Raw genomic sequence first — 72089 nt, 5'->3', positions numbered from 1 at the left:
ATCCAACCTTCATCAATCAATATCAAAACAACATTCCATCTTCCAATATTCACCAAGGTTTCTTCTAAAATGTCTTTCTTCCTTAGCAATCTCTCAAAAATAGTTCATATTTCCAACTTAGTTTCTTTAATTTTTCTGTCCAACCTTCAGGGTAAGCAATAGTCCATCTTTTCACATCTTTAACATTTATATATACAACAAATAATATTACAAATATCCAAAGTGTCAATTGTAATAATTAAAATCTTCACTTTACCTTACTTATGTCAAATAACATTGTTAAAATTACACCTATATCATCCACAATATATCTATTATAACAATTACATTCTAATTAACATTACATCCATCTCTTAAATATAATATTTAATCCAAGTTCCTAAATTTTACTATCTATCCTCCAAAATTAAACAATATTCCATCTTCCTATTCCTTTATACCTTTAATATATCATATAGTACCCCTAAAATTACACATTTATATCCACAATAAGTCATTTACAAAAATTAACCATAATCATATTTAATAAAGTTAAACATTCTCCTCCTTCTTCTATCTTACACATTTTCAACCATCTATTCACCATTCAACTTAACATCTGTTAACAAAGAATTCCCAATCTTTAATACATTAGTATAAAAATCTCGTGCTTTACAAATTGTATTGAGAAAATACTTTTTCCTTTATAATTCAGTGTTAAACCTGCTGGAACCTCCCATCTAAAATATATCTGATGTTTCTTAAGCTCATCCACCAGAAAGGCAAATTCTTTTCTCTTTCTTAACATTTTAGGAGGAATTTCCTTCATCATTATTATATCTTGTCCTAATATTTGAAATTTATTTTTATAAAATGCTTGCAAAATTCCATACCTAATCCTCTTATTTGTAAAATAAATAACCACATCTCTCGGTAAACACTTCTGCCTTGCCCACCAGGAATTAACACGATAAATTTTTCAATATTAACTTCAAAATCTTCTGGTTCCATTCCCTCTATCTGGGCAAAGGCCTGAATAAAAATCTCTTTCAAATTTTCCTCTTTAAATTCTCTTAAACCCTTACCCTTAAAGCATATTCCATTAATTTATATTGTAATATAACCCTTTCTTCCTCTGCCTTATCAGCCTTAACCTGAATATCATCTATTTTATTTTCTAAATTCAAATTAATTTGAACTTCATCTATTTTCCTTTGCAAATCTAAATTAATTTGGTTAAATTCATTCAGTCTTTCTTCTGTCTGTGTACTAGATAACAATAATGGAGTAATTGATTCCTTTAATTTTTTCATCTCCTTACTCTGCTCTTCCACCAAATCTTTAAAATCCAGTATTTCTCTCTCCATTTCATTAAATTTTTGATCTATTTCTGAAAGATGAGCCTCCATAAGCTCCTGTAAAAATTCCTTAGACTGTCTTTAATATCTTCTTTCAATTTCCGTACCTGAAGTGAAGATATTTCCAATAATTTAGAAGTGGTTAAATCTCTTTGCTTAAAAGCCATTTTTAAACTAAGTAATATCAAGAAGAAGAAGAAAAAAAAAAAAAAAGGGGAAGGGAATAAAAAGAAAAAAAACACTTAAACACTGTAAAAAAAAGATAATAAAAAAAGAAATAGATTCCATTTAGAAAAAAAATCTTGTTATTTTCTTCTTAGAGGTTCCACACCAGCAATTGTAATCAGCATTTCCTTAGCTTTCACTTTCAAAAACAAAACGCCATCTTTCTTCATCTCCACTCTTCAAATAACTTCTCTGTCAGGAGTTAAAATCATCTTACAAGCAAATGCCAGCCTTCCTGCTTTCGATTCTTCCGTGTTAAAAATTTATCATAAATCCTCTTCAGTCACGGAGATGGACGCTGCGTTTTGCTCTGCTTTTGCAGAGGCGTTCTGGACTCTGGAGCTTTTTTGAACTATCGAAGGAGCGTTTCCCATCAAACCACCAGAAATCATTCTGGGGCTTTTCTTGGGGGCTCAAACTTCAGTTCAAATGCTCATCTCCCCCTCTTTGCCCGAGGCAGAGATTTACGAGCTGTTGACAGAAGATTAGCACTGTCTAAACAGCTCTCACAGAATCACAAAGAACGGGCGGACTAAAATTGCCGCCATTAACACAGCGGAGCCAAACCGGAAGTCTTCTGTAGTGGTTTTTAAAATTTGCTACATAGCCCTTTTTGTTTCTTCTCCAGAGGGATTTTTTTTTTTGATTGAAGCTTTTTTATTGATATGGGTAATTTGTTTTTTCTGGTTTTGGTGGTGGTTTGTGGTATGTAAAGATTAATGACTCTATTGACTTCAATTAGGAAAACTTTATTGGAACCCACACCTCATTTCGGACATTAATACAATTGAGCACATCCAGAAATATTTCACAAGAAGGGTCCTCCACTCCTCTGCTCGCAACAAAAACTTTATACCATCAGACTTGAAATCCTGGGTTTAGAAAATTTAGAACTCTGCCGCCTTCGGCATGACCTGAGTATAACTCATAAAATCATCTGCTACAGTGTCCTTCCTGTCGAAGACTACTTCAGCTTCAACCACAACAATACATGAGCACACAATAGATTTAAAGTTAAAATGAACCGCTCCAATCTTGATTGTAGAAAATATGACTTCAGTAACAGAGTTGTTAATGCCTGGAATGCACTACCTGACTCTGTGGTCTCTTCCCAAAATCCCCAAAGCTTTATTTATTTATTTATTTATATTTTATTTTATTTATTTATTTATTTATTTATTTTATTTATTTATTTATTTATTTTGTCACAACAATATATGTGGGAATCATACAAAAGATTATATAGTATATAAACATATATGGGTAAATATAAGGAGGTATAAGCATATATATAGAAAGAAGAAAAGAAAAACAATAGGACAGGAACGGTAGGCACGTTTGTGCGCTTATGCACGCCCCTTATGGTCCTCTTAGGAATAGGGTGAGGTCAATAGTAGAAAGTTTTTGGATAAAGCTTTTAGGATTATGGAAGAGACCACAGAGTCAGGTAAAGTGTTCCAAGCACTGATGATTCTGATACAGAAGTCATATTTTCTGCAATCTAGATTAAAGCGGTTGACATTAAGTTTAAATCTATTAGTTGCTCTAGTATTATTGCAATTAAAGCTGAAGTAGTCTTTAACCGGAAGGACATTACAATAGATGATTCTGTGAGTTAAGCTTAGGTCTTGTCGAAGGCGACGGAGTTCTAAGTTTTCTAAGCCTAGGATTTCAAGTCTGGTGGGATAAGGTATTCTATTGTTTTCAGAGGAATGGAGAACTCTTCTTGTAAAATATTTCTGGACACGTTCAATTGTATTGATGTCAAAGATGTGTTGAGGGTTCCAAACAGGCGAGCTGTATTCTAGAATTGGTCTAGCAAATGTTTTATATGCTCTGGTTAATAGTGTGGTGTTTTTGGAAAAGAAACTATGCAAGATTAGGTTTACAACTCTTAGAGCTTTTTTTGCTATGTAATTGCAGTGGGCTTTGGCACTTAGATCATTTGACATGAAAACTCCAAGGTCTTTAACGGGATGGGGGTCATCTGTAACCATCTTTAACCAAAGACTATCTACTGTTGACCTCACCCCATTCCTAAGAGGTCTGTAAGGGGCGTGCATAAGAGCACCAGCGTGCCTACCGTTCCTGTCCTAATGTTCCCTTTGGTTGTATCCAATTCGTATGGTTATTTCATGATTATACTTACATACATACATACATACATACATACATACATATATTTGTGTTTGACAAATAAATAAATAAATAAATAAAATAAATAGATTCGTTTTGTGAGTTTGGGAGATTTCTCAGCTGAGATGAACTAAAACAAGATTTTTTTTTCTATATCAACAACAAAAAGAGCAATAAAAAAGTTTATGATATTTTTTGAGAATATGCATCTTGTCCTGTTAATAGCATTAAAATGGGCAAAGGACATTTTTCATTCAAATTTGGTATAATTAGCTTCCAAATATCTAACACAAATTAAATAACTTCAAAATCAATGTTTTATCTTTTCATTATTTCCTATATTCCATACCTATATTCTATACTTAGGTTAAACCTAAACCTAAGTGAAGGAAAGTGTTAATATACAACATGTGGCATTACCATTAGAGATTGGACAACCATTTGTCTGAAATGGTATAGGGTTTCCTGCCTGAGTAGGGGGTTGGATTAGAAGAGCTCCAAAGTCCCTTCCAACTTCCAACTTCCTTTCCAACTTTAACAAAGTTGTTAAAGTTCTGTAATTAAAATTTTACACCAATATACTGTATATCTCATTAAACTTGATTCTCTAGATCTTGAAATGGCAAACTCCCTTCAACTCTAGATTTGGTATACTTTATTTCCAGTGGGATTCCAAGCATAAGAATGTACAGAGACCTCTACTGGATCAACCCAAAAATTCATCTAGATTGGTATCTTGCTTATTATAGTAATAAATAATAGACCTTTTAAAATATAAATGATCCACTGGTTCCAAACAATATGAATAACCAATAAACTCACTGACAAATTTTCCTTGAATCAAACTGAAGAAGCTTCTTGGTTCAGAAATGAACATTTTCAAAGAAATCCCCCCCCACAAAGTCCAGTTGCTTTTGGAAAAGCACCTTGGGAAAGTTGGTGTTTGTATAATCTGAATTCCCCATACTGAATTAAAACTACTAACTCAGATTTGCACTGCAGAATTTTGTCTATTTATTGAGGTACCATTTATTGCTAAGCCTTTTGTAAACTAAATAAACCATAATTATCTAGGTCAGAATAACATGCAAAAACCCATACATGGTTGACAAACCATGTTAACCGCATTAGCAAAACATACAGTGTAAAACAATCAATTCATGTTTTCAGGTAGCAATACGTATGAAGTAAAGATAAATATTTTACAAAAAATGAAGGCTAACATTTATCCTTTGCTTTACCCAAATTATTGCTTCACAATTAAAGATATATTGATAACCCAATGGGACACGAGAAGCATGAGTTTCATACTAGGAGAGAGGAAATGGTCTATTATATACTTTATATTATGTATGCTTTAACTTTGAAATTCTACACATTTTATTATGCAGTGCTCTTACCAACATATGGATAAAATTATATGCACGATTATACAGTACATGGAAAAGCATTAAGGAATTACCCATGAAAAATTTTCATATTGGAAATAATACCAAGTAATGCATGTGATTTTTCATGCAGGGTTCTTAAACAGGCTTTATACTAGAGCTGAAGAGTATTTTGGAATAGATTCCAAAAATATACTTCAGTGCTTAGAGAGAACGCTATTTACATGGCACTTTCATTTTATTTGTAGAAAACTTAGCTTTATTTGCCCTTAAACCAACAGTAGAAGAAGCTTGTATTGGCTAGGGAAAAGATGCACTTGAAATTTAAGCAGGCTATCAAAATTTAAGCATATACTGACAAGGTATTCTCCTGATAAAAACTATTATGGTTTTTGGGGGAAAGAATGAATTAATTTGAAAAATATTGTAGGAAAAAAAATCCATTTGTGACAGTATAATTGGCAGATCTTAAACTGAATTAATCTTACTGAGTGCAATATGTAATATAAATTTTAAATATAAACTTGTAATATGTATAAAATGTATTCTATCACTTGAGAACAAGATTATTTAAATACAACTTTAGCTTGAGTATTTGCATTTGAGTTTAAATCGCAAATGTCAAAATAAATTAGTACCTGAAAGGAAAACTCTACATAATTACACAATTATTGTACCTGAAGAAATTGTGGGTTTTGCTCTGTATGAAATCAATAATTTCAAAGATTTTATGCTTTCTGTGAAGTTATCCAATGATTCGTTATCTTGCCTGCTTGGTCAGTAAAGTAGAAGGTTAAAGACATAGGTTTGGTAGTAGCAGTAAAAATGAATTTTGCTAATATGGTAAACATTTACTTCAGTGGTGCTATTCAGCCGTTCTATCCAGTTTGGATGAAGCGGTAGGGCAGCTGTGGGAGGCTCCGCCTACTCTCCCAGATGTCATCACGTCCCATTTTTTATGCTCTGCGGATGCACAGAAGGTCCTGTGCCTGCGTGGAGGTGGCATGTGTGCTCCTATTTGCGAACTGGTAGCAAAGCTTAGGGCCTGGGTACTTACGGGACCGCCTGCTGTTACAACATGCCTCCCACCGACCCGTACGCTCTCACAGAGAGGGACTTCTCAGGGTGCCGTCCGCCAAGCAATGTCGGCTGGCGGCCCCCAGGGGAAGGTCCTTCTCTGTGGGGGCTCCCACCCTCTGGAACGAACTTCCCCCGGGTTTACGCCAAATACCTGACCTTCGGACATTCCGTTGCGAACTGAAGACACATCTTTTTATTCGCGCGGGGCTGGCTTAAATTGATTTTAACAAATTTTTAAATTCTTAGAAATTAATTTTAAATGGGTTTTTTTTAGCTTATTATATATTTTACTTCTCAGGCCAATTTTAAAATAAGTTTTTTAACTGCATTTTAAATTTGTATATTGTACCGTCTGTTTTATTCTTGCCTGTACACCGCCCTGAGTCCTTCGGGAGAAGGGCGGTATAGAAATCAAATAAATAAATAAATAAAATGAATAAAGGTAAGTGAATACCACTCCTATTTACTTATACTCTTTTTGGTGTGGCTTCATCTACTTTTCCTCAATTATATTCAGTTTTGAGTGCAGTCTTAAGAATGGTTAAAAAGTGAATGTGACCTTAGTACTTCACAGATTATATTTCTAACGTAAATCTTACAATGGTCCAGACAGGGAAGTATTGAATTTTGAAAATGGTAATTCATCAATATCTAAAAGGTTCCAAACTTTGATTCAAATTATTTTGCTGTCCTCAACTACCGTGTTTCTCCAAAAATAAAACCCACCCGGAAAATAATACTTAGCCTAACTTTTTTAGGTAGGCCTAATATAAGCCCTACCCCGAAAATAAGCCTGGGGGATGGGTGTGGCCAGCACAAGAGGTGAGTGCACAGGGGCTGATGGTATCTGGCAGCAGCTGCAGCCTGCCAGCCCCTTGGTGCTGGCAAGCTGCAGTCCAAACATGGAAGCAGAGGTGGGGGTGGGGACAGACTATCTGGATGTGTTGCATGGCTGTCTGGCTCATGGGAGGTTTGCAGAAGGCTTGTGTCTCCATAATTTCTCCATCTGGATGAAAAGTGTGTCTGCCCTGGGAAATCCTGTAAACCGTTGTGGCCGTGGGCAAGCAGATGGTGGGAGGGAGCAGGTGGGCAGGTGCAAAATAACAACCCCCTGAAAATAAGGGGTCTTTTAGTTCAAAAAATAAATTAAAATAAGACCTGGTTTTATTTTTGGGGAAACACTGTAATATATTGTAACCACTATATTTCAACTTTTTTGGGGGGGAGGGGAAGCGTGTGTATTTTTACCTCTGCCTCACATGTATTTAGTGCAAACATAGCTATGTTTCCACAAATTACAGCACATGAGCAGTCTGATGTAGCAATTATGAAATTCAGTCTGAACGTTTTATATATTTTATTCACATTATTTTACCAATAACATGAAATACATGCAAATCTTTTGTTTTAGATGTATTAGCCATTGTTCAAACTAAATCATCCTTAAAATAAACCTATCAAAATTAATTAATTTACATTAGGCAATATGTGATTTGAATGCAATTAATTTTTTTTATGTCTGTAGCTCTCTTGGAACTTTGAAGTAGAAAAACATGAAGACTCTGTCAATATTGGTTTATAAATGTAAGTTTAATATAGCACAATAGAAAACTGCAAATTTAATTACATGCTTTTAAAATCAAGCATCTGCAAATACCTGTTGGAGGTGACTCTTCAAGAAAGACTTCAAAATTTTTAGATGTTGCATGAACTTAAAGATTTTCATTCTAATTCCATCTCAGCATCCAACACTCTTTTTATTTAATTAGCTTTTTCGCTAACTTTAATTATCCGACTATGTGTATTCAAAGAAGAATCATTCCTTCACAGCCTGCCAGAATTCTGCTATTCAAAATGCACACAAATGAAATACTGTCTATAAATCAGGAAGGGCAAAAAACAAATTGGCAGTAACTAATATGATTATCTGTGTGATTATAGATAACTAATCAATTTGCAAAATTGAGGATATGTGGAACTGATACTGATAGTCCTCCCTTACTGACTGCAATTGGGACTAACTAAGCAATTTCCTGTGACTGTGCCAGACTTACGTTGGTTCTGCTACTTCTGTTAAGTGAATCACCATGGGTCATTAAATGTGGCATCATATGACAATAGCTTGCAACTTCCCGCCAGCTTCCCCATTGACTTTGCTTGTCAGAAGCTGGCTGTGAAGATTGCAAATGGCAATTATCTGGGATGCTGTGACCAGTGTAAATGTTCGAGGACCACCAGTAAACCTACAATAAAGGAGAATATTTGTAGGTTCAGGTTGAACTCAGGGCTCTTTGGTGCTCTCTGAGCTTGGTTGTTTTCTTCTAGATGTTTCATTACCCTAACCAGGTAACATCATCAGTGCTAGACTAGACTGATCATGTTACGTAGTTTGGGTAATGAAATGTCTGCAAGAAAACAACCAAACTCACAGTGCACAAAAGACCATTCAGCAAACCTACAGTTGCTGAACAAAGAGTATTCCCTATACTTAAGAAAGTATATGAAATATTTTTATATTTCAGCAAAATATATCCTTAGTTCTACTCTTATGAATGAATGCTACAAGCCAAATCATTTAAATACGGGATATAGCTATGAATTCAGTTTAATGTACAACACTGACATATAAATATGTCAGTTATTTTCTAAATATTATTATTGTGCTTTTATCACCTAAACACTGCCTTAATAAAAACAGATTAATTTAGACATGGTAGAAATATAGCACAATTTAAAAGTTGGTAATATTTTTTCTGTTAAAGATTGAAAATCATTCTACTAATGTTCTGGAACAAAGAAATCCATTTAAAAACTATTTCAGAAAATACTCACCAACTCTAAATGGGCAATCATTCATCATTTAGGAATTGTAAAAATCAGTATCCGAAAGTATAGTAGCTTATGTTTTTGTTTTGAGAAGTTTTAGATATTATGTTATGGCTACAAAATCATGGACTGCATGAGGTTATATTTTTATATAATTTTCAATTTCATTTGTACATTAAAGACTTGTTCCTTTCAGGAGCAATGCTATCCAAAAGCTTTTATCTTAATCAGAGATTTATGTTTTACCTTAAACATAAACTTAGAATATAATAGAAAGTTGAAGTAACCAGTGTTCAAAATGCATATTAATTGTTTGATTGCATTCCATTAAGTCATTCTTAACTTTACATATCTTTTCCAAGGCCTTCATGGTTGCTCTACCCAATGCTAAACAGAACCTACCCACCGCTATGTTATCTTCTATGTTATCTTGGATTGCCAATACTAAGACTGCTTATTCTACCTATTGTCATTATTTGTATTATTACATTATTGTCTTCTTTATATTTAATTTTAGTTCTTTTTTTCCCACTTCCAGTACTAGGGTTTACAGAGCCTTTGGATTTTCTGCTAATATAATAATATCATCAGCATAACATAGGTTATTGATGTCTCTTCCTCCAATTTTAAAACCATATTCATCTTCTTCGAATGCAGCATTACTTAATAAATGTTAAATATACACTATATATATGTTTCATAAAAATGGGGAGAGTACAAAGTGTGGTTGCACATCAAGAATCTTACAAATCTCACAAGTAGGACTTTAATATCTGGGCTCTGAGTGGATAACATTAGAATAAAAACTTATATACAACTATCTCCTTCTTATCATTTAATGATTATATGGATTTTTGTAGTTCAGTTATAGGTTATGTATGTATGTATGTATGTATGTATGTATGTATGTATGTATATATATAGAGAGAGATAGATAGAAAGAGAGAGAGATAAATAGATAACATAACATAACATAACATAACATAACATAACATAACATAACATAACATAACATAACATAACATAACATAACATAACATAACATAACATAACAACAGAGTTGGAAGGGACCTTGGAGGCCTTCTAGTCCAACCCCCTGCCCAGGCAGGAAACCCTACACCATCTCAGTCAGATGGTTATCCAACATTTTCTTAAAAATTTCCAGTGTTGGAGCATTCACAACTTCTGCAGGCAAGTCTTTCCACTTATTAATTGTTCTAACTGTCAGGAAATTTCTCCTTAGTTCTAAGTTGCTTCTTTCTTTGATCAGTTTCCACCCATTGCTTCTTGTTCTACCCTCAGGTGCTTTAGATAGATAGATAGAGATATATAGATATATAGAATATAGGTATAGATATATAGATACAGATACAGATATAGGTTTATCTATTTATCGTTTGTTAATTTTAATGTGCTTATGGTATATTTTGAAAGCTTATTTGAAGCTCAGGAGAAAAATATATTCAATAAAAACACCACATATGTACCTGAATGTATGGAAAACATTTGATCCAATCCTGCTTAAAATGTATGATAGCTTTGTTATCATTATTATTACTAAGGTTAAGTCTAATCTCTCCAAAGACCATTGTATTGACATGCCAGGCTAAATCACTAAAAAAAAAATCTTAATATTTCTGATACTTGATTTCTCCAATTAGCTTTGAGTAAGGAAAAAAAATTCCATGGTACATTTGAGCCTTCAGGAGAATCTAAGTTAAGCTGTAAACCTTCACCAGAGGGAGCTGACATCACTTCCACAGAATCTTCTGTGGAAGAAAGGATCGAAAAAGTATTCCTGGAAAATATAGTTTTCAAGTTTATTTAAATCAGGGGTGTCAAACTTGCGGCCTGTGGGCCGGATGCTTTAAACGCTGGCCACTCCCACCCCCCAGTTTAGCAAAGAGGAAAAAAGTCTTGATACGTCACATGTCAACGTGACATTGCGAGTTTGACACCCCTGATTTAAATTTCTTTGGTAACAGTCATCAAAGTTACATGCTGAACCAAAGTTACATGCTATAGCTTGTGAATTTAAATCAAATGTGTAGTTTAAATTAACCAGAGGTTTCCTTTATTTTAAGAGTGAAGGATACCACATAGCAGCATTAGAATGGTGGTATTAAATATTTAAACTTAACTTTAGCGAAATATCTGTTAAGACGTTTTTTTTCCTGTTGCCTTCAATGGATGGAAAGAAAAATATCCTGACCTTTTTTACTAACTCTTTGGGAGAAAATTAATTTGTGACCTGTCTTCTGCAGGTGTAATTGAACAATCACCAGTCTGAATTGTATGTTTCCTAATTGTAATTAATTATTCTATCACTGAGTGCGGATATGCTTCTTAGTTCTTCAAGTGTCCTTGCCGGGCTGGGATCTTTAATTTCCCTCTCACCAACAAGTTTCAGTGAACTAGAACTGGCACTCAGGAAAAAAATAAGCATACACAAACACCCGCACTGGAACTCTGAAAAACCTTTGAGAAACCTTGACAAGCTTGTACAGGGAAGGAGCATGAATGACATTTAATAGGAAACTGATTTAGGAAATTCAAGCTGATGTGTGAATGTGACTGATAAGAGGACAGAGTTGCAAAACAAGGTCAATGGTGGCTTAAAATAGCCCAGGGGAAATTTACAGAGCAGGAACCTTTGTTATGGATGCCTGAGTGCTTTGTCTGTATCAATTACACAGATTTCTAATGCAAGTAAACTGAGCCCACTAATCACATTTGCCAGATTTGCCAAATTACAAATTCCTTGCTATTTGGAATAATATTAAGGAATAATGCAAGAAGGTGTGTTATTGCCTGTGTCAGGCTATTTTATTTTTGTGACCGTTGATATTTTTTCTTTTGAATATTAAGACTTTGTTTATTATTTTAAAGCTTCTTTATAGGACAATTATTTTTCTAAGCTCTCTTTTTGTTGTTAGTCTTGCTCTGTTCTCAATGTTTTCAGGATCTAAGAAATGTTTATTTCTTAAATCATCAAGAAGTAGATGTTTTGAGAATAGAATGTTCAAAGGCTTTATAATTCTGAAGGACCCAATATATTTGGGATAGCAGTTTGACAAAGGTTGATATATAATAACTATAAAGTAGAACACCAGTACTCATGTGATATGATTCCACAACAAATTGAAATCTGTGTTTACATTGAACCGGTACTTTCTTTTGAGATCTTCAAAAAGCTGATAGGAAATTCAGTATTTTTTATCACAAACAGGTTAACTTCTACCAACCTGGGTGCAGAATGTTTATTTTATTTATTTATCAAATTTATTTGCCCCCATCTTGCAGTTCAAGGTGATAATATTGCAAATTAACAGTGTTATTATCTATTTAATTAGCAATGTGATTCTATTATAGTTATAAGATGGCTGTCAAAATATGAAGAGGTTAACAAGTAAGCAACTGACCTGTAGGAAATCCATTCTTATTTTTCTTGGTTATATGACTATGCATTTGTAAATAGCATAACCAAAGCTGTAATTTAGACCAATGATGCATATATCTAAATAATCTATCTAAACTAATAAAATTTGGTTCACAGACCTAATTGAGAGAGGTGAGAATTGTATCAAGTGAGACAATTAGTTAACCAAATACTTGGTATATGCTATTCCTGATAATCCACACAACATGCTAAAGAATTAATAGTTTCCATAGCTTGCATAACCTAGCTGAAACATAGATAACACCAGTTAAAATTCTCTCCTGCATAGCTTCAGGATAGTGGCATGCAAAAAACATATTCCAGTAACTAGGGGAAATTGTTTTTTGAAGGAAATTGTCAGCCTAAAAGCATCATTGAGATAAAACAGGCATTCTTGTAACTTTGAACTAGAGCGCACATCATACCACTGATGAAAGGGACTTCAGTTCACAAAAGCTTTGTTACTTTTGATGGAACCAACATATTTTTTATGAATATTGTATAATATTTTCACATTGTTTTCATGTGTGGATTCATTGATTACAACAGTAACAGAACACAGAGCAAGAGTCAGATGCAAAGGCCCCTTGAACATACACATAGATTAATCAGTCTATATCTTGATTTCCATTGCCTTGTTCTGCCCTCTGCACTGGCTGAAATGGGTGAGAGTTAGAAGGAGGAGATACATTCTGAACAGTATCTTGAAGCAGGCATCAGAAATAAGATATATTTTTGTTTGAATAAAACTGGAGTTCTGGCACTGACCATTTTCTTTGGATTGCTTCTGGCTAAGAATAATTCATCTCTACAAGCAGTGACTGCTCTTCCATAAACCTTCCTGAATTTTGGAGCTTCATTTATTTATTTATTTATTTATTTATTTATTTATTTATTCAAATTTATTTGCCCCCATCTTGCAGTTCAAGGTGATAATATTGCAAATTAACAGTGTTATTATCTATTTAATTAGCAATGTGATTCTATTATAGTTATAAGATGGCTGTCAAAATATGAAGAGGTTAACAAGTAAGCAACTGACCTGTAGGAAATCCATTCTTATTTTTCTTGGTTATATGACTATGCATTTGTAAATAGCATAACCAAAGCTGTAATTTAGACCAATGATGCATATATCTAAATAATCTATCTAAACTAATAAAATTTGGTTCACAGACCTAATTGAGAGAGGTGAGAATTGTATCAAGTGAGACAATTAGTTAACCAAATACTTGGTATATGCTATTCCTGATAATCCACACAACATGCTAAAGAATTAATAGTTTCCATAGCTTGCATAACCTAGCTGAAACATAGATAACACCAGTTAAAATTCTCTCCTGCATAGCTTCAGGATAGTGGCATGCAAAAAACATATTCCAGTAACTAGGGGAAATTGTTTTTTGAAGGAAATTGTCAGCCTAAAAGCATCATTGAGATAAAACAGGCATTCTTGTAACTTTGAACTAGAGCGCACATCATACCACTGATGAAAGGGACTTCAGTTCACAAAAGCTTTGTTACTTTTGATGGAACCAACATATTTTTTATGAATATTGTATAATATTTTCACATTGTTTTCATGTGTGGATTCATTGATTACAACAGTAACAGAACACAGAGCAAGAGTCAGATGCAAAGGCCCCTTGAACATACACATAGATTAATCAGTCTATATCTTGATTTCCATTGCCTTGTTCTGCCCTCTGCACTGGCTGAAATGGGTGAGAGTTAGAAGGAGGAGATACATTCTGAACAGTATCTTGAAGCAGGCATCAGAAATAAGATATATTTTTGTTTGAATAAAACTGGAGTTCTGGCACTGACCATTTTCTTTGGATTGCTTCTGGCTAAAAATAATTCATCTCTACAAGCAGTGACTGCTCTTCCATAAACCTTCCTGAATTTTGGAGCTTCAGTGGAATGGAAACCCTAACATCATTGCTTCTGTTATTTGATTCACATGGGATATGATAGATTTGGCCATTTGAATCCCACAAGGCTATGCTCAGTATTGGATCTTTCTCTAGTAGTGATTACAAATGGGCAGTATACTGTATATTTTCCTCACCTTTAAATATACTATAGCACAGTGTTTTTCAACTATGGTGACTTTAAGATCTGTGGACTTCAACTCCCAGAATTCCCCAGCTAGCTGGACTTGCTGAGGAATCCTGGGAGTTGAAGTCCACAGATCTTAAAGTTGCCAAGGTTGAGAAACACTGCTATAGCATGTTGGCAGGGAAGCTACCAAATCAGAGGACAATTACCAAGTCAGAGGACAATTACACATACCTGAACGCACATTACATAGATAGTTCTTGGTATTTACGTCATAAGACACCTTATTTTCTTTATTCAACAAATGGATCTCTGTGAGGCTATCAGTAATTTGAAAAGTTGATTTTTTTTGTTAAAGATTCTTCTTACATTTCACTAAAACTTCATGTAAACCATTTTCAGGACAGGTCCTGAGAATCAAATTAAATGTACTGTATACCCAAGTTTCTGGAGCTAACTATTTGCAAAAATTGTGTGCTTGGGTCAGTATCTTTCATCTCCATCTAGTCCATCCATCAGCAGCACCTATATAGATATTTTTCCCCACATAGGGAAGCAGGTAGTAGTAACTGAAGAATGCAATGGATGAGCGTAAACTTAAATAACCCTTCCATTACTAAAGGGCTCAGTCCAAGACAAGCCTACTAAAGTGCCAATATACTCACCTTGTTTCACCCCTATAAAATTTAATTAAAATCAATAAACAATCTAGGAACAGGTTATCTCAAGAACAGTTTCCTCCCACACAAATGGCCATGAAGGCTATTAATGACCTTTGCGGACTTTCCCCAGACTATCTCCATTCAGTTTCTTTATGGAAAATGTACAGTTCCTGGAAAATGCCCTTTTGTTGGTGGTATATAGTTTCTGGAATTTAATCCTAAATAATAATTACTGCACTCAAATGGTAAACATTTTTTTCTTTGTTCAGTAGTCTAATCAATGTATGGACTGTTATTAGTTTGATTTTTGTAGGTGGTCTTGATGAAAATAACTAAATACTAACTTTATTAGCTGCTATTGCTTATGGGAAGAACATGAGAAACAGTGACTATGTATCATGTTAGGTGCTGTATCTACTCCAACTAAACATAGCTTGTGAGCCATAGGGATAATATGTGTGATTATGTCATTCTTTGTGTTATATTGTTTAAGGTCTCAGGAAAGAATCAATTCAAATTAGAAGAACCTTTCCTATATCTTCTATGCAGTGTCAAGTTTTACAGGATTCAAAATCTGTGAAAAGAAAACTTGAATAATAGCTAATGACAATATAGGCATTGTAATAATAAAAATATGATTTATGTTGAACAGCAAATTAGGAACACAAATAATGGCCATGAAGGCTATTAATGACCTTTGGGACTTTCCCAGACTATCTCCATTCAGTTTCTTTATGGAACAAATGGATCTCTGTGAGGCTATCAGTAATTTGAAAAGTTGATTTTTTTGTTAAAGATTCTTCTTACATTTCACTAAAACTTCATGTAAACCATTTTCAGGACAGGTCCTGAGAATCAAATTAAATGTACTGTATACCCAAGTTTCTGGAGCTAACTATTTGCAAAAATTGTGTGCTTGGGTCAGTATCTTTCATCTCCATCTAGTCCATCCATCAGCAGCACCTATATAAATATTTTTCCCCACATAGGGAAGCAGGTAGTAGTAACTGAAGAATGCAATGGATGAGCGTAAACTTAAATAACCCTTCCATTACTAAAGGGCTCAGTCCAAGACAAGCCTACTAAAGTGCCAATATACTCACCTTGTTTCACCCCTATAAAATTTAATTAAAATCAATAAACAATCTAGGAACAGGTTATCTCAAGAACAGTTTCCTCCCACACAAATGGCCATGAAGGCTATTAATGACCTTTGGGGACTTTCCCCAGACTATCTCCATTCAGTTTCTTTATGGAAAATGTACAGTTCCTGGAAAATGCCCTTTTGTTGGTGGTATATAGTTTCTGTTAAGTTCGGGAAGTAACGAGGCTGGAGACCAGGGTAGTGACAACAGCTCTTTAATATATGGTGAACCCAGCAACCAGGCTGGGGAAAAACCTCTCCTTATATACAGTCTAACCGGCGGCTTCAACCAATCAGCAACGTGCTTGTTTCCCGCCAAAATATTTAAAGATACATTACACTCCTTCCCTCCCAGAAAACACTTTACCCCTATTTACATGATATTTACATATTATTTTTCAACGTAATCATGCAAATATACTGGGCGTCTCCTGACTCTTTCGGACCTGCGCAGTTCATTCCCTGGGAGTGGGTCGAGCTGACCGGAGGGGCTGTTTGCTCCTCTCAGCTCCTCCTCTAGGCCACCCGGCCCTGGATTATTTGCAGAGTCGTCCCTGCTGTTTTCTAATGGAACCTGTTGGCGTCGCTGGACCTCCCGGAACTCAGATAAGTCCTGCGATTTTCCCGGGTTTGAGTCAGCTGTGGATTCAAACATTGTATAGTCAGGGCCTGTTTCGTCTAGATCAGATTGTTCGGCTATGCGTTTTCGTATTTGGTCTATGTGGCGCCTCCATACTCGGCCGTCCTTTAACTCCACCAAGTATGATTTTGGACCTGTTATATTTAAGATTTGCCCTGCTACCCAGATTGGGCCTTCACCATAGTTGTGTGCCCACACTTGGTCGCCTATTTCCATCCCTCTAGTTTTTTCAAGTCCCCCCTTGTAATCCTCCGGTGTATAGTTTGGATTTAACCGGTCTAGTGGGCACCTGAGCTTTCGGCCCATTAATAATTCTGCTGGGCTTCTGCCGGTTGTGACACAGGGGGTTCTGTGTTGGACGGCCAGGAAAACATCGATTTTTGTTTGCCAGTCGCCTGGCTTGATTCTGGACAATGCCTCTTTTGCGCTCCGGACGAAACGCTCTGCAAGGCCATTCGTCGCAGGGTGGAAAGGCGCCGAGAGGGCATGTCGGATGCCCTCTTCTGCCAAGTATTCCTCAAACTGGGTTGCCGTGAATTGCGGGCCATTATCGGAAACTAGTGTGTCGGGCAACCCATGGGTTACAAATAGGTGCCTGAGAACTGAGATCACGGCCTCGGCTGTCATGGATCTCATGAGAATGATTTCCAGCCATTTGGAGTAGGCATCGACTACTACCAGGAAGGTTTGGCCGTGGAAGGGGCCGGCAAAATCAATGTGGATTCTCGACCAGGGCCCTTGGGGTCTCTCCCATTCCGAACCGGGGCCGTTGGGGTAGCGGTCTGGACTCTTGGCAGGCCTGGCATTTCCCTACCCTTTCAGCAATTTCGAGTCCATTAAGGGCCACCACACATAGCTTCTCGCTAGACCCTTCATCCTTACGATCCTGGGTGACCCTCGTGGAGGAGATCCAACACCCTTTTCCTCAATTTCTCTGGGATCACCACTGATCCCCCATAGCAGGCACCCCTTGAGCCGAAAGTTCCCACGTTTCTTTACAAACTCTTTAAAACGCTCGCCCGGCGCAGCGGGCCACCCTCTTTGTACCCAACCAAGTACAGTTCTCAACATAATGTCCCGGTATGACGCCCTAGCCACCTCCTTAGACGTGACTGGGCCAGAGTCCAGAGAGTCAATTAACAGTACGGGCGTCCCCGGAGTGGGGTCCTCGATCGCCCCTGGTAGTGGGCATCTGCTTAATGCGTCCGCATGTCCCAATTCTTTTCCTGGCGATGCTGCAGTTTGTAGGAGTAGGCGGCCAAAAGATAGTCCATCGGGTCAATCGGGCGAAAGTGCCACAGGCGTTGGGCGTCGCCAGCCAGTAACCCTAACAGTGGTCTATGGTCTGTAACAATTTCAAAGTCTCTACCAAAAACATATTCGTGAAACTTTTTACCCTGACACTATAGCTAGAGCTTCCTTATCCAACTGACTATAGTTCCTCTCTGTCGAGGACATCGTTCTGGAGTAGAAGGCTATTGGGGCTTCTGTGCCATTTGGAAGCCTGTGGCTGAGCACAGCCCCACCCGTGAGGGAAGCACCGCAAACTAATACCAATGGCATTGTGCTATGGTACTGAATCAGTAAGCTATCGCTCGAGAGTAGATTTTTTACTGCTTCGAAAGCCCTAGCTTCCGACTTTCCCCAAGACCAAGCAGTATTCTTTCTTAGTAACTTATGAAGCGGCTCGGCAACGGTTGCCTTATTTTTCAAAAAGACCGCGTAAAAGTTCACTATACCCAGGAATGCCTGTAGCTCTGTTTTGTTTTTGGGCGCTGGAGCCTTTCTTATTGCCTTGACCTTGCTCTCAGTGGGGTGGATTCCTTCCTTGTCTATTCTGTAGCCCAAGAACTCTACGGATTCTACCCCTATTTGGCATTTGTTCACTTTAACTTTTAGACCGGCTGACCGGAAAATGCCCAGGACTTTCCTCAACCGCTCCCCCAATTCTTCTATATTTTCGGCTGATACTAATACATCATCAAAATAGGGGACTACCCCCGGGAGCCCTTGCAGAAGTCGCTCCATTAAATTTTGAAATAGACCAGGAGCCACACTCACCCCAAACTGTAACCGGGTACACTTGAAAGCACCTCTGTGAGTCACAATTGTCTGGGCTTCGGCTGTGTCGGCGTCTACGGGCAGTTGTTGATAGGCTTGGGCCAAATCTAATTTGGCAAAAACGTGCCCTTGCCCCAGCGAGTGCAGCAAGTGTTGCACCACGGGGACCGGGTAAGCGCTTTTTTGCAAGGCTTTGTTTAACGTTGCCTTGTAGTCAGCGCAGATTCTAACTGACCCATCTGGTTTCACTGGGGTGACGATTGGCGTCTCCCACTTTGCATGATCGACTGGCACCAGTATCCCCTGACTGATGAGCTTGTCTATCTCCTTGTCAATCTTGGGTTTAAGGGCAAAAGGGACCCTCCTTGCTTTTAACCGTATGGGGGCTACCTGGGGGTCTAAATTAAAGGAAATAGGGGTCCCCTTGTACTTGCCCAGGCAGTCTTTGAACACATCTTCGAATTCGTCCATGAGTGTGTCTTTTAGGTTAAAGTCACTTCTGTAGATGCCAGTCACTCCCATGCCCAATGCACGGAACCAGTCCAGTCCCAACAAACTTGGCAGGGTCCCCTCGACTATCGTGATGGGCAGGGTCTTCTTGTGTGGTCCGTACTCGACGCGGACGGAGGTGGTCCCTCGAACAGGGATGCGATTTCCTTGGTAGTCGTGAACTCGTAGCCGCTGTGTTTGCAGTTTGCGTTTGGCGATTCTCGGCAAAGCTTTCGCAAAAGTGTCCCAGGACATGATTGTGATCGCTGACCCGGTGTCCACTTCTAGTCGGCACGGCACTCCTTCGATTTTCGGTTTAGTGAAGATTTTCTTCTCGACTCGGGTTGCTGCACGGCCTATTATCACGGTCGTTCGATTTGAATTCGCGCCCTTTTTGTTTTGACCAATCGCGGGTCGCCTTGCCGATCCTGAGCTCTGATTGGTTGGTTTGAATTTTCGGCGGGAAGGTTGGGGTGCTCGACAGACTTGAGCCAGGTGCCCCTTCTTCTCGCACCGCCGACATGTAGCGTCCTTGAACTTGCATCGTTGACGCTGGTGTTGCCCTCCGCAACTTCCGCATTCATCCCGGTCTTCTTTGCCCCTTCTCTCGGTGAGGCAAACTCCTTCCTCATCCTCGCCGTCTGATTCGGTCTGGATTTCTTCATTGTGGACCGGGGTTGATTTCGCGCTCGCCATTGGTGTGAGCGGCTTTTGTAGGGTTTCCGCCGCTTGGGTGGACATCTCATGAGCTCTGGCTTCGTCCAGAGCGTTTGCCAGCGTTAGATTGCTTTTTGATAGCAGCCGCCTCCATAAGCGAATGTCTCTGACCCCACGGATGAGTTGCTCTAACAGCTCCTCATCCAAGTCTCGGTACCCACAATCTTTGGAGGCTTTCTCAGGGCGGCCATGTAATCGCTGATGGATTCGCCCTCTTGCTGTCTCGCTCTCCAAATTCAAAACGCGACGTATTTGGACGGTGTTGGCGCGAAATGGTTCTTCAATAGATTTTGCAGAGTTTGCCACGATACCGATTGTACGGCGTTGGCTCTGCCAGGGCTTCCGCGATGTCGATGACCTCGGGACCGCAGTGGCTCAGGAAATATGCCCTTTTGCGGTTGTCTGGAACTCCTTGCAGTTCGTTAGCCTCGAGGAAACTCTCGAAACGGGTCATGTACGTTCCCCATTTCTCCCTGGATGGGTCAAACGGCGCGGGCGGAGTGTAGCTGGCCATCTCCGCGATTCTGCCCTGAGTTTGCTGGGTTCGGTTCTTCCGTGCGTTCAGCTCGTTCCTGGTGCTCTTTAGCCTCGAGATCCCACCTTCGTCGCCAGTGTTAAGTTCGGGAAGTAACGAGGCTGGAGACCAGGGTAGTGACAACAGCTCTTTAATATATGGTGAACCCAGCAACCAGGCTGGGGAAAAACCTCTCCTTATATACAGTCTAACCGGCGGCTTCAACCAATCAGCAACGTGCTTGTTTCCCGCCAAAATATTTAAAGATACATTACAGTTTCTGGAATTTAATCCTAAATAATAATTACTGCACTCAAATGGTAAACATTTTTTTTCTTTGTTCAGTAGTCTAATCAATGTATGGACTGTTATTAGTTTAATTTTTGTAGGTGGTCTTGATGAAAATAACTAAATACTAACTTTATTAGCTGCTATTGCTTATGGGAAGAACATGAGAAACAGTGTCTATGTATCATGTTAGGTGCTGTATCTACTCCAACTAAACATAGCTTGTGAGCCATAGGGATAATATGTGTGATTATGTCATTCTTTGTGTTATATTGTTTAAGGTCTCAGGAAAGAATCAATTCAAATTAGAAGAACCTTTCCTATATCTTCTATGCAGTGTCAAGTTTTACAGGATTCAAAATCTGTGAAAAGAAAACTTGAATAATAGCTAATGACAATATAGGCATTGTAATAATAAAAATATGATTTATGTTGAACAGCAAATTAGGAACACAAATAATTTTATTCTGCTTCTCTTGTTCTGTATGGGAATTAAAGACTGCCCAATAAATGTCACTGCAGTATTACACTTTCGACACATGCAAGGTTATCCTTTAGAAAGATAATTTAGCCAACATTTGTCAACATAGTTGATTGTTATCTCCAGTCAGAGAAGGTTCATCATTGTTAGCTGAGGTCAATTCATCAGTAAACAAATGACATAGAGCACTGCAGCTTTTCTCATTGCCATTCAATATCAAAAAGCTCTTTCAACCTTGAAAAATAAGGTTAGAGCAGAGAAATGGCTCCAAATAAAGAAATTCATTAAATAATAGAATGGTGTTGTATCGAACCTTTCTTTGTACTTTGGTGATATTTTTCAATGTTTTTGCAAAGGAAGAAGATAAATTCACGAAGTAGAAATCTGTACATGTTTCTTACAGAATGAAGTAGTAAGGGAACTGTATTTGGCTTATAAGGAATACAAAATGACTGAGAGGATCTTTACTATTTTGTCCCTGTTACTGTATTTCAAATGCATCACACAAATGCACAAATCCTCTAAAACAAACCCTTTGAGTCAGATTAGGAAACTGATTGAATGAGAACTATACTGATTGAATGAGAACTATGCTGAAATAGACTATCATACAAGAATCTTGTAAGTTCTTCTTCCCCCTTTCAGTTTCTCAGCAAGAGAGAAATTGGAAGGGAAGTAGTTGAATCACTTTTTTTTTACCATACACAATACATTTTATTGCACTTTCTTGGACTTCATCAACCATTCCTTCTCTTAGATAGGTTGGCAAAGAAGTGGGACAAGGCAGTTTACTCTCCCCTTTGAATAAATAATGTTGAATATATATATCAAGGAAAGATGGATTGGAAGATGAGAGTGATTTTAAAATTGAAGGAAGAAACATCAATAACTGTTATGTTGATGACACTCCCGATAGCTGAAAATACAAATTTTCTGCAAGCTTTAAAACTAGAAATCGAAGAACACAGTGAAAAAATGGAACTACAATGAAATATGAAGAAGACCAAACTAATGACAAAGGTAGACAAGTAGCCTTAAAATTTGCAATGTAGATAGCATACTATTGGATATCTTTTAGGGTCAACCATTTAGGATCAACAATCAACACTAAGGAACTAGTGATCAAGAAATATGGCACAGAATAGCATATTTCTACTGGTTAGAATGCTATGAGATCATGAAGATCCTGGAAATATTCAAATGCCATGTTGTCTCTATGCGTACAAAGATTACTATAAGTCCTGGTATTTGCTTTGATACTCTATGGAAGCAAAAGTTAGACTTTGAAGGAGCAAGATAGGGAGAGTATCGATGTCTTTGGACTTCATTGTTGGAGAAGACTCTTGACAATGCTGTGGAGAATCAAAAAAATAAGCTGATGGATAATTGAACAAATCAACCAAGAATTCTTATTTGAGGCACAAATAATCAGGCTTAAATTATCTTATTTCAGACATATTATATGGAGATCCTATCTGGAAAAGGATCTAGTGCTGGAATGGTAGAAGGAAAGAAGAGAAGAGGAGAGGAGAGGAGAGGAGAGGAGAGAAGAGAAGAGAAGAGAAGAGAAGAAGATGAACAGCATCAAGGTGGATGGACTCAGCTACAGTTGCCATGAGTGTGCCATTGGGACACCTGAAAGAACAGAAAAATCTATCTATGTGGTCACCCAGAGTTTGAAACGATGGCATGTAATCAATTGCTATCTAACTTGTTTCCAATGTTGCATTTGCTTTAGTCAATACCATTTTTTTTTCTTTTGGACTTCATCATATAATTTTGAACATATAGCAATAAATCTAATACAGTCAATTCACAACATACTAACAATTGTTTTTATACTAAAAAAACCTGATTTTAGGAATTTTAATTATCCAAAAGAAATATCATACAATTTTATTATCATTTTCTGAATTTAACATTGATCTGAAAAATACTTTTGAGATTTGTTCAGCAGGTCTTTTAATCTGAAAGAAGAAATGAATAGAAGGTCATATACTTAGGTTTTGATTTAACTTAACTGAATGTAGTCCATTCAGTTTTAGGAGTGATTTCCTCTCTCAGACAACCAGAAAAATAATGTCAAAAAGGCAAAAACCAAAACAAACACCTGTTTTTTAACGTCAAAAAAGGACACTGACTCTAAGGTCAAATCGCTTGTGCTCAGGCAACCACATGTTGATATTCAGGACTTTTAAGTCTTTTGGAAGAAGCTTTCTAGCCAAATTTGGATATCCAACATCAAAGATATCATTTTAAGAAGTCGTGGCAGATAAGATTATTTATATAGCCTTGGGGATTGTCTAGTGTATACAATCAGCTATCTATTTCAGACAGTTCCTATCTCTATAAAATATTTCAATATGTAACTATGGAATTATTCAAAATATGAAACTTCTCTGAAGAAAAGGTTTAACAAAGGGAGCTACAAGATGCTTTTAGGGATCTATTGTTTCATGCAAATTATTTCAATCCAATCATGTACAAACCTTTTCCAGTCTGAAACATACCAAATGCATTGGATTACAAATTCCACTTCCACACTGTCTGGTATTGAAAATTGACCCAGTTTTTTAAGTAGGCAAGGCTGGGAAGATCTCTATCTAGAACCTTGGAAGATTGTTGCTAATCGCTACTTATAATACTGAGCTCAATTTACCAATAACTTGGTCTGTTTGTTTCAATGGGATGTGAATTTTATTTCCATCTGTTATCCAAGGCAAGTTATACTAACAAATGATAGAAATAGTCCTTCAGTATTTTTTCCCTAAAGTACATATATTTGAATTCACATGGCATGAAGAAAAATGAAGCATTACTAGAGCATTAGTTTACTCAGTCTATTTTTACATGTACTCCTTCGGGAGAAGGGTGGTATAAAAATCGAAATAAATAAATAAATAAATAATACTGTTTTTATAGATTTTCCATTTTTGCACCTATGGAGCTGTTTTTAGGCCTATTTGAGTTCCCCTCTACTATGAAGTTATTTGCACCATTTTAGGAGAAAAATTTTGAAAACTGGCTTTAAAATAGATTCACATGGCCTTTTAAAGCCATTTAAAAAGGAAGACAATTCCACTCTGCAACTGGGTGGAGGGAAAGAGAAACAGAAATAAAATCTAGACCCTATGTACCATGTGTTGTAACTCATCGTTACTTTGCCAATTGCAGGCTTTTCCTTCCCAAGTAATTAAGGCCAAATCCCCAGCCACATCCTCCAAAGGTTTACTACTGGTGGCCTAACATGTAGAATATATGGAGAAAAAAGTCACAGTGCAGATACAATATGCAGATACATGTAGTATCTGTGTACAAGGCTACAAGCCTTCCTGACAGATGCGGGACTTCAAGTATTTGGAGCAATCTCAAAGGCATCAGAAACTATAGTACTAGGAGATGACACTAAGACCACTTTAATAGAAGAGGTCTTAGTGTCATCTCTTAGTATGAATAGAGAAAAACCTACTATAGGCCTATCTGGTTTATGAAGTCAAGATGATTTATTTTTTAAAAAAACATTCTAACAAACATAATTACCTCTAATTGTACCCAAATAGTTGGGATGAAAATCTTGCTATGGTTGAGAAATTATTGTCATAAAAATATGATTTATGTTGAACAGCAAATTAGGAACACAAATAATTTTATTCTGCTTCTCTTGTTCTGTATGGGAATTAAAGACTGCCCAATAAATGTCACTGCAGTATTACACTTTCGACACATGCAAGGTTATCCTTTAGAAAGATAATTTAGCCAACATTTGTCAACATAGTTGATTGTTATCTCCAGTCAGAGAAGGTTCATCATTGTTAGCTGAGGTCAATTCATCAGTAAACAAATGACATAGAGCACTGCAGCTTTTCTCATTGCCATTCAATATCAAAAAGCTCTTTCAACCTTGAAAAATAAGGTTAGAGCAGAGAAATGGCTCCAAATAAAGAAATTCATTAAATAATAGAATGGTGTTGTATCAAACCTTTCTTTGTACTTTGGTGATATTTTTCAATGTTTTTGCAAAGGAAGAAGATAAATTCACGAAGTAGAAATCTGTACATGTTTCTTACAGAATGAAGTAGTAAGGGAACTGTATTTGGCTTATAAGGAATACAAAATGACTGAGAGGATCTTTACTATTTTGTCCCTGTTACTGATTTCAAATGCATCACACAAATGCACAAATCCTCTAAAACAAACCCTTTGAGTCAGATTAGGAAACTGATTGAATGAGAACTATACTGATTGAATGAGAACTATGCTGAAATAGACTATCATACAAGAATCTTGTAAGTTCTTCTTCCCCCTTTCAGTTTCTCAGCAAAAGAGAAATTGGAAGGGAAGTAGTTGAATCACTTTTTTTTTACCATACACAATACATTTTATTGCACTTTCTTGGACTTCATCAACCATTCCTTCTCTTAGATAGGTTGGCAAAGAAGTGGGACAAGGCAGTTTACTCTCCCCTTTGAATAAATAATGTTGAATATATATATCAAGGAAAGATGGATTGGAAGATGAGAGTGATTTTAAAATTGAAGGAAGAAACATCAATAACTGTTATGTTGATGACACTCCCGATAGCTGAAAATACAAATTTTCTGCAAGCTTTAAAACTAGAAATCGAAGAACACAGTGAAAAAATGGAACTACAATGAAATATGAAGAAGACCAAACTAATGACAAAGGTAGACAAGTAGCCTTAAAATTGGCAATGTAGATAGCATACTATTGGATATCTTTTAGGGTCAACCATTTAGGATCAACAATCAACACTAAGGAACTAGTGATCAAGAAATATGGCACAGAATAGCATATTTCTACTGGTTAGAATGCTATGAGATCATGAAGATCCTGGAAATATTCAAATGCCATGTTGTCTCTATGCCTACAAAGATTACTATAAGTCCTGGTATTTGCTTTGATACTCTATGGAAGCAAAAGTTAGACTTTGAAGGAGCAAGATAGGGAGAGTATCGATGTCTTTGGACTTCATTGTTGGAGAAGACTCTTGACAATGCTGTGGAGAATCAAAAAAATAAGCTGATGGATAATTGAACAAATCAACCAAGAATTCTTATTTGAGGCACAAATAATCAGGCTTAAATTATCTTATTTCAGACATATTATATGGAGATCCTATCTGGAAAAGGATCTAGTGCTGGAATGGTGGAAGGAAAGAAGAGAAGAGGAGAGAAGAGAAGAGAAGAGAAGAGAAGAGAAGAGAAGAAGATGAACAGCATCAAGATGGATGGACTCAGCTACAGTTGCCATGAGTGTGCCATTGGGACACCTGAAAGAACAGAAAAATCTATCTATGTGGTCACCCAGAGTTTGAAACGATGGCATGTAATCAATTGCTATCTAACTTGTTTCCAATGTTGCATTTGCTTTAGTCAATACCATTTTTTTTCCTTTTGGACTTCATCATATAATTTTGAACATATAGCAATAAATCTAATACAGTCAATTCACAACATACTAACAATTGTTTTTATACTAAAAAAACCTGATTTTAGGAATTTTAATTATCCAAAAGAAATATCATACAATTTTATTATCATTTTTTGAATTTAACATTGATCTGAAAAATACTTTTGAGATTTGTTCAGCAGGTCTTTTAATCTGAAAGAAGAAATGAATAGAAGGTCATATACTTAGGTTTTAATTTAACTTAACTGAATGTAGTCCATTCAGTTTTAGGAGTGATTTCCTCTCTCAGACAACCAGAAAAATAATGTCAAAAAGGCAAAAACCAAAACAAACACCTGTTTTTTAACGTCAAAAAAGGACACTGACTCTAAGGTCAAATCGCTTGTGCTCAGGCAACCACATGTTGATATTCAGGACTTTTAAGTCTTTTGGAAGAAGCTTTCTAGCCAAATTTGGATATCCAACATCAAAGATATCATTTTAAGAAGTCGTGGCAGATAAGATTATTTATATAGCCTTGGGGATTGTCTAGTGTATACAATCAGCTATCTATTTCAGACAGTTCCTATCTCTATAAAATATTTCAATATGTAACTATGGAATTATTCAAAATATGAAACTTCTCTGAAGAAAAGGTTTAACAAAGGGAGCTACAAGATGCTTTTAGGGATCTATTGTTTCATGCAAATTATTTCAATCCAATCACGTACAAACCTTTTCCAGTCTGAAACATACCAAATGCATTGGATTACAAATTCCACTTCCACACTGTCTGGTATTGAAAATTGACCCAGTTTTTTAAGTAGGCAAGGCTGGGAAGATCTCTATCTAGAACCTTGGAAGATTGTTGCTAATCGCTACTTATAATACTGAGCTCAATTTACCAATAACTTGGTCTGTTTGTTTCAATGGGATGTGAATTTTATTTCCATCTGTTATCCAAGGCAAGTTATACTAACAAATGATAGAAATAGTCCTTCAGTATTTTTTCCCTAAAGTACATATATTTGAATTCACATGGCATGAAGAAAAATGAAGCATTACTAGAGCATTAGTTTACTCAGTCTATTTTTACATGTACTCCTTCGGGAGAAGGGTGGTATAAAAATCGAAATAAATAAATAAATAAATAATACTGTTTTTATAGATTTTCCATTTTTGCACCTATGGAGCTGTTTTTAGGCCTATTTGAGTTCCCCTCTACTATGAAGTTATTTGCACCATTTTAGGAGAAAATTTTGAAAACTGGCTTTAAAATAGATTCACATGGCCTTTTAAAGCCATTTAAAAGGAAGACAATTCCACTCTGCAACTGGGTGGAGGAAGAGAAACAGAAATAAAATCTAGACCCTATGTACCATGTGTTGTAACTCATCGTTACTTTGCCAATTGCAGGCTTTTCCTTCCCAAGTAATTAAGGCCAAATCCCCAGCCACACCCTCCAAAGGTTTACTACTGGTGGCCTAACATGTAGAATATATGGAGAAAAAAGTCACAGTGCAGATACAATATGCAGATACATGTAGTATCTGTGTACAAGGCTACAAGCCTTCCTGACAGATGCGGGACTTCAAGTATTTGGAGCAATCTCAAAGGCATCAGAAACTATAGTACTAGGAGATGACACTAAGACCACTTTAATAGAAGAGGTCTTAGTGTCATCTCTTAGTATGAATAGAGAAAAACCTACTATAGGCCTATCTGGTTTATGAAGTCAAGATGATTTATTTTTTAAAAAAACATTCTAACAAACATAATTACCTCTAATTGTACCCAAATAGTTGGGATGAAAATCTTGCTATGGTTGAGAAATTATTGTCATAAAAATATGAAAGTGACGATGAGACAATTACAGCTTATTGTTTCAATGAAATGGCCTTGAATTTTTATTTTGCCTGCACATGCAAGCTTAGGTCATCAAAATGCAGAATTCATAGCAGTTATTAAAGTGAACCATTTTGTAGACCATCTGGCCAGTAATTAATTATGACAAAGAGCTGTAGAAAGCCCAACTATCTCTTAAAGCAACTACCTTACATTGGAGGTAGGACTGGAAAACATTGGAGGAGACAGTGATATGCATATTGCTTTGATTTCTCAGAGGAAACACAGGATATAAATCTAATGAATAACCATTTACTAAAAATATATCAGTGACTGATATTGTGCACCAGACAATCTGATTGCTTTAGGATCTTACACTGTATTCAGTGTGTGTTCTGACCAGCTCACACTGTTATTATTATCTTTTGGTCCCTTTGGATCAGTTTTGACTCCTGGTGATTGTCTAGATCAGTCGTAGTCAACCTGGTCCCTACCACCTACTAGTGGGCGTTCCAGCTTTCATGGTGGGCGGTGGGGATTTTGTCCAATACTGAAGCACTTTCCTTTTTTTTTGACTTTTTAAAATTTTTTCATAGCATTATTTAAAAACATTTTCATTAGGTTTTCATACAATTCCCCATGACAATTTAAATTTCTGAAATACTATTTGTATCGCCCGCGCATAAGTTTAGTTCACGTTATGTAAGTAAAACTAAATGGCACTATAGTGCAACTGCAAACAAAAGAGCCTTGTCCCAGAATAGCTCATGCATCTCCCCCAACACCACCCAGCTGTAACAGACAAGCAGAGCTGGTATCCGGCTCCCCCCCCCCAAACCCAATCCACGATGCGCGAGAGGCATGCGCATATGACGATACACGGCGCATTACTGTGGAACAGATGGGCAGTTAGAAAATTTTACTACTAACAGAGATGCAAAAGTGGGCGGTAGGTATAAAAAGGTTGACTACCCCTGGTCTAGACAAATCTCTGAAGTTTTCTTGCTAAGATTTCAGAAGTGGCTTTATATTGCTTGCTTCCTAGGGCTAACAGGGAATGATTGGCCCAAGGTTCACCCATCTGGCTTCATGCCTAAAGCAAGACTTAACTACTATGCCAAACCAGCTCAAATATATTTATTAGGAAATATTTGAAATATCATATAATTTTAATGATAGGGTGCTAAAGTATTCTAACTCATTTTACTTTTACCTTTTATATTTTATGATTTTCAGAGTGAAATCACTCTGAATTCTTATATTGGTCAGTCATATTTGATTTTTATTATTTTTATGTAAATGTTTATTTACATTTCGTGATTTGCAGATGAAGACAGGAGCTTGGCAGATTGTTTTGTGCCTATGTTTAGAAGGGAAGTTCATCAGATTTGAAGACGACATTAAGTTGGCAGGAATAACCAATACTTCAGAAGGTCGGCTGGAGATACAGAAGGATTTTGATAGGTTTGAATACTGGGCACTATCTAACAAAATGTAATTCAATGGTGAGAAAAGTAAGGTTGTACATTTAGGGAAGAAAAATCAAATGCACAGGTGTAGAATAGGTGGTACCTGGCTCAATAGTAGTAACTGCGAGAGGGATCTTGGAGCCCTAGTGGACAATCACTGGAAATACTGTATGAGCCAGCAGTATGCTGCAACTACCAAAAAAGCCAACATAGTCATAAGCTGCATTAACAGAGGTATAGAGTCAAGATCATGTGAATACTACTGTATCATGCCTTGGTAAGACCACATCTGGAATATTGCATCCAGTTTTGGCACCACACTATAAAAAAAGATATTGAGATTCAAGAAAGAGTGCATAGAAGAGCAACAAAGATGATTAGGGGACTGGTGTGTTCCAATATCTAAGGGGCTGCCATAAAGAGGAGGGAGTCAACCTATTCTCCAAAGCACCTGAAGGTGGACCCAGAAGCAATAGATGGAAACTAATCAAGGAAACCACCAACCTAAAACTAAGGACAAATTTCCTGACAGTTAGAACAATTAATCAGTAGAACAACATGCCTCCAGAAGTTATGGGTGCTCCCAACACTGGAGCTTTGTGGGTGCTCCCAAAACTGGACGCTTTGAGAAGAGATTGGATAGTCATTTGTCTGAAATGTTACAGGCTTTCCTGCTTGAGCAGGGGGTCGGACTAGAAGACCTCCTATGTCCCTTCAACTCTGCTACTCTGATTCTCTGTCTTTATTTCACTATATTGCTTATTTTAATGAACATGATTCAAGCAACATATTACAGATTGAAACATTTAATTATAGAAATTGAATGATATTGAAAGGTGAGACCTTTCAGGGAAAAAAATGGGAGGAGACAAGACTTCTTAAAAATTATATGTTGGTTACAAATAAGTAACTGATTAATTATTTGGTTGCATGTTGCTATTTAAATTTTAATGTTCAAGTTTAAAAGGACATAAATCATTGCTTCAGTCTGGAAAACACATTTAAGCCTGTGTTGGTAAATTGAAGAGTTAAATCATTTTAGAATAGTGAGTTTTCTGATTTTTTAAAATACATAATATATATGCAGATGATTCCAGTTGGCCTCTATAAGTTTACTAGTTACTTTTATATAGAATTGTAACATATGATCACTTTATTACCTGGATACCATATGTTAGATTCAGTTGTACAGATCAAGTGTAGAAAAAAGTTAGATGGAGTTGGAGAATTAATTCCTGAATGTTTTCTTTTAAAGGTAAGTATTAGAAATACTATTCAGAAATGATTTTATAATTCTTGTCTTTTAGGATCTGACAACTGAATTCCTATACAATTTAACAATGTTGCTGTTCTAAATGTCCAGACATTAATATATCTTAAAAAGTTTTCTGTTTATATTAGGAACACAACAATAAAATTGATTTAAATCTGAGCTAATATATATTAAAATTACATCAGGCATATCAATGAAATTGAATCTATTATATTACAGGTATTTATTTTTTATATTAATTAAATGTAATAGAACTAAGTTTAATGGAAATTACCTTAAAATTCTGAGCTATGGATACTAGAGAGTCTCATTTGTGTTATCTTGATATGAAGAAGAAAATGCCATGATATGAATAAACTCAGATTTAATTCCTTATGCTGAAAAAAGAGTTAAATTTGGATTGTACTGGGAATGTTTTTTTTAAAGATTTTTTTTTAAAAAAACATGCCTTTATATAAATGCTTTAAGTGAACAAAGTTAAATCATTTCTTTTACACTCTTAAATGTTAAGAAAATGAAATTACTTCTAGATAAATGGAAAACAACCACCTTAGGGACCATTCTAGAATGGGGATTGGAAACTTTTACAGTTGATTACTGACTAAGAAAAGACATTTAAAAAAATCTGTCGAATATTTAGTCAGGGAAAATACATGTCTGTTTTCTTACACTTTTACATGTCAGATACAATCCTAAAGTCTGCTAGCACCTTTTCAAATTAAACTATTTTATCAAAAGGCATAAATTAGTATAGAAATTAGCACCCACCCTTCTTCAGAAAAATGAAATATTCTAGGAAACCTTAAAAAGACAGAATGTTATATTTGATATGGATATATGGATATATATTTGGATGAGAAATGGAGAAACATTTTTTTTAGGCAGGAAGCAGATTCACTCTTAATAGCCCCCACTCTCCTCAATAGCCCATAGCAAATGTCAGCACTTAAGAGATAAAGAGATGGCAAGGTCTATTCATAAGCAAATACCCTCACCCAAGATCCAACAAAAGTAGGATTATCCCTCAGGCATAGTAGGAATTGCCCAAAGCCCCTTCATTACATCACCCAGAAAGATTCAACCAAGTTTGAGACTCAAGACAACCTACAAAGTTACCCCTGTATGCCCCACAGGAGTCTGACAACCAATCAGAATATGTTTCTTTCATAGGAACAGGAAGCAAGTTCAAAGCCCAAGAGAGGGTATAAATCTCTCTCTTTCTTTCTCCCTCCCTCCCTCTCTCTCTCATACACACGTACTCAATTGGCCAGGACCTCAAACCATGTGGTCCTGTCCACCATTAAACCATCTGTCCAAACAGCTTCCATGTTTCCAGTGTCTTTCTCCCCACTTGGAACTGAACCCAGATGGACATTTCTTCCAACACTAGTATGAACTATATTTCACTTCATCACCTGAAAAGGTGCTACCAGACTCTGACTACCATGGACTGACACTACAGGTAGTCCTTGACAGTTCATTTAGTGACCAAAGTTTCAACAGCACTGAAAAAAATGATTTATGACTGTTTTTCGGACATATGACCATTGCAGCATCCCCATGGTCACATGATCAATATTCAGATGCCTGGCAATTGACTCACATTTATGCTGGGGTCACATGATCACCTTTTGCAACCTTCTGACAAGCAAAGTCAAGCCAGATTCACTTAACAACCATGTCACTAACTTAATAGCTGCAATGCTTCACTTAAAAACAGTGGCAAGAAGGGCCATGAAATGGGACAAAATTCACTCAACTGTCTCATTTAGCAACAGAAATGTTGGGGTCAATTGTAAATTGAGGACTACCTGTACTCCTTTTATTGAATGAGAATCCAAGCTTTCTTCATTAAGTTCAAAAATGTCAACGAACTGCTTCGTTGCCCTTGCTGCATAATAATAGCAGGGTTTCTTTCAGAATCTTCACAGAGTTTCAACTAATCTATGGGGAAGCAGGAAATTTTAGGTATCAATAATACAGAGCCAATACTTGATTTGTACCAACTTTCTTAGAAATGTTGTGATAAATAATCTCCACTAGGTGGCAGAAAGAAACAGATTACAGTACAAATACTTTCTGTTCTGCTTACCTTGGAAAATGAACAAGAAGATAATTCCAAGATGTAGTACTGGATGGATCTCATCATGTTTCTGTTGCAACTAATTTTGTGCATCTTTGTGAAGAGTGCTACCAATAGCTCAATCCACAACCTAAGGGAATCATTACACTTGACTTGGTCTGATTCAACTGAAGCCAATGAGACTGAAATGCATTAATGTAATAGCTGTGTTTTTATCTGAAGCAGCACTTTAGCTTAGCAATAATGAGAAATCTGGGCTAGTACTCAGCTGGATACATATCTGTATATTCAACAGTGTCTATACTGGAGACAAACAAGATTCCATATTTTCCTGTTTTGAATATTTGCGCTTTTTCAGGGATACCAAAACAAAGGCACAGGAAAGGGAAAGCAGCATAATAACAGCACACTTACAAGACCGTTTAATGATAAAGGTGTTCTGAAGTTAAACTTGGCTCCTAACAAGAAGCATCTGTCACATAACACCCCAGATGTAATAATTGTCAGTATGAAAAACAAAAGACTGGATAGTGGATGTTATAGTACCTGGAAACAGCAGAATACAAGAGAAAGAACTATAGGAAATCACAAGTGGCAAATAGAAGGGTTGTAGCAAGAGAAAGCTAAGATAGTACCTATAGTAAAGATTGTCTTATGTAATGTATCTTTAAATGTTTTGGCAGGAAACAAGCACGTTGCTGATTGGTTGAAGCCGCCGGTTAAACTGTATATAAGGAGAGGTTTTTCCCCAGCCCGGTTGCTGGGTTCACCATATATTAAAGAGCTGTTGTCACTACCCTGGTCTCCAGCCTCGTTACTTCCCGAACTTAACACTGGCGACGAAGGTGGGATCTCGAGGCTAAGAGCACCAGGAACGAGCTGAACGCGCGAAAGAACCGAACCCAGCAACTCAGGGCAGAAACGCGGCGATGGCCAGCTACACCCCGCCCGTGCCGTTTGACCCATCCAGGGAGAAATGGGGAACGTACATGACCCGTTTCGAGAGTTTCCTCGAGGCAAACGAACTGCAAGGAGTTCCAGACAACCGCAAAAGGGCGTATTTCCTGAGCCACTGCGGTCCCGAGGTCATCGACATCGCGGAAGCCCTGGCAGAGCCAACGCCGGTACAATCGGTATCGTGGCAAACTCTGCAAAATCTATTGAAGAACCATTTCGCGCCAACACCGTCCAAATATGTACGGCGTTTTGAATTTGGAGAGCGCAGACAGCAAGAGGGCGAATCCATCAGCGATTACATGGCCGCCCTGAGAAAAGCCTCCAAGGATTGTGGGTACCGAGACTTGGATGAGGAGCTGTTAGAGCAACTCATCCGTGGGGTCAGAGACATTTGTTTGCGGAGGCGGCTGCTATCAAAAAGCAATCTTACGCTGGCAAACGCCTGGACGAAGCCAGAGCTCATGAGATGTCCACCCAAGCGGCGGAAACCCTACAAAGCCACTCACGCCAACGGCGAGCGAAATCAACCCGGTCCACAATGAAGAAATCCAGACCGAATCAGACGGCGAGGATGAGGAAGGAGTTTGCCTCACCGGGAGAAGGGGCAAAGAAGACCGGGATGAATGCGGAAGTTGCGGAGGGCAACACCAGCGTCAACGATGCAAGTTCAAGGACGCTACATGTCGGCGGTGCGAGAAGAAGGGGCACCTGGCTCAAGTCTGTCGAGCACCCCAACCTTCCCGCCGAAAATTCAAACCAACCAATCAGAGCGCGGGATCGGCTAGGCGACCCGTGATTGGTCAAAACAAAAAGGGCGCGAATTCAAATCGAACGACCGTGATAGTAGGCCGAGCAGCAACCCGCGTCGAGAAGAAAATCTTCACAAAACCAAAAATCGAAGGAGTGCCGTGCCGACTAGAAGTGGACACAGGGTCAGCGATCACAATCATGTCCTGGGACACTTTTGCGAAAGCTTTGCCGAAAATCGCCAAACGCAAACTGCAAACACAGCGGCTAAGAGTTCACGACTACCAAGGGAATCGCATCCCTGTTCGAGGGACCACCTCCGTCCGCGTCGAGTACGGACCACACAAGAAGACCCTGCCCATCACGATAGTCGAAGGGACCCTGCCAAGTTTGTTGGGACTAGACTGGTTCCGTGCATTGGGCATGGGAGTGACTGGCATCTACAGAAGTGACTTTAACCTAAAAGACACACGCATGGACGAATTCAAAGATGTGTTCAAGGACTGCCTGGGCAAGTACAAGGGGATCCCTATTTCCTTCAATTTAGACCCCCAGGTAGCCCCCATACGGTTAAAAGCAAGGAGGGTCCCTTTTGCCCTTAAACCCAAGATTGACAGGGAGATAGACAAGCTCATCAGTCAGGGGATACTGGTGCCAGTCGATCATGCAAAGTGGGAGACGCCAATCGTCACCCCAGTGAAACCAGATGGGTCAGTTAGAATCTGCGCTGACTACAAGGCAACGTTAAACAAAGCCTTGCAAAAAAGCGCTTACCTGGTCCCCGTGGTGAAACACTTGCTGCACTCGCTGGGGCAAGGGCACGTTTTTGCCAAATTAGATTTGGCCCAAGCCTATCAACAACTGCCTGTAGACGCCAACACAGCCGAAGCCCAGACAATTGTGACTCACAGAGGTGCTTTCAAGTGTACCCGGTTACAGTTTGGGGTGAGTGTGGCACCTGGTCTATTTCAAAATTTAATGGAGCGACTTCTGCAAGGGCTCCCGGGGGTAGTCCCCTATTTTGATGATGTATTGGTATCAGCCGAAAATTTAGAAAAATTGGGGGAGCGTTTGAGAAAAGTTTTGGGCATTTTCCGGTCAGCCGGTCTAAAAGTTAAAGTGAACAAATGCCAAATAGGGGTAGAATCCGTAGAGTTCTTGGGCTACAGAATAGACAAGGAAGGAATCCACCCCACTGAGAGCAAGGTCAAGGCAATAAGAAAGGCTCCAGCGCCAAAAAACAAAACAGAGCTACAGGCATTCCTGGGTCTAGTGAACTTTTACGCGGTATTTTTGAAAAACAAGGCAACCGTTGCCGAGCCGCTACATAAGTTACTGGGAAAGAATACTGTTTGGTCTTGGGGAAAGACGGAAGCTAGGGCTTTCGAGGCAGTAAAAAACCTACTCTCGAGCGATAGCTTACTAATCCAGTATCATAGCACGATGCCATTGGTATTAGTTTGCGATGCTTCCCCTTACGGAGTGGGTGCTGTGCTCAGCCACAGGCTTCCAAATGGCACAGAACCCCCTGTGTCACAACCGGCAGAAGCCCAGCAGAATTATTAATGGGCCGAAAGCTCAGGTGCCCACTAGACCGTTTAAATCCAAACTATACACCGGAGGGTTACAAGGGGGGACTCGAAAAAACAAGAGGGATGGAAATAGGCGACCGAGTGTGGGCACACAACTATGGTGAAGGCCCAATCTGGGTAGCAGGACAAATCCTAAACATAACAGGTCCAAAATCATACTTGGTGGAGTTAAAAGACGGCCGAGTATGGAGGCGCCACATAGACCAAATACGAAAACGCATAGCCGAACAATCCGAATTAGACGAAACAGGCCCTGACTATACAATGTTTGAATCCACAGCTGACTCAAACCCAGGAAACTCGCAGGACTTATCTGAATTCCCGGAGGTCCAGCGACGCCAACAGGTTCCATTAGAAAACAGCAGGGACGACTCTGCAAATAATCCAGGGCCGGATGGCCTAGAGGAGGAGCTGAGAGGAGCAAACAGCCCCTCCAGTCAGCTCGACCCACTCCCAGGGAATGAACTGCGCAGGTCCGAAAGAGTCAGGAGACGCCCAGTCTATTTGCGTGATTACGTTGAAAAATAATATGTAAATATCATGTAAATAGGGGTAAAGTGTTTTCTGGGAGGGAAGGAGTGTAATGTATCTTTAAATGTTTTGGCGGGAAACAAGCACGTTGCTGATTGGTTGAAGCCGCCGGTTAAACTGTATATAAGGAGAGGTTTTTCCCCAGCCCGGTTGCTGGGTTCACCATATATTAAAGAGCTGTTGTCACTACCCTGGTCTCCAGCCTCGTTACTTCCCGAACTTAACATCTTAGGTGCAATCTTCAAACATCTGGAGCTCCACTTGAGCACCACTGGCAAAGCAAAATCACTGCCAGTCAATTGCAAAAGGCAGCTTTACTCAGAACAGCTTATTTCCTCCAACAATATTGTTAATACTATCAAATAACCACATCTGCCTATCCCAGATCCTTGGGGAGGACTTGATAATTGGACAAAGATGTCAAGTCCAGTCTAAACATCTGTCTGATGTAAGACTAATTTACATAATAAATGTATATGCCGCCAATGGCCAATGACTGTGGGCAGCTTACAATTCTTAAAATATTTTAAAACAAAACTCAATGCAAAAACATAAAAACAACACACAACAAAAGAACAAGGATAACAAAGAAAGCAAACCTGGAGGAGAACAGACAGGAAGAAAGGGGTGTCAGTTATCCTTTCAGAGGCCTATATGACTTGGTCCAAGTAGTTTATGAACTGGTTTGATAGTTCCTTCAGAAGTTTTAAACTTCCCAGTCTAGCCTGCTGCCCTGAAATTCCTTTCCAGTGCGCAATGAGATACTAATCAGGGTCAATACAGGTTAACTTCCAAACTTCCAAAGTATCAGCAAGTACTATCATTTGTTCATAATTCTTTGCATTTGTTATGATGTATGGATATTAGATTACAATCAATTAGCAGATCTCTGAATAACTTATAAGAGGTCTGCATTTCTAATTGTTTAATAATAGCCACCAACAAAAAGTTTTTATGTTACTTGAAAATCAGGTGTGAATCTGGGTGAATGGATTGGGACCACACAGTTTTGGTAATGAAAACAAGTCTTGAGGTTGAATTTACCCTGGACTTTTAAGGATAACTGCAGCTGGCTCTACTTTATGCATTTCAGGTTTCTAAAAAACTAGCATCATTAAGCCCTTTCAGAGTTGCTCTAATGAAGTGTCATCCTTAAACTGAAACGATGTAACTTCTCAGAAAATGACTTTTGGCCATGCATGAAAAGTGAGTTATTTAAAAGTAAGATAGAAATCTGCAGGATTCAGTTACCAGTAATTCACTGCTTTATTATTGTCCTGTATCTTTTCTAAGTCCTGATGCATTTAATTGGACTTTGCTTTGCAAGTAGGGCATTTGTTTGAATTCCCATGCATGGCTGTGCAAAGATAAACTATTTTAAAAAAGGGAAGGAGAACCTAAAAATGCTTTCCTCTTCCCCCAACCTGTTGACTCCTTGCGACTACCTGGAGTAGTTTCTGCAATTTTCTTGGCAAGGTTTCTTAGAAATGGTTTGCCATTGCCTGTTTCCTAGGGCTGAGTGAAAATTGCTCCTGGTTAAGCAGATGGCTTTGGGCCTAAGGCAGGACTAATTTTAGTCTCCCAGTTTCTTACAGGTGTCCTAACCACTACTCCAAACCAGCTAAAAAGATGTTAATATGCTATATTTAATGAAATGATAACAAGTCCAATGTCTTCCCTATCTTTGTTGCTGTCTTTTTCTCTGCTCATTGCCAATACAACTAACTAGAATTTGATTTCCATTTATGTCACTGCTGAAACAAAAGAAGTGAGCATAAGTGAGCAATTAGTAGAATTGAATAGTCTGAAATGTAGAGGATTATTAGATCATTTTAACCTAAGTCCTGGTTTTAATTGGAGCTAATGAGAACAAAAGTGGTTTCTGGGGTTTTGTTGGAGTTAGTAGGGACAATGATAAGCATAATGGACTGTATGTGAGTTGGGCACCCTTTGGCTCATAAAAACAAAGTTTCTGGACCTAGCATTTCACATTTTGAAACTTCCCCATCAGTAATTGCTTGGTTCAGATTATTCTGACTCATTCCCTCCATCTGGCACCTGAAAAGCCAACAGTTAGAAAACGTTTTCATTTGCTAGAGAGCAGTGAAGTACTGTAATTAGCTTCATCTGGCGCTCAAACAGTTGCATGCAGTTGGTCATCTCCGGCTTAGTGAACTTTTTTTCCCCTAGCAATTTGGGCTTTGGCAACTTCCATAATTATTGTGTGTTTTGAAACATTATCACAATCAGCTTGAGACTTCAAAAACCTGAATCAGCCAATTTATTCTGAGCTGTGATTCATGAGAGCAGAAGCAGACTATCTGCAGGATGGAAACAAATATTTTAGAAAGGGAGAAAGAACATGTTTGTATGCAAAGGGCTTTACAAATTCTTCACTTTTTAATAATCTATTCAGTCTTGTGCTAAAATAAAAAAATGTTAAACTCGAAAAAGGAATTGAAATGTTTGAGATATTGATATTATAGATATGTTAGACATCTTATGTCAATCACTACCTCTAATTTTCCTGTTCAGCTTTGAATTTTGTTGCTTATGTGGTCAGAACAATACATACTTTTACAAACTATTATCAGCCTGTCAGCAGACATACAAAAGTATACAGAAGTATTTTGGGGAGGAAAGATCTTAGGTAATGGGAGAAATGGAAAAAAGCAGGAAGAATAAATAAATGTGTGATAATTTCATCATTTGATTCATAGAATCAGAGTGCATGAGCTGAATAAGTCCACTTAAATCATCTACTCTGCTCCTCTGCTCACTACAGGACTCTATTAAACTATCTCCACCAATAGCAACCTAACAAAAGCAATTGTTTGCCCTTATCACAGGTTGTTGTCCAGCGGCCCTCTTTTACTATAGCTCATTGCTTACTAGGAATGGAAGAGCCAGAGCTTAGTGGGCTGCTGGAAAATTATTCCTGGTTCCGGCTGATAAAGTCACTAGGATTTGCTTGGAGGTGAACTTTCATTAGGGAAATCATTAGGGAAGTCCTGTCAAGGTAATAGAAGCATAGTCTTACCCACTGATTTGAAATAAGTTTAACCTGTAACTTCTGAGGAAATATTCTGTTTCTCAGATCAGTGAACCCATCCTGGCTGGTGAAGATCAGGAGGAGGTGCATAGAGTTGGGTCTATTGGTATTGTCTGATTTTTTTGAGGAAGAGGTTGGTGCTTGAAGGAGGCAGTAGAATTTCCCCAATTTAAGAAATATTATTGGACTTTATGGTTCATACTAATGTGATGATAAATTTACAGATGTATAGTTCTGTACATCGTCATATTCCTTTCCTCCCTAAAAGGGAAATGGCCACTATAAATAAGGCCAACTGGATACTAAGGCCTAGATGAAGGAGAAGTAATGTCTCCCTTATTACTAATACATAGGTGAAAAATGGAGTTGTATTTGTGCTTGCTCATGTTCACTTTTCTTCTGTTGTTCCAGATAAGCACTTTAGGTGTAGCTGTATCGCAAGCTAAACTGAACAATACTCCTTTGGTTTTTGGTACCAAATCTCTCATACAATCTATGTGTCATATAATCTAGAGACCAAGCAAAACCTTGTTTTGTCATGTTGCTCCTCGGGTCTCTATCATACAATATTTTCCAATTTTGCTTTCCTCCACATAGCAAGATCCAGCTAAACTACTTGTCTATATCCAATCCTCTGCTGTCAATAAGTACATAATAATAACCTTTAAGCTAAGTTCTAGGAAATAGTTCAAACTCCAGTGTCATCTTCAAATTGCTCGCCTTCCTCCTACCTAGACATAGATATACTGTCTAGGTCATAGATATATGCAGTGCTTCCCAGAAAGCTAGTACATATACAATATGTTGTATGACTACTGAATATTAATGGTATGATTGAGAGAGGTGCAGGCTAAAAAGTGGAATTGAGGCTTCTTATTCCTGCTTCAGCCTCCTTCAATTATCTCTATCCAGACAAGTTTTAACTGCAAAGAAACATGGAAGATTGGCTAGATTTAGCTTCCTCCTAGTTGTTCTCATCACCATGGAGATGTGAAGAGGGAAATGTCTACAATCAAATTTTTTCTCTGAGAAGGACTTTCTGAAATACTAGACATTTTTAGGGCAAAAATTCAACCAACTGACTTGGATGCATAAAATATTTTTTTAGATGCAGATTATTGGGCTCTAGATAAAAGGCATTTAGAAAAATGAAGAAAGGGTAGAAAAGTTTGTTCTACATTTCTCATATAGAGAGTTTATATCCACAGTGCAAAAATCTTTGTGGTTTACCGAAAGAGAGTAATTGAATGAAGTTTCTAGCCTACATGATCAACATGTCTATTCTTAGACTGCTAGGCTAGTATGGCCTAATTCAAAATATTCGCAGTTTAATTTCTCTTACACTGGTGTTGATTCAGCTCCTGCTGTTACTTTTGTCCTTCAGTCATTTCTGATTCCTTTTCTGTTTTTCTCAAGCAACCATTGAGGTCTTTCAAATACTTTGGGAGTGGGGAGCTTGTTTCTCCCCCCCCCAACCACATCCTGATATTAAAAAAGTAATTGGACTTTTGACTATTCTCCCAGCCCTTGGGTTAGGGTGACTGCTGAACCCCTAGAATATGTTTTTTAAAGTTATTTATGCTTTTTCTTCTGGATACATATGATGTGTGTTCTTTTATTTTTCCTGATTTCAAAGTATAAGCCCTCCAGAATAATTTGGAATTGGACAGACTCTGATTTCTTTAATTAACTAAATAAAATATATTGAATGTGGATATTGTTGTTTTAAGAACACTGGTCAATAACAATGCTGTCACATGGATGCTAATGAGGGTTCTAAGTAGGTTTTTTTTCCATGCTGTTTTCTGAAATGAAATCAGATTCTCTGCCTTCCCCAAAAATCAGGCTTAGTTTTCCTGTGAGCCCATCTTCATTTTCATTGTTCAATTAGTGGCATTACGGCAGTACATTTTAATTATAGTAACATATCTATAATAATACTGGACAAAATCTAGTTATTTTGTTTTCTAGCATAAATAATCTAAAGACAAAGGAAGAAGGAATTAAAATGATCACTGTGCAGGTTAAGTCATGTTTGGACATGTCTCTGCATGAACTCAATCTTTGCCTAGAGAGCTGTTCCTAATGCTAGACCCCACTTAAATGTATATTGTCAAAATTCAAGTTAAATATTAGATTGATTTTAATAGTGTTGTACTTATCTATATACTGTTGTCATATCACAAAACTAAATCATTGTGATATTTTCTGCTGCAATGTAAATATAGTGACTTAACATCCCAGAAACAAAACTTTACTCCATTTGTCAAAAAAATAAATAAATCTGTGAACCTCATTTTGGTTATCAATTGGGTGACTAAGATAAGAACTGAGTTCCTCATACTTGTGTGATTTGTGTTAGATTTCTTTCTTTTTTTTAAAAGAAAAAAGAAAAAGAAAAACAGTGGTTTGTCAGGATAACATTTACAAAAAGTGCAAAACCAAAGAAAAATTAATAGTAAATCTTAACACGCAAACTAATAACAATAATAATAATATAATATCGGTAATTATAATAGTATAACCAAAAAACATAAACTAAATTTCTTCTTACATTAGCTTATTTACATTTTTATCCCTTACTATAGTTATAGTTTTATACATCTTTATTTTCCATACTAACAATTATTAACATTCATACTCTTACTTTCTCTCATTTCTACCTCTTTTCTCTATCCATTTATAAAATTTATTCCATGTCCGATAATATTCTGAGTCTTCTTTATCTTTAATTTTTTTTTTTAATTTGCATTTATATCCAGCCCTTCTCCGGAGATTCAGGGCGGCTAACACTATGTTAGCAATAGTCTTCATTCTATTTGTATATTTATATACAAAGTCAACTTATTGCCCCCAACAATCTGGGTCCTCATTTTACCTACCTTATAAAGGATGGAAGGCTGAGTCAACCTTGGGCCTGGTGGGACTAGAACCTGCAATAATTGAAGGCAGCTGCTGTTAATAACAGGCTGCATTAGCAGCCTGAGCCACAGAGGCCCCTTTTAAAAAATAACTTTTTTAAAGTTATTCTATCCATTTCAGCACAATCTCAAATTTTCCTAATTATTTTTTTTATTTTTTTATTTATTTATTTTTGTCACAACAATATATGTAAGTATCATACAGAAAGGTTATATAGTATATAAAGGTATAAGCATATATATATATATATATATATATATAGGAAGAAGAAAAGAAAAACAATAGGACAGGAACGGTAGGCACGTTTGTGCGCTTATGCACGCCCCTTATGGTCCTCTTAGGAATGGGGTGATTATATCCTCGTCTGATGGGGTGTTCATGTTTTTCTAATATTTTCCAGTATTCCAATGTGTTAGATTTCTAATAGGACATTAAAAGATTCATGTATGCTGTTTGCCATTTCTCTGGCTTGTAGGAAGTCAAAATACCATTCAGTATACTGTTAAAATGTTGTTATTTTTGTTTAACAAGCACAATGATGATATATTTAATAAGTTCTTCTCCTAATTTTATTTATTTATTTTATTTTATTTTTTTGTCACAACAGTATACACAAACATCGTCATAAATAAAAAAACAACACATCATGAAAGAAAATATATATACATACGTATATATATATATATATATATATATATATATATATATATATATATATATATATATATATTTGTTTTCTGAGGTTTTCACGGGTGTTTGTATGTAGGTCTTTGGTTGTTCTACCAAAGACCTACATATATATATATATATATATATATATATATATATATATATATATATATATATATATATATATATATATATATATATACACACACACATACATATACATATATATATATATTTGTTTTCTGAGGTTTTCGCGGGTGTTTGTATGTAGATCTTTGGTTATTCGGGTTTTCTGTTGCGTAAAATTGGAAGTGTCTTGGCGACGTTTCGACGAAGTCTCATTCGTCATCTTCAGGCTTCAGCTTCGTGCTTCTGGGAGCAATGTGTGATTGCAGCTGTTTCTTCCTTTTTAACTGCTAGTGGGGGTTTGAACTGATTGGGTGGGAGCTTGGCTGTGCTCTGATTGGATGGGGTTTTTTTTGTGCTCTGATTGGCTGGGGGTGTGTCCTGTTTGGGTGGGGGCTTGGTTGTGCTCAGATTAGTCTGAGTTGCAGGGGGATTTGAGCTGGTGAGCTGCACTGCTGCTGTTTGGCTTCGTGTTCGTGGTCGTGCTACATCTTCGTAGTGGGTGTCAGTCTGCTGCATGTATGGATTGGAGGGGTTTGAAATGGCTAATGTTGCAGCTGCGGTCTGGCTTCTGGTCCTTGGTCGTGCTTCCTGATCAGTGTGGGTTTGGGTCTGCTTTCTGGGTGGATGTCTGGTGGTGACATCCTGTGTGGACCTCGTGAGTGTGGGTCTGGTGTCATTCCTCGTGTTAAGGACTCATTTGTCAATAAGGGCGGCTTTCCAAATGGCTGGTAGGCGGGAGGTATCATCTCGTTTGTTCATGCTGTGTGGGCGTTTTTCTATCTCGATGGCTTCTCTGATTATTCTGTTGTTAAAGTGTTCAGTTTTGGTGATAGTTCTGGTCTTTTTAAAGTCAATATCGTGTCCTGTGGCTTTAAGGTGTTGGACCAGGGAAGAAGTTGGTTCCTCTTTTTTGACTGAGTTCTTGTGTTCTTCAATGCGTGCACTTATTCTTCTGTTGGTTTGTCCGATGTATGTGGTGGGGCAGGCGGTGCATGGGATTTCATATACTCCTTGATTTTCTAACTCAATTTTGTCTTTGGGGTTTCTTAGGATGGTGGATATTTTTTGGTTTGTGCAGAATGCTGTCTTGATGTTATGTTTGTGGAGGATCTTGCTGATTCTGTCTGTGGTGCCTTTTATATATGGGAGGAGGGCTGTGCCGTTTTCTTGTTCTCTGTCTTGGATTTTAGTGGGGGGTTCTTTTTGGATTAGTTTGGTAATCTTATTTCTCTGGAATCCATTGGATGTTAGTACGTTTGTGAGAGTGTGTAGTTCGGTTTTTAGGTGTTGTTCGTCAGCTAAGCCTTTTGTTCTAGAGATGAGTGTCTTGGCTATGGAGTTGATCTGTGCTGGGTGGTGGTGTGAGAGTGCGTGCAGATAGCGGTTTGTGTGTGTTTTCTTCTGGTAGATGGTGTGTCCTAGGGAGCTATTGGGTTTCTTGTAGACTAAGACATCTAGGAAGGGAAGTTGGTTGTTAACTTCTGTTTCCATGGTGAACTGTATTTTGGGGTGTAGGCTATTGAGGTGTGTGAGGAAGTTGTCAAGTTTTTCTTTCCCGTGTGGCCAGATTATGAAGGTGTCATCTACGTATCTGAGCCAGAGTTTGGGTTTGTGATCAGATTTTTCTAGTGCTTGGGTTTCAAAGTGTTCCATGTAGAGGTTGGCAATGACAGGTGAGAGGGGGAGAGGGAGATGATACCTCCCGCCTACCAGCCATTTGGAAAGCCGCCCTTATTGACAAATGAGTCCTTAACACGAGGAATGACACCAGACCCACACTCACGAGGTCCACACAGGATGTCACCACCACACATCCACCCAGAAAGCAGACCCAAACACACACTGATCAGGAAGCACGACCAAGGACCAGAAGCCAGACCGCAGCTGCAACATTAGCCATTTCAAACCCCTCCAATCCATACATGCAGCAGACTGACACCCACTACGAAGATGTAGCACGACCACGACCACGAAGCCAAACAGCAGCAGTGCAGCTCACCAGCTCAAATCCCCCTGCAACTCAGACTAATCTGAGCACAACCAAGCCCCCACCCAAACAGGACACATCCCCAGCCAATCAGAGCACAAAAAACTCCCCATCCAATCAGAGCACAGCCAAGCTCCCACCCAATCAGTTCAAACCCCCACTAGCAGTTAAAAAGGAAGAAACAGCTGCAATCACACATTGCTCCCAGAAGCACGAAGCTGAAGCCTGAAGATAACGAATGAGACTTCGTCGAAACGTCGCCAAGACACTTCCAATTTTACACGGCAGAAAACCCGAATAACCAAAGATCTACATATATATATATATATAAGTAAAAGTATGCAACAGCTATAATAAAGGGAACAATAGTACAGGAACGGTAGGCACTTTTGTGCTCTTATGCACGCCCCTTATAGTCCTCTTAGGAATGGGGTGATGTCAATAGTAGACAGTTTTTGGTTGAAGATTTTGGAATTTTGAAGAGAGATTATGGAGTCAAGTAATGAATTCCAAACGTTAACAACTCTGTTACAGAAGTCATATTTTCTGCAATCAAGTTTGAAGCGGTTGACATTAAGTTTAAATCTATTGTTTGCTCTTGTATTATTGCGATTGAAGCTGAAGTAGTCTTTTACAGGAAGGATATTGCAGTAGATGATTTTGTGTGTTAAACACAGGTCATGTCGAAGTTGGCGGAGTTCTAAGTTTTCTCATCCCAGGATTTCTAGCCTGGTGGTATAAGGTATTTTGTTGTTTTCGGAGGAGCGAAGAACTCTTCTAGTAAAATATTTCTGGACGCGTTCGATTGTATTAATGTCAGAGATGTGGTATGGGTTCCAGACGGATGAGCTGTATTCAAGAATAGGTCTGGCAAATATTTTGTATGCTCTAGTTAGTAGTGTAGAGTTTTTGGAAAAGAAGCTGCGTAAAAATTAGGTTTACAACTCTTAGAGCCTTTTTTGCTATGTAGTTGCAGTGGGCCTTGGCATTTAGGTCATTTGATATGAGAACTCCAAGATCTTTGACAGAGAGGGGGTCGTCAGTAAGGTAATGACCATCAAGTTTGTACTTGTTGATAGGGTTCTTTTTTCCAATATGTAAGACTGAGCATTACGTATTTACAAGATTATTGTTTGATGCTTATAGAGCAGGAGTGTCAAACACGCGTCCCACAGGCTGCATCCGGCCAGCAGTAGGCCCAGTGTTGTCCCACAGGGCCATCCCAGAGATGGCAAGGGACCAGCCTGTGCTGCCCCAGTTCTGGTCCACCGCAGCCCTGTTTACCCAGTCAGCCATGATGACCAGGCCATGCCCACCCCAGCCCCCTAAGGGCAAACAAAATCCTGATATGGCCCACAATGGGATCGAGTTTGACACCCTCGTTTTAGAGGGTCTTGGCCATGACCATAATGGCCAATGACCGTTTATCCACTGAATTTTTTAAAGTTAGCTTGAAAACTGTCCTTCATAATGGGAATAAATTACTGTATCATCTAAACTGTTAGCACATACTGCTGTTACAAAATAAAACATAAAATCATTTTTGAAAATATCCAGTAAAACAAATATAAATAGAATATCTGTGGAGAACAGAAGAATATTGCATTTTTTCTTGCTTCCTGCTTGGATTTAAAAACTACTGTTGATTTTTGTGTGAGTAGGACAGTAGGACAGTAGGAACAGGAAAAATTATTACATTCATAAAAATGTCTAAAATGTATTTCAATTGTTCTAGGAAAAAATGTAATACACAGTCCACTTGTTGACTTTGAAAAGATTTTCTTTTATCCTTTGCAAATCAATCAATCAGAATAGAGCTGGAAGAGACTTTGGAAGTCTTTTAGTCCAACCCCCTGCTCAAGCAGGAGACCCTATACCAGTTCAGTAAGTGGTTGTCCATTCTTTTCTTAAAAACCTCCAGTGAGTAAGCACCTACAATTTCTGAAGACAAGCTGTTCCACTGGTTAATTGTTCCCACTGTAAGGAAGTTTCTCCTTAATTCCAAGTTGCTTCTCTCCTTGATTAGTTTCCATCAATTATTTCTTGTCTTGCTTTCTGGTGCTTTGGAAAACAAGTTGAGCCCCTCTTCTTTCTGGCTGCCCCTCAAATACTGGAATACTGCTATCATGTGACCCCTAGTCCTTCTTTTCTCGAGACTGTCCATACCCAGTTCCTGCAACTGTTCTACATATTTTTTTGTCCCCAGGCCCTTAATCATCTTAGTTGATCTTCCTTGCACTTTTTCAAAAGTCTCCATATCTTTTTTGTAATGTGAGCAAAACTGGATGCAGTATGTGTGCTGCATGTGTATGGTGTGTATGTGTATGGTGCATGTGTATGGTGTGGTCTTACTAAGGATTTATAAAGTGATACTAATATTTCATGTAATTTTGATTCTGTGTCTCTGTTTATACAACTGAGGATTGTATTAGCTTTTTTGGCTGCTGAAGCACACTGAAGCACAAATTGGAACCCAATTGGTCGTGGTCAGAAGCATTCGTGACCAGAGGTTCTACTATATAAGTAATATGTCACTCAAAAATCTTGCCTGATTGAGAACTTTCAAGACATATTTGAATTCAGCAATAACAATATTATAAAATTAACTACTTTCTGTTTGTAGGAGATACCCCAGGTTTTTTTGTTCCCCAATGTAATCTGTAGTTCAGTGTTTAGTGCAAATGATTAGTCAGATTCTGAATGGAATTCACTTTTAAAAGGGAAAATACAACATTGAGAAACATATTAGAATGCTATGGATAAAGATATTTTGAAGGGAGGTATTTCACAATCTTGATAAATGGATTTTCATTCACAAGATTGCACAATATTCATTTATGCTGAGATAATTATATAGAATCAAGAATCTTGTTTCTTTCACAGCTAATTAAAAGTTATATGATAACTAAGGATATCCAAGTATAAAATATTTCTTGTTTGAAGGCTATAGTCTCTTAAGATTAACAAAAGTATGCGGCAAAACAAATATTGGTCTAGTGTGCAGACAGTTGCTTTGATGTATTTCAGGATTATTTAATTCGTTTATTTGTAGGACTTTTAGGTTGCTTCAATCAGCTGTGTGACTTCCCAGTGCCTCCCTGGAATACAGACACTACCATCCAAACTTAAAAATACATTGTACAGTATAATGTCCCAAATAATAACATAAAACCAGAAGATATACTCATGAGAATAATAACAATTCCTCCTATGGATCCCCCCCTCCAAATTTTCTGATGGCAATAAAAAAGAGGAACATTCAAAGGTCGAGGTGAATAAATTTCATAGAAAAAGGGCGATGTCTAAAAAGGAATGCTTCTGTGGCCCCTGAAGATTGCAGTCTCAAATCAAGGCAACATGTTATGAGAACACTTTATTAGAACTTTTTGGATGAATAGATACTATGGAAAAAGCCCTGAAGCATGTGTGTATATTGTGTGTGTATATTGTGTGTGTGTGTGTGTGTGTGTGTGTATGTATGTAGGTAGGTAGGTAGGTCATTGGTTATTCGGGTTTTCTCCCATGTAAAATTGGAAGTGTCTTGGCGACGTTTCGATAAAGTCTCATTCGTCATCTTCAGGCTGGTGTTTTCAGTTTCGTACTTCTAGGAGCATGAAGCTGAAAACACCAGCCTGAAGATGACGAATGAGACTTCGTCGAAACGTCGCCAAGACAATTCCAATTTTATGCTGGAGAAAACCCGAATAACCAAAGACTTACATACAAACACCTGTGAAAACCTCAGAATATATATATATATATATATATATATATATATATATGTATGTATGTATGTATGTATGTATATGTATATGTATATGTATATGTATATGTATATGTATATGTATATGTATGTATATATATATTGATAACTGGCACTTTGAATTGAACGTGTAACTGTAGTAGAGGTATGTCATGATTTACAACCATAATGAATCAAGTCGCCACATTTTGGATCAGTTTTAGCTTCTGAATTCTCATAGAAGGCAATCCATGTAGTTCAATAAGGGGTGACCATGGTGTGAGTGACAATGAGTTACATTACAGAATTCCTACAACTCCTATAGGTTCTTTCTAACTATACTTACACAATAAAGTCTGTATCACTTTAAAGAGGGCCTCTAGTGGAAATCTGTGCATATAGTAAGAGCAGAGAAATAGTGATATTTCACCACTCTTATTACCAAGGTATAGGCCTGAATATAAGCAGCTACTTAAATCCGTCATATTATGCCATAATGTTCTAATTCAGGGAATGAAAGATCTTTTGGATTGCTTCATTCCCTCAACCCCAGGGTCCCCCAAGGTCTAAAGTCAGTGAATGAGGAAAGACCATCCAGGACCAATTTGGTCTAAGGCTAATGCTGCCTCCCTGTTCCCCAAAAATAGAAGACTTGATGGAACTGCCCATATCACCTTGGGAAACTCTGCAGGTGTCCTGTGGAAATTGCGTAGTTCCACTAGGAACAAAGGATGAACCAAACAAATGGGCCCATTCTCCCCATAGAGGTTAATGCGGCTGAATTACACCAAAACAGTGATGGCTGATGACCATAAACAGAGACAGGTGTTAACATATTAATCCTGAACTGTTTCATTGTTAAGTAGAATGTGTGGTGTTGCTTGACCATAACCATATCTTATCACATAGAGAAAACTCTTACTCTTTTTGCTTTTTTAACAGATGACAAAGGATATGAATTTTATTCTTGTCGTGTCCCACTCCTCCGCTGACGGCCGGGTCAGGGAAATCCGAATCAGGCTTGCCTCTGCAGCTCTGCCCAAAGTCCTAGCAAAGTCCTCAGAGAAGGCAGGAGACCAGTAAGTGACTTCAGCAAGATAAGTTTGACTTTTGCCTGACTCAGAGACTGCCAGAAAGTAGATCCTTTATATAGGCCATGGGGTGTGGCTCCATGACTCAGCACTCATTAAGGCCTGCCCCTCCCTTTCCTCTGTTGCCTCCGCCTATCCAATCTTCTGATGCGAGGATTACTCCAATCAGCTGTTGGGAATAAACCCTCCTCAGGCTCACATGCTGTGGAGGAGGGGGAGGGGTCTAGCTGCTCCGTTTGCCTGGGCATGGAGTCAGGGCTGGGGCCGGGAGATTCTCCTTCTTCTGCAGTTTGTGTGGGCATGGAGCCAGGACTTGGGCCGGGAGGCATACATTCCTCAGTGTTCGGGAGCAGGTAAGAAGGCCCCGGCTGCTCTGAGGGCGGGCAAGACACAACAATTCTCAACATCTGATAGGTTGCAATATGTGATCTGTGTTCTATGTGGGTTAAAATCCTACAAGGTTCTTCAAGAATTATTTTATATCCAGAAATATCTCTGTTCTTGCAGAGAAGAGATGTGTTTTATTAGCTTCATTTACCAGCTCTGTAACGCATAATGTCTGAAAAAATAGCTTTTTAAATAAAGTTTGTTATTCAGTAACATTTGTGTGCTTTCTTTCTCGCTCGTGTTGATATGTATGTGTATGATTTTTAAAATTATAAATAAAATAAAATATTCTACATTTTATAAAAGATACTGACAGTTTGCATTTATAATAATAGCACTGAATATCCAGCATATTAAGTGCTATAAAATATTCAGTAGCAGATGTTTGCTTTTTTTGGCTACATGCACTGGAAGTGGAATTTTAAAATAAAGTTTTAAAAGATTAAAATAGCCAACATGTCATTGGCTAGTCTGCTGAGATTCTGGTGATTTTTCTCAAGACCTCATGGGATCTGATGTGAGAATACCAAAATATCACAAGTTCTAACACTTATGAGATTTCATGCAAAAGTTTCAAAATACTGTAGTGGGTTTGTGGAATTGGGTGGAGAGAGGAAGTGTTAGGACATTACATAACAGTACCCTGAACGTAATTAAATTGTAATCCTAGCCTAGGTGTATAAAGATATACATGACGATTCAGTCTATGTCATCAAGCCTACTGTGAAATTTCCTTCATGACAGTCTGTCTCTAAACAGGTCTTCCAAGAGTACAGTACATCCATTGCTACTATAACTGAGTCCAACCATCAATATATATGGTACTCCTTACCTTTTTCCCAAGCTCTCATCTACTGGATCTGGGATATGATGGCAATTTCTTTTGCCGTCTTCAAAAGACAGAAGGCAGTGGAGACACTGAAACAAGCAGCCTTTTCTATTTCTCTCTCCAGCCCTATCTAGTAATTTGCTAGAAGTGAACCCAAATACTTTTGCCAGAAGTTCTAAATCATCATCTTCTGGATTTTACCAAAAGATTAGGCTGAAGGCCAGTGGCATTCATTGATAGGGGCAAGGAACTAGAATGACAATTGCAATATAATCCCCATACCATTTTATGTATGTAATGACATTACATGGATGTGTGAAAAGGGCAAAGGTTGTGATGAAATCTAATGCCAGTTTTGATCATTCTGACAAAGCAAGATTCTGTGGACATCCATGATAGAACAGGGCATGTAGCCCATTTAATAAGGGATGTCAAGCAAAGGCACCAAAGGTTTTAAATGTGATTACAATCATCCTCATTATTATCATCCTATTGCTATTATATAAAGTATTTTGAATGTTTATAAATCTACTATACTGTAGAGAAGAACTGGGTGGAAAGAGAAAGTTACATATTGCCAGATTGGGAAAGACGTATTACCTGATCCAACAAATTTATTCTTAATCTTTGCTATCTAATATTACTTCTATTACACCAGATATACGACATTAAAAGAGCACCTTGACTTTCTTTCTATTTATGCCATTAAACTATGACAAAAATCTACACAAAGTACTGATGATTCTTTCGTTATAGGAAACCCTGATAAAATGTTAACCCACTTTGAAGAAGATTCCTATGGAAGTCCGTTCAATATTGCAATTTCATATAATTGCCTTTGCTATTGCCCTCTAGTTGTAAAGAATGGTCTTGATTTTCTGTAGTTTGGGGAACTAAGTATAATTGAGTTTTCCATAGATGACTATACTTAGGAAAGCAGAAAGCTTTGTCTTTCCTGATTACTGTCTTCTGAGCTCTCCTCTTTTCTGCTTGTCCATGCAACATATTTGCAATATAAATCAGACCCAGTCTGCTCTATTATAATAACAATTCCACAGTATTTCAGATAACTAAATATAATTTATCATACATCAAGGAATAGATTCACTTTTATTAATGCAATCTAGAATTTGGAGATGTAAGGCGGAAGTCACAGTGAGCTATTAGCTAATAACATACAAAACTGGCTTTTTGAAGGAGCTTGAAGACTTTGCTCTTCACCCAGATATTTGGTGAGAAATACTGAAGCCTCCTTTTAACCTTCTATTTTTTTCCCTTCTGTACCCATTTGATTTGCCATCTCTACCTTCTTTTGTTTCTTGGCATTCTTCTTTTCTTCTTTTTTATGTTTTAAATCATTGTAAGCCTCCCAGCGTTTTTGGGAGTCAGACATTATACACATTTAATGAATAAATAAATAAACAAGCATATTTTATAGGTGAATATACCGTTTAGAATTTTAAATGATGGTAAAATAAGTATTTCAAACTTGGGTATGTTTCAGTTTTGCCTCTTAAAAATTAATACAGTTATTATATTGCATCTAATGTCAGAGATCATAATCATATCACATGATTCTATTCTTAACCTCTGAATTCCTAACTGGAGTGCGATCGAAGTATCTCCAGAATTTTGAAATAATTTATTATTTAATTTCTGGTTAACAAATAGGATGGATTACTCTAAAAACATGGTGAAGCAAAATGAAATCAAAAGGATAGAATTTTGGAATAAAACTCTTAAAAAACGAATAACCAGTCAGACCTTGTAATTTATTGACTGTTGGCACTAGTTAGTTGAATATTACTTCTGCCGATAGAAAGATTTCTTATAAAAGTGACCTTGCACCTGTTTCATTAATATCTGCCTCCTGCACTATCAGTCTGTAGAAGAGAGCTGGGGGATGAAATTAAACATGTTATCAGCTTAGAGTCATTACATTGTTGCAAATGTTCCAAGTCCAACCCGCTTGAATTCCGTTAACTTTTATCTGGTATCAGTTTAATACTGAACTTTAGCTGACTAGATTCTTCTGTATAGGCTTGAGCAATAAAATTTTGAGCTGAAATTTAGCGAATGGTCCTGATCCTTTGCACCTAACACAAACAGAAACAAAAAGGCATTTTATTGCATTTTCTTTTCAACACTGCCACAATGCCAAAGATTTTTCCTCATTTCATAATGTCCCCTAGTATCACTTAGACTTATTTTTACCCTAAAAATAAATATCATATAATTTTTAAGACAAGTTATTATTATTTTAAATATAATGCTGATTTCCTGAAGACTCTTCTGTTTTCTATTAACTGGGCAAGGAAAACTTATTGATAAAAAGATACATGTAAACCTTTTATATGCCAAGTATAACACATTCTCATAGCAAGCTAGAAATCATAAAAAGTATTAAATCCACACATTGTTATCTTTTCTTGTTTATCCCTCTGAGATCAAATGATACCATCAGATGCAATTGTGAAAGTTTTACAACTGACTGTGAAGCTCTGAAAAGGAGAGTAAGGATTTTGAGGTTTACCTAATATTTCTGCAAAAGCTTCAGGAGTTCAAAGTTAGATGAACAGACAATGGAATAAAATTTAAAGTTGAACTGGAATAAAATGTAAGTTTTATTTAATATGTATTACTCGAGCAGCTATTTCTCACTTTTTATTTCCTTATGACTCACTCTTTACATTACTTAACGTTGTATGACTAACATCATTAAAAAACTGAACTCAACCACTAAAAGAAATACAACTACACACAGAGAAGCAGACCAATTCTAAAAAAAAATATGCAAAGCTTGGTGAAAGAGGATTAAAATGCTAGACAAATGAAAAGCCTTCCTTTTTCATTTGATAATTAACTGCTTCTCCTAAATAGAATTTGCTATTCTCTTATTATCTCTATTCTCGTAAGTTGAGGCCTACCTATATATAGGCAGCAAATCTCATACTCACATAATGGTACTATTTACTAGGGTAACAAATATCTGCAAGATAATAACCAAGTTCAGAGAGCAGTTTACAGAACTCCAAAGAATATTGACTCAGTTTAAGCTGGCTTCTGAAATGGAGATTGTCTCATGGATTTCCTTTATTTAGAGGACCAATAAAGGTAGTCTGACTCTATTCATCTCAATCTCCAAGTTGTTCCTGAAATAAATACAATTTTTATTTTAATAAACAATACTGTATCTTCTGTATTACCTAGAAAACTGGGAATAGGAGCTTTTCAATGCTTTTCAGATACTATCTCAGACAATGTAGTTGGTATTGCTTAGAAATATGCTCCTTAAAAGGAGCATGAGGTTACTATTATTTAGTTTATTTATTTTATTTTTTAAAAAGAAACTATAGCAATGATCAAAAGATCATTTATCAGCTTTACTTATGTGAGAGCTGCATTTACTTTTGGAAAAAGGCAATTTATGATTGTTTTGGATGTGATTATAATCTCCATACACAAATATCTTAATGCACTATTTGCAGGCTGCTTTTGTGTTCGCTCTAGAAATTCCAATTAATACAGAATTTAGCAGCTCAGTTGATCTCTGGAAGAACTCAATGATACCATTTTATCCCTTTCCTTAAGATATTGCACATGCTGTCTTTTTATTACTGAACAGGATATAAAATCTTGTATTGGGGTTATCTTTTTTATATATGTTTTCTTCCCTGGCTTACAGAGATCACCTGAAGAGGTTCACCAGCAGATACCACAGATTCATATAACACCATCAGAATTTGTAGCTACTCCAGGTCTTCAGCATTTCATTCTTTTTTGGCTTGTAGGAACTGACTTCTTTCTTGCCTTTTAAAGATGCTTTAATTCAAACCTTTATTGTCAGAGTACAACATGTGTACTATGAGATTGGCTGAGCCTCCCTTCGTGTACCTCCCCCAACACAATACAATGTGTTATACAATATACAATACAACGTATCTTTTTCAGCAGGATTTTAACTGTTGATGATCTGAAATTTAATTTTAACATTTTTGGTTTTAACATTGCTTTTATTGCAAAGGTGGTGCTATTCAAATCAATCAGAATGAATGAGCAACACTGCCAGGGGAAAAGATTGGTATCAGAACACAATTCTGCCCATCAATTTGGGGCATCCAATTTCCACCAATTAAGACCCTCCAAACATTAAAGGCAGTTTGTCCTCTGAGAAGAGTGGAGTTTCTTGAACAGTATTGGTGTGCTTCAGAGAACTCTGGTAAATCTGAAAAAAATAACAAATCTTGAATGACTAGCCTTGTGTTAAGCATGAAAGTACCATAATTCTGTATCACACAGTGGCCACCAGGGATACAGAGGAACCTTACAAACACGGACAAAGTGACAACTCTCCTGGCAGCCGGCATTTAAAACATGTTTCCTGTGATTCTGGATGTCATATTCAGCCATGAATATGTCTAGTCTCCTTTCAAATCTATCTATATAAAGATCTAAACTGATAGAGATCTTACTGTAGTTGATCATAACATATTGAATAGTTTAGCCATGCTAAACGTGGAAAAAAGTACCTCCTTTTATGCATTCATTATTTTCATAGTATGCTAGGTTTTATCCATACATGATCTCTTTCTCTCTCTCTCTCTCTCTCTCCCCCCTGCGCTCCCTCCCACCCTCTCTCCCTTTTTCCTCTCTCTCCTCTACTTGCATTCATTTTAAGTTTAAAAAACCCAGTAGCTATCTCTTTCCTTGTAGGAGAGTTGTACTTTGTTTTCCCTTTTCTACTCTTTTTAAAGTCTTACAATATCCTTTCTAATGCCTGGGAATCAAAAGTTTACATAATTCCAAGTTTGGTCTTACATTAGATTTATATAAGGGTATTGCTATATTGGCTGTATTCTTTTCTAGTCCCACAGAGCCTTATGATCTTAAGAGCTTTCTGTTCTTGGAACTTCACCATTGGATACAACCACGTTTTGTAGCTATTGATCAATGCAGCTTTCTTAGAGCTAAAGTCATTCAAACCAAAATAATATCTCAGCATGAGAATCATATATACATCAAAAACCCTCCTCTATCCATCCACTTCAGCTCCAAGCTGCTCAGGAGTGAGTCAAGATTCAGGCATCTATAATTCAGCCACTATTATTTGGAATTAGCTGATCTTTACTTGTGGACATGAATTCCTTTCTTTGTAGACTCAGGAATATGACTGTGAGGCTATTGGTATGCACGGGATGGTGCAAATGCCAGCTAGAAGTAAATGATTCCATTTAAAATAATCTAGCAGCTGTCTTTCTATTGATCTAATGTTTACTGACTTCCTGTTTCCTTCCTGCCTGTAGTTATTATCTACTGCTGTGCCATTGGTAAGCAATCTCTTTACACAATACCTTTTGGGGGATTTTATAAGGCATCATTACAATTAAGAGCTTTTCTTTTAAATAGAGATGGAGCAATAGATTGAAAACACAGATATTTAGAAAATGTATCCTACCCTCTCCCAACTTTGGAAATGCTCTATTATTTAAAAGTGGAAGAAACCTTTACTGAGAGGTTTGGGTTGAGTGGTAATAAACCTGACTTGGCATCGGTTATTGTCCAAGGTTATCCACAATTGTATTCTCTCCTTTATCCTTTCCCAAATGCAATCGGAGGCAAGAAAGCTGACAGAAAGAATGGAGTAGCAGACAAGAGCCCAACACGGAGATTTATAGCTTTTAATTCCTCCAGGATGAGTGGATTAATTCAGAAAGAAGGAAATCTTATGCTAATATAAGCAACCCCCAAAACAGGCTTCTGTGAGTGCATGACAATTTCCATGTTGCTTAAAAATATCAGTAAATAAAAAATGGCCCTTTGGTATCCCTATCCCAATCTAGCAATACTATAAAATATTTTTGGGCCACCAAACAAATCAACATTTGTCATGTATCTCAATAAATTTGGTGCAGTATGATCATACACAGTGGCTACTAATGCCTAAATATCCATTATGATCCATTATACTTTTTAAAACTTGCTTTCAAAAAATGGATATTGAGACCAGGCCTCTGATGAATGTATGCTAAGAGATAGGAAGATTCAGAGATAGCCTCTTCCGGAATGGTCCATTTTGTTTGAAATTCTATGTCCCACAGGCCAAACCAATACTTTCAAGATGCTCCCAAGCATGGACACCAACTGATGCTTTTCATTGTTGCTGGTAGTTGATATTGAAGGTATGTTGCTTGAGATTTAGGATGTAATAAATACCAGTAGCTATGAACAGCATTAATAATCAATACCCTGATCTTCAAAGAATTCATCTAGTTTATTTTATAAAAATGAACTAAATTGGTGGCCATCAGCATATGTAAAGCAGAGAAATCCAAAGTTCAGTTATGAATTGTGTGAAGAAGTTTCTTTTATCTATCTTGAATTTTCTTGCATTGATTTGATGACTCCAGATCATAAGAGTGGGCAAGAAAATGGCTCTTCAATCACATCTAAGTCTCATTTTTAAACTTTTCTCTACCTGCCTTGTGCTTCAAAAATTCAATTGTTAACCCCCTCAAAAAGAACAGATGAAATGTGACAATAAAGCACTAAATTAGAAAGGGTACCTGTTTAAAATTAGCACAATCTATTTAGATATTTTATCAATTCCTCACAGAAATCAGAGCAGTCTATCAAAATATTCTTCAAAAGGTAGCTACTATCTATATTTAATGCAAAGCTATTAAGAATATAGAAAAAAATATAGCTGGCTTAGAGCAACATGCCAACTGCCTGGACTCGTTCAGAAGCCCTTAGGTACCCTAAGCCCTTAGGTACCTTTAGGTAACCCTTATTACCACCCCATGGCTGGTATCTTTATGTGTACCCCTTAGGGTACACATAAAGGTACCAGCCAGGTAAGCATGAGATCCTGATATCTTTCTTAACTTCATTTATCTTTAGCAGACCAATGTGGCCATAACTATGAAAATGTGTTACATCATATTTTGGATAACTTCTATTCAGATGGATGGACTGGAAAGGAGAAAACATATACATATTTTCCTCAGTATTTCAGCAGCCGATTTACAATAGGAGGAGTAATCCAGTAGGAGACAGTATCACACAAACCAAATACATTACCTAAACCTTATTGTCTTTACAATTTTCAAACTAGATCTATGATTGCCAGAAGATAGCAAATGATCGAATTATTTATCTATAAGTACTGGTCAAATGGTCCAATTAATTATCTAATAGTTTTATTATATACTTTCTTAAGGTCAGCTAGTCATTCCAATAAATACTTTATTGACAGACTATTTTGCAATAAATTATGAGCATGTTTCTACTTGCATATTCATATTGATGGATAATTTTTCTTCTTAAATTTGAGCGCAATGCAACTATTTGCTTTGCAAATCCATTGGTACCATTTCTTAGAAAAAAGAGCTTTAGATTTCTGACTAAAAGAGCTTTAGAGTCTGGCTAACATTATTAATAAAAAGGAGCCAAGCCAACAATTTCTTTTGTAATAAATCTGTTAAACCCCCAACATAAAATATTTGACGGATACAAGGGCTACTGTTAGCTGAAATGTATATTTAAGTGTTAAGAGATTATGGGTTAGCATTTGTGAATTTAGTTAAGGCATTCTTGCATTTTGACACATTATGTCAACATATATACGTTGGTACGGCAACCAATTTCTTTTTAAAAAATATCACAATTATCATCATGTAAATGCTTCCCATTCATTTTGTTATGATAATTCCTGCTTTGACCTTTGACTTTTTTTGGAAGGGTCAGCAGGGTTCAGGGCTGGATATTTTTTTTAAAAAAGAAAACTTCTCTAGCATATTATATCTTTTGATGCATTTTCTTTTGATTTTCATCCAAATTTGGGAAGCTATTTTCTTAATGTTCTTTGTGATTTATTCACTGAGTTACAGTATCAGTATGAAAAATTCCTCACACTACAAGAAGAGGTTCGAAGATCACATGTGGCCCACGGATTAACCACTCCTATCCTATTGTAAAGTAGTCTACATAGTTCTAATTATTGTGAATGACATACATCCTAAGAAACACAAGTACGGACATAAAAAAGTTATTGGAAAAAAGATAAAATTATATGATCCCCTTAAGTTCCACAAATTTGGTATACTTCACAGTCTTGCAATAAGCCATGGGAATATTAATGGTAGAATGTTATGTTAACCACAGTGGAAAACAGCAAGAGTAATGTAATTTACAGTACATACATTAAAAGATCTTACTGATGCCATACTGGAAATCAGAAAAAATAAGATGTCGAATATAAAAAGTCTAGCTGCCTGAAATTCAGGTGGGAAGGACAATTATGTTTCCTGGCAGGCCTTTGTCTGGTGTTCTGTTTGTGAATGTGTGTCCACTGTAACTATACAGAAAGGACAACTGAAATAATTAAATTGTTGTATAACAGGCAGTTAAAATGCTTGGAACCTTTTATTGTAGACAAAAAATAGAAATAAGATGAACACATATTTATGTGGTACAGAAAATGTCAGCAATAAAATCTGAAAACAAAAATGCTATAAAATGATAAAATGGACCATATGCTGCCGAAATTATAAATAACATGCATCTAGAAATTCAATATCATTGGTTACGTATCTGAAGCTATGAGACTTACTGTCTGGATCACCTTTCTTAGAAATGGAACATCTGAAAGAGTTATAGTTATATAGTTGTATAGGTTAACCTTTCTCCACTAAATAAATTTTTTTTACCAATGGACTTATACTGTAACAGGACAGCTTCTAGACTGGCACCAACTGGTGAACTCCAAGTTGAGATAAATTGGATCATCTTGTTTTACAAGAATGCATATTTTTCATAGCATGCTACTAATTGTTCAGGCTTTATAACTCCAACATCTTATCATGGTGGCAGACCAGACTAAGAAATCAAAATTATGAATGCTGATACTACTTTATTATAAGTTTATAGTAATAGCAATAGCAATAGGACTTCAACTTATATACTGCTTCACAGTGCTTAACAGCCATCCCTAACAGTTTACAGAGTCAGCATATTGCCCCCAATGATCTGGGTCTTCAGTTTACCAACCTCGGAAGGATGGAAGGCTGAGTAGACCTTGAGCTATTGAGCAGAATTAGCCTGCAATACTGCATTCTAACCCCTGTGCCACCACAGCTCTTATAACATGACTCTTGCAAGTCACAATACACAATACAATACACAATACAATTTCCTTTCCTCCCTTTATCTTCAAGAGTATTAGAGATTGAGTATTCTTGAGTGCTACTGAGACACTTAGTTAAATTACATTTCTGATCTGGACTCTTTTATCTGACCATTGTCTTGGGTGTGATTCTTTCTCCTCCTTCTCAAAGTTATTTCTACAGCCCATTAGACAGGGTGAGTTGCCCTGATGAACTTTGATGGTGCATTCTTTTCCCCTGAATGAAAATCAGTCTCAGACACTAAGAACCTTTGTCTGTCTTCTATCTGTAAACATATAAAAGGGCAGAAACATCAAATAATAGACAAGGAACTTATTGGATATTTGTAGAGTTATTTGTGTCTGGTGTGGACTGACAATACTGTGTGCATCAAGGAGAAGGCATATGCAGTTGGAGAATATAACAAGAGAAAGTGATCTACTGAGCAAACTAGTTGGTGGAAAGTAATGTGCTTGTTGGACTATGGATCAGATACTTAACAAAGGTGATAGAATCCCAGAAGACTCTTCTTGGTTTTTTCCTTAGGAAAGAAGAAAAAGTGAAAATGTAGAAAAAGAGGTGTGGGTATTCACAAATATTTGCTTAAGCATCAATGACACTAAGTTAAATTAAAAGCTTTGCATAGCCTAGGGGTCTGCAACCTTAAACACTCAAAGAGCCATTTGGACCTGTTTCCCACAGAAAAGAAAACACTGAGAGCCACAAAACCTGGTTGTGGCCAATGGTCTGCATTGTAAATGGCGTTCCCTCTTCCTCCTGAAGCCCATTACAACATGGAGCATTAGCTGCAGCTGGACCGGGCCAGCATCTCAAGGCAGAGAGCAAGTCTCCCCAAGTGCACGCAGTACTAAAAGGCACCAGAAGAAGCCTCCGTGAGATGAGAGGCAAGTGCAGGGATGCTTCCCTCTCATTCAGAGTGAGTCTCCATCCCCACCATTGCTGTTACCTTCTCAGGCTAAACGAGGAGTGATTAGGAGGGGAGGGCGAGGGGCGGGGCCAGCCAGTAGAAAGGGAATCACAGCAGGGGGACAAAAGAGCCACATGCAGCTCTGGGGCCGCACGTTGCCGACACCTGGTGTAGCCATAGAATAAGTCAATCAAACAATGAGAACCCCAAATCTACAGTAACACAAACACAACTTTTTTGGGTGGGTGGGTGGGAAGAACTTAATATTCTTTAATCTTTTAGATAAAGAACTTTTATGACAAATGATATGGTGGTGAAATTGACTAGAAATGATTTTCCCTGAAGAGTAATGGCACAATTGGATTTAAATAATGTGAATGTTGCTTAATAAATGAGATACTTTAGCACCTTCTTAATACCAATTAAGATTCTGTCAGAGAAACTCCAGAGACCAATCTTTTTACATTTATAGGCTTTCTACTAAACATTAGAATGAAAAAGTTCATCTTCAGTGTTAAAGAAAACGGTACATCTTTTACCCATATATAGAAGGAAACTATCTTTGACATCACTTTTATCTTTATTTATTATACTTTCAAAATGCTTAACTGCAGTGGGGAACAGATACAAATTAAACAATTTCTAACTATTGAAAGTTAAAATAAATATAACCTTTATTCTTGATGCAGCTTCCTGTCTTGATTAAGACTACTGGTAATCCTTGCTTATCACCCATAACTGGGACCAGCAACTCTTCAATTGTTAGATGATGCATCACAGTTGTTAAACAAAGCATTAGGTGACTTTACAATTTTAGTTCTGCCTTTCCAGTTAATTTTCTTATTACAAGCCAATTGCAAATCATCCAGATGGTGATTATGTGACTGCAGGATGTTGCAATGGTTCTAAATGCAAGGATTGGCCACAAAGTTCTTTTTTTAAAAAACAAACAAACATGGTCATAATTTTGAATGATCATTAAGCAAGGCAGTTGATAAGTGAGAACTATCTGTATTGAAATCATGATGAAAATTACAGCTGTTCAAAAATCACAAACTTTTCAGCAGTGTGAATGACCAAGGAACCATATTACATGTTACAGTGTTTGGTTGTGAGGGTTCATGTGATTTGTGCGGTTGCAGGAATGATGATATGATAATACTTACCATTTATGATGGCCAATCCAGGTGTTTCACAGCACCTTGCCTGTGCTCGCAATGATTCCTAGAGATGCCTATAATTTAATTCACTACTTTGTAGATGTCTGGAATTCTGTCCCAGATTTGATGTCTGGATAGAATTAGGGACCTGGAGACTAAAACATATGAAGAACGGTTGCAGGAACTGTTCAGGGATGACATGATAGCAGTATTCCAATATTTGAGGGGCTGTCATAGAGAGAAGGACCTGAAGGCCAGAAACAATGGATGGAAACTGATCAAGGAGAGATTCAACCTAGTAATAAGGAGAAATTTTCTGACAGTGAGAACAATCAACCAATGGAACAGTTTGCCTTCAGAAGTTGTGGGTGCCTCATCATTGGAGGCTTTCAAGAAGAGATTGGACAGCCACTTGTCAGAAATAATATAGGGTCTCCTGAGTGATCAATGGGTTGGACTAAACGACCTTCAAGATGCTTTCCAATTCTGTTATTCTATTAAAATGACTCTGTTAATAATTAACTAAATGCCTGTGAAAAATTCCCATACAGAAAATGAAGAGACTAGCTGTGCATTTAGAGTCCTGAATTTTCTGTTTCTGGGAGAAGCAAGACTTGATATTGTTCATAGCTTGTCAATGTCATTTTTAGTATCTCTAATGGTATGCTATCCGAGAGGATGGGGTCATGACAGAGAAGGCATAATGTGGAATGGCCAATTTATTTTTTCTTTCTCTTTTCCTTTTTCATCCCTCTCTCCCTCCTTTCTCTCTGTAATGCACACACACACACACACACACAAACAGAGAGAGAGAGAGAGACTGATGGAAAGTATAAGAATGGATTTTCTGCACAAACAAATAATAGTCCTGATCTATCTTCCTCTCTTTACTGCATACAAATAATAGTCTTGATTTATCTTCCTTTCTTTGCTGGCCATTGTCCAAATCTTCAAGTATCTTATTTTCTTCTGCTATTTCTACATCTTTTTTCTCTCTTTCTCAGCTTACTTTGCTATTAATGTATGTAAGATTTGATATTTCTACAATAAGTATCCCAGCTTCCTTTTTCTGCCTTTTTTTGCTCTGCTTCAGCCATAGTTGGCTTAGTTGGCACAGTTATTATGAGATGGAAACTATATCGATAATATTTCATTAAAACAGCATATTAAATGGAATTCTCACTCACCTGTAACAGTTCCCCATGATTTGACTTTGTATAACAATTCTCAAGTTCTTTCTTTCTGTTTATAAATTAATTTGTGTATTCGCAAAGGTGTCCTTGACTCAAAAGACTTTCTATTCATCTATCCAGATCAAATGAAGGCTCCAGTTGCCTTGCTCCTACATTTCTTTTAACAATCTCATCAACCAAATGGCATTAAACAATCTGCCAAAACTGCTGTTAGTGGTCTACCACTGAATTTTGGAGATATATTTGAAGGTTCATATGTCCATTTTATTTAATGTTTAAACCAGATTTTTTCTACTTTTCAAATGAATTCTATGATATTAGGTAGGCATTAGGTGGACAATTTTCTTCTCTCTCCAGATTTATATATTTAGGTTTTCCTACCCTAGCATTTGATCTCAGCTAATGCATTTTGATTACCTAGTCTGGTGGAAAATCATTGATATACATTATATTAGTATGGCCCCGATGGAGAAGGTACGCAACTTGGGCGTGCTTCTGGATGGTCGGTTGTCCTTTGAAGATCATTTGGCGACCGTCTCCAGGAGAGCTTTTTATCAGGTTCGCCTGATCCGCCAGTTGCATCCCTTCCTGGACCGGGATGCCTTATGCACAGTCACTCATGCTCTCGTTACCTGTCGCCTGGACTACTGCAATGCTCTCTACATGGGGCTCCCCTTGAAGAGCACCCGGAAACTTCAGCTAGTTCAGAATGCGGCTGCGCGGGTTATTGAGGGAGTGGTTCGGAGCTCCCACATAACACCTATCCTGCGCAGACTGCACTGGCTACCTGTTGTTTTCCGGGTGCGCTTCAAGGTATTGGTTACCACCTTTTAGGACCGGGCTATCTACGGGACCGTCTACTGCCGGCCTCTATCTCCCATCGTCCGGTACGTTCCCACAGAGAGGGACTCCTCAGGGTGCCGTCAGCCAAACAGTGTCGACTGGCGGCCCCCAGGGGGAGGGCCTTCTCTGTGGGGGCTCCGACCCTGTGGAACGAACTTCCCCTCGGACTAAAGTTTTGTAATTTTATGGGGGTGTATGTTATTTTAATATTTGGGCAAATTTAAATTAGTTTTTTAAAGGATGTTTTAACTATTGTGTGTATCTGTATTTTATCTGCCTGTTCAACGCCCTGAGTCCTTCGGGAGAAGGGCGGTATACAAATTAAAATATTCATTCATTCATTCATTCATTCATTCATTCATTCATTCATTCATTCATTCATATTAGTGTTATGATGAATTCTACCCTATTTGCATAAACCTCTCTGCTCCTCCCCCCTCCCTCATTTCAGAATCAAAAAATTATTTACAAATTTGTGCTGGAGGGGGAGGAAGGATTGTGCTTATGTTATTAAATATATGACATGTTTGAGAAGTCTTTCTCTGTTCTATTAAATAACTAGTGCAACAAAAAATGTATTATTAATATCTCCCTGCCTCAAATAAAAGTTTTCCTGGAGTTTGGTATCTAAGAGTCAGAACAAGAGCATGTTGTTGGAATATCTGTATAAGTTAAAAAATATTGTGCAAATTGTAACTATTGCACAATGTTAACTTTTGCTTTGGTTCATTTAAATGAACTTGGCAGTTCCATTCACAACAAACTATTTTGGATAGATGCTATTATTACAGGTTTTGGAGACTGAGAAAGTGCTTGAAAAGTATGGCAGTAATTAAATAGTGGCACTAGGGAGCAGAATTTTCCATCTCTTTGCTCTCCCCTTTTGGTTTAATTTTTTTAAAAATATATAAAACAGATGGGTATCATCATTAGAAACATAAGTTTCTAAGCTTGAAAAGAAAATCATGTAAAAATGGGGGAAAAAATCTATTTCTGAAATTACAAAGTCAACATCGGGGTCTGCCCATGGTTCTGGGTATCCACTCTCAGCTTAAAGATATGACATCAGAAAGATAAACCTTTAGTTCAAGTACCAATACATTTGTAAGGCATGGATTTGTCACTGATCTGAACAAGGTTTTCTATTTAGAAAAAGCAGAGCACATTGTCATTCAGCCTCTTGGTGATCAACTTGTCATGACTATGAATTACAGCTGACCTGACCTGAAGTACGTTCCTTTTTCTCAAGCATGTAAATGTCTGTATAAGATCTGCTGACAGTCACTGAAATTGTCTGCAGGGCTGCTTCACAGTTCAACACTTTTCCATTTAGTTAATGAATAAACATGGAGAAGTGTCAGGTTGCTTCCTCTATTGTTTCAGATATGTTTGAATTTGGTTACCCCAAATGCAGAGTCACATAACTTGCATTTTTTTGTTTATTTTCTTCTTCTTCTTTCGCATTACATTTACTAATGGCAAGCACTTGAATTCAAGGCCAATCATTCTATTTGGCAGTGCAGACCTTTCCAGTACCTCTATCCCTGTTCACTTTTTTGTTATAATTGCTTTTATAATTTGGTTCACAGTTGTATATATCAGTATTTTTTAAAAAAAAAAGAATGTGTAAGAACATTTTAAAATATTTTTCTTCTTTTTTATTGCATTTCGCTCTCATATCCATCTGTGATGCAACCTGTTTTTAGCACTAGCACTAGCATCTAGACTTATATACAGCTTCATAGTGCTTTACAGCTCTCTCTAAATGGTTTACAGCAGGGGTGCCAAACTGGAGGCCCGCAGGCCGGATGCATCATGTGCAGGCCACTCCCATCCCACCTCCACAAAGGTCATGTGACAGCAACGTGACCCTGCAGGTTTGACACCTGTGGTTTACAGAGTCTGCATATTGCCCTCAACCATTTGGGTTCTCATTTTACCGACTTCGGAAGGATTGAGCCCCTCAGGATCAAACTGCTGGCAGTCGGCAGAATTAGCCTGCAGTACTGCATTCTTACCACTGCACCACCAGGGCTCTTTTATAAATGAGAATGAGCCATTTTTTGCCCCAAACTGAAAAGCAAAAATTTTGTAAATTGCAATCAGGTGACTATGGGATGCTGCAAACAGCAGTAAATGCAGGCCGAGCACCTAAAATGTGACCATGTGACCATGGGAGGGTGGCATCAGGACATCGGAACTTCAGAATCAGGACATAAGTAGCTTTTGGGGTGTCTGTCATAACTTCAAACATTCCCTAAGCAACTAGTTATAAGCCAAGGACTGCCTGTAGATAGAAGAGAGTTGCCATTATAAAATCAAGTCATCAGCGGCACATACTTGACAGAGAAATACATATAATGTTCTTTGGCAACATGCTTGTCCACATGTGAAGTAGAGGATCTTTTCTGAAACTGAGTAGCATGTAAATTGCATAAATAAATAAGACTGGTAAGCACTAGTGAGCCTCTGTCTTTGAAGACTGACTAAGATAGCAAATCAGAAAACATTGAAGAATCATAACTATGAATTTTCTATCTGGAGTTGTTGATGGGAATTTCAAAACACAGCAATATCATCTTTATTAGCTACCTAAAATGGTGTTGTTGCTTTTTTATTTGCTCAATTATTAAAATACAATTGATGATTGCCTGACTGCTTACGAAAAAGGCAGTCATTCATTTAGTAACCTTTCAAAGTTACAAGAGTGGTGAAAAAAGCGATTTACAACCATTTTTCGGTGATTGGTCATGTGATTAAAATCCAGAGGTTTGGCAATTGGCCTATATTTATGACGGTTTAGTGTCCCAGGGACATATGATCGCTTTTTGCCACCTTCTGACAAAATCAGTGGGGAAGCCAGATTCACTTAACAACCATGTTACTAACTTAACAAATGACTCAGTTAACAACTGTAGCAAGAAAGCTCAGAAAATGGAGCGCATAACACTTGCTTAGCAACAGAAATGTTGGGCTCAGTTGTGATTTAAAATCCAGGACTTACCCCGCCCCCCCAGCTCTGATTTCCCTTAAAAGGTTTAGTGTGGCAAGGCAGGCATGCAGGCAGCAGCAACTCAATCAAAAGGACAACATATACACAGTACAAATTAACTTAAAGGCACTGTGTATGGGCAGGCTTGCATCAGAGGAAGTGACCTTTCTTTCAGCCTCTAGCATTAATCTTTCCATGAAGGAAGTGGAATGGGAAATCTTAAAACAATTCTGAGAGATCAGAAACAAATGAGCAAGAACATTAATCCTTCTCATTAATCTTGTTCAGCGGGCCATATACGGGCATACCTTAGAGATATTGCAGGTTTGGTTCCAGGACCGCTCAGTATTACAAATATCGCAATACAGCTATTTACATGAATTTTGGGGTTTCCCAGTGCACATAAAGGTTATGTTCACATTATACCTTGATAAAGGTATCACATTATACCTTGATAAAGGTATCTTTCTTTTATGTACACTGAGAGCATATGCACCAAGACAAATTCCTTGTGTGTCCAATCACACTTGGCCAATAAAAAATTCTATTCTATTCTATTCTATTCTATTCTATTCTATTCTATTCTATTCTATTCTATTCTTCAGTCTATTAAGTATACAATAGCATTATGTCTAAAAACAACAAAAATGTGGATACCTTAATTAAAAAATACTTTAGAGCTAAAAAATGCAAATCATCATCTGAGCCTTCAGCAAGTCATAATCTTTTTGCTGCTGGAGGGTCTTGTAAAAAAATGCAATATCTGCAAAACACAATAAAGCGAAGCACAATAAAATGAGATATGCCTGTACTTTAAAACATTTTACAAAGTACGTTTTCTTTTAAACATTTTAATAACTTTGCTAGCATTAAAAACATTGTTGATGCTGTACTAATAGGATTTGAATTCTATTACAGATTTCAGACAAGCTACCAAAGACCTATGCTCAGAAACTCTCCCCATCTCTCTCTTTCCTTCTGCCTCCATCTCTTTCTCGTGCACAAACACACACTTACACACATGTATATGTAACAGTTCAGATTAAGAAGGATATGCAAGTCATTTGGAATATCGCATTAGTTCCCTGACATTCCAAGCTCAAAGAGAAAAAGAATAATCCTTCTAGTTTTCTGTGAAGCTGAGCAGTCATTTTGTCTCAAAAACATTGAAGGTGGTGGGCTGCAGGCATAAACCGCGATGGCGTGTTCACAAACAGAACAACACTTGGTGCCATCTTGAGTAGCTTGATTAAGGGAACAGTCTTCTCTGCTTCATCCATTACAGTCACACTTTCTTCTGGTATTATATCCCAGAGTTAAATGAAACCAGGTCTCTCCAAGATAAAGAGATAGGAATCAGTGCTGCTGCTTGGACAGGTAACAGCAAAAGGAAATGCAGCAGCACAGGCCAAATGCTGTTCATTATTTGGGGAACCTTACTTAATCAGAAAGAATAATGGTATTCTTTTTTATCTTTGTATAGCAGTGTTTCTCAAACTTGGCAACATTAAAATGTGTGGATTTCAACTCCCGAATTCCTCAGCCAGCCATGAATTTTGAGTGCTGAATTCCACACATCTTAAAGTTTCCAGGTTTGAAAAATAATGTTCCATAGAGTCATTCAGGAATCATGTAATTGAATACAGCATGATTTACTAATGTACCCTTACGTTTTGCTTTATTCTTATGACTTTTCTAGATATGGGTGCACTTCAGCTGCCACATTAAGGCAAACAGAATTTCCCATCCTCTTTACCAGGAACTTGTATTATGCCATGTTTACTCTCACTGGAACTGTGGAGTATTACCAAGAAATGCACTTTGTCCAGCAGTGACTTTTGCTGCTGAATGGGATTCTGTTGCATTGGATACTCTACATGTATCCATGTACATGATTTGAGGGACCAACTGGATCACCCTGCCTTCTAGCTCCTGTGATCCCAGTGTGGTAGTAGATAACAGGACACAACAGGCTGAGCACCCTCCCATTATAGTGGGGAAGGTGCTTTTAATACAAAATTAAGAGGATGGGATAAGGCAGTCCCTGCCGACTGGAAAATGAGCATTTACAGGACTTCTGTGGCTGGAAGGGAAGTTTCTGATTTGCTCTGCAGGTACCATTAATATTGAAAGAAGTTATCCAAGCAGTCAGAAAGCATGGACAACAGAAAAGAAACAGGTTTTCTGAATGAGTTCTTAATGTTATAAAGCTCTCTTTATTTGGAAAGAACTGATGGAAGCTATGGTAGCTTTGATACGGTTTATGTTAAGTTCGGGAAGTAACGAGGCTGGAGACCAGGGTAGTGACAACAGCTCTTTAATATATGGTGAACCCAGCGACCAGGCTGGGGAAAAACCTCTCCTTATATACAGTTCAACCGGCGGCTTTAACCAATCAGCAACGTGCTTGTTTCCCGCCGAAACCATTTAAAGATACATTACACTCCTTCCCCCCAGAAAACACTTTACCCATATTTACATGATATTTACATATTATTTTTCAACGTAATCCCGCAAATAGACTGGGCGTCTCCTGACTCTTTCGGACCTGCGCAGTACATTCCCTGGGAGTGGGTCGAGCTGACCGGAGGGGCTGTTTGCTCCTCTCAGCTCCTTCTCTAGGCCATCCGGCCCTGGATTATTAGCAGAGTCGTCCCTGCTGTTTTCTACTGGAACCTGTGGGCGTCGCTGGACCTCCGGAATTTCAGATAAGTCCTGCGAGTTCTCCGGGTTTGAGTCAGCTGTGGAATCAAACATTGTGTAGTCAGGGCCCGTTTCTATCAATTCAGATTGTTCGGCTATGCGTTTTCGTATTTGGTCTATGTGGCGCCTCCATACTCGGCCGTCTTTTAACTCCACCAAGTATGATTTTGGACCTGTTATGTTTAGGATTTGTCCTGCTACCCAGATTGGGCCTTCACCATAGTTGTGTGCCCACACTCGGTCGCCTATTTCCATCCCTCTTGTTTTCCTATTTCCCCTTGTAACCCTCCGGTGTATAGTTTGGATTTAAACGGTCTAGTGGGCACCTGAGCTTTCGGCCCATTAATAATTCGGCTGGGCTTCTGCCGGTTGTGACACAGGGGGTTCTGTGTTGGACGGCCAGGAAAACATCGATTTTTGTTTGCCAGTCGCCTGGCTTAAGTCTGGACAATGCCTCTTTTGCGCTCCGGACGGAACGCTCTGCAAGGCCATTCGTTGCAGGGTGGAAGGGCGCCGAGAGGGCATGTCGGATGCCCTCCTCTGCCAAGTACTCCTCAAATTGGGTTGCCGTGAATTGCGGGCCGTTATCGGAAACTAGCGTGTCGGGCAAACCATGGGTTACAAATAGGTGCCGTAGGACTGAGATCACGGCCTCGGCTGTCATGGATCTCATGAGAATGATTTCCAGCCATTTGGAGTAGGCATCTACTATGACCAGGAAGGTTTGGCCGTGGAAGGGGCCGGCAAAATCAATGTGTATTCTAGACCAGGGGCCCTGGGGTTTCTCCCATTCCCGAACCGGGGCCGTTGGGGGTAGCGGTCTGGACTCCTGGCAGGCCTGGCATTTCCCTACCCTTTCAGCAATTTCTGAGTCCATTAAGGGCCACCACACATAGCTTCTCGC

The sequence above is a fragment of the Ahaetulla prasina genome, chromosome 7 (assembly GCF_028640845.1).
Source record: "Ahaetulla prasina isolate Xishuangbanna chromosome 7, ASM2864084v1, whole genome shotgun sequence".
NCBI classification, from domain to species: Eukaryota; Metazoa; Chordata; class Lepidosauria; order Squamata; family Colubridae; genus Ahaetulla; species Ahaetulla prasina.
The sequence above is the reverse complement of the archived record's forward strand: the minus strand, read 5'-3'. Positions refer to the sequence as shown.